The 71,998-nt window shown below is 40.8% G+C and overlaps 2 protein-coding genes across 2 annotated transcripts; one reads left to right on the top strand and one right to left on the bottom strand.

Annotated features, from left to right (window-relative positions):
* The first annotated feature begins 32,194 nt into the window (after positions 1 to 32,194).
* On the top strand, positions 32,195 to 43,051 carry cthrc1a (collagen triple helix repeat containing 1a). Its single transcript, XM_067425996.1, has 4 exons — positions 32,195 to 32,367; positions 34,296 to 34,514; positions 37,432 to 37,648; positions 41,258 to 43,051. Exons 1-4 carry the CDS (start codon positions 32,248 to 32,250, stop codon positions 41,398 to 41,400), a joined length of 699 nt encoding a protein of 232 aa, XP_067282097.1. The 5' UTR covers positions 32,195 to 32,247; the 3' UTR covers positions 41,401 to 43,051.
* Positions 43,052 to 44,253: 1,202 nt separating this feature from the next.
* Positions 44,254 to 57,868, bottom strand: slc25a32a (solute carrier family 25 member 32a). The gene is made up of 7 exons (XM_067426640.1): positions 57,460 to 57,868; positions 56,312 to 56,462; positions 54,139 to 54,224; positions 51,426 to 51,580; positions 46,806 to 46,919; positions 46,057 to 46,202; positions 44,254 to 45,245 (listed from the first exon to the last, which is right to left on the bottom strand). The coding sequence occupies exons 1-7, from the start codon at positions 57,653 to 57,655 to the stop codon at positions 45,119 to 45,121; spliced, it is 975 nt and encodes a 324-aa protein (XP_067282741.1). The 5' UTR covers positions 57,656 to 57,868; the 3' UTR covers positions 44,254 to 45,118.
* Positions 57,869 to 71,998: the final 14,130 nt, after the last annotated feature.

Here is a 71,998-nt window from a genome sequence, read left to right on the forward strand (position 1 = left end):
TGGTTGGTTGTAGCGCTGTCCTATTGCGTGCAGGACTTTAAAGACAAACATTTATCCCGTCCCCCAGACTGAGTCCTGCCAACGATGTGTTCCCAGACCCAACTTCCTCCTAATGTGGGTCTGGCTTGTCAGGCTAAGGTTCAATAGCTAGATATGGTTTTATTAGATAGTAAAGTGTCATCATATAAAATATTTTTACCCTTCTGCAAGGGCATTGTCTGAGGTTTCTAAATAGTATGTGTCTATGTATTTTAATTATTTATTTTACTCATCTGTCATGCTGTTCTGGTTTATTCTCTTTTCTGTCGACAGGTTATGACGTTTAGTTCCATCAAGCTGTGAGTGGAAGTCATGCCCGATGGTTTAGAATTCTCCCAACTGCAAATGCAAAGAACTTCAGTTTTCCAAAACATATGCATAGGACATTCTTTAGGATTGGTGCTGTTATGAACAAACTTGTCTATAGCCGTTCAAGGCTTTCATCTCTGTGGCTGATCAAGGCCTTGTCTGTAGCTGCTCAAGGCTTTCGTCTTTATGTGGCTGATCAAGGCCTTGTCTGTAGCCGTTCAAGGCTTTCGTCTTTATGTGGCAGATCAAGGCCTTGTCTGTAGCAGTTCAAGGCTTTCGTTTATGTGGCTGATCAAGGCCTTGTCTGTAGCTGTTCAAGGCTTTCGTCTCCATGTGGCTGATCAAGGCCTTGTCCGTAGCTGTTCAAGTCTTTCGTCTTTATGTGGCTGATCAAGGCCTTGTCTTTAGATCAAGGTGTGGCATTCATTGGTGTGGCTAAAAGGCCTTTAGTTTACATGGCCTTTATCCCCACACGGCTGACTGAGGGCTTCATCTTTGTGGCCATTCAGGCCTTCACCTCCATGCGGTCGTTTAAGGCCTTTATCCTCTATGGCCAATCATGGTCTTCGTCTCCACATGGCATTACCATGTAGCTATTTAACCTTTCACTCTCAGTCTAATGTTAACAGCTTCCTCCTTCCTTTCAACATGTCTGCACATAGCACTCTTCCAGAATTTGCGTTCTCACAAAAAGAGCGAAACCATGAGACTTTCTGATTTTTATGCTCATTCCTTGTTTAATCTTTCCTTTTATGTTTTAGGAATCGCAGTATACATGACGGGTGGGTATACAATTCTCTTACAAGTTCTTTGAGGGTGGGCCCCGTCCTGGAGGAACTACTTTCCTCCACTAATTCTTGCGTCCCTGCCTTCATCTTCAGGCAGGAAAATACAGAGTCCATTACCCACGAGACGAGAGCTACAGACAGGACCTATGCCAAATAAACTCTAAATATAATACTTGTTGGCTTGTTAATAAATTTGTCACTTCATCTGGCCTCCCGAGTCTTTCTGGTAGAACTACTTACCTCAAGCTCCATTTCCAAGTTTGCACTTTATTCTTCTGTTTATTCCTCACAGTTCCTATAGTTTTTTTTGTTTAGTTTTTTTGTTCAGTGCACATAATCACTATGGCCAAAGTATGATTCATCTTGCTCTATTTGTTTACCACTAGTGCATGCTGATAATGTTTTATTTTTCAACTAACTTGTGTCGTAGCCTCCGTTTCAACAGGTGTCATGATCATACAGTCTACATACATGTTGTAACCAGTGGTGTGCTGTGGTGTTTTAGGAGACAAAATCCTCACTTTTTTATTTTTTATTTTTTTTTATTTCAGGAGTTAACACTTACAAATAATTTGATAAAAGTAAAAAGTATGCCTATTTGGCATATTTGGCCCCCCCGGGAGAGGGGGGGAGGGGAGTGAGCGCAGCGAGGCGAGGGACCGTGAGAGTGGGCCGGTGGTCCCGGTGGTCAAACTTGAAACAAATCATGTGACCAGCATACTCATGACAGACCAGACTATGATAAATGATAAAAGGATTTGATAAAAACATCTTTCTTTTGCCCCAAACAAGACATTAAAAAGTATGTTACTTGTGGTTTACGTTGCCTATGTATATCAAATGTAAATTAATCTCCCTGTTAATTTTTTTGTGGTTCAATAAACATTACATTACATTAAAGAGACAAAATAAAATTCTATTTTGTATTTTTACACTATGTAATGTACTATTTAATAAAACCAAGTATAAATTTAATCATAGACCTATTCGGATGGTAATTGTTTGTCATGTGGACGTCCGTAAAACGTCTCGGTTACGTATGGCAACCCTCGTTCCCCGAAGGAGGGAACGGAGACGTACGTCGTGACCGACGAATTGGGATCACATCTGGGAGCCCCTATCAGCTTCGAGATATAGAAAACAGGTCAATGAACATTGGCATGCGTGCTTTGCATATTGCACCCTGCCCAGCTGCGCGGGTATAAAGCGGAAGCGATCGCTACGCACTGTTGTTTTTCACTGAGGAGCCAGACTAGTGGCTCGGCCCCCCCGTACAGCAACTGTGGCGACGGGACGTACGTCTCTGTTCCCTCCTTCAGGGAACGAGGGTTACCATACGTAACTGAGACGTTCCCTTTCAGTCGGTCACTACGACGTACGTCGTACGTCGCCACGTCCAACTGCCGCGGGTTGCGGAGGACTCAACAGGGTTCGCCATTCTGGGGAACTTGACTGGAGCATATAAGCACACATATCCGTTCCATGAGGAAGGGAGTGGCGCAGCAAGCCGACACTAGAACGGGCACTCCGGTGCTACCGACTATGGGAAGTGAGTACACGGGAAGATACTGGCTCTACACGTAGACTATAGAATCTAGCGAACGCTGACCAATATCTGTCAGCGAGGCGCCATGAGCCAGCGCCCAGGACGAGGCTACACCCCTGGTGGAGTGGGCTCTAATCCCGAGTGGGCTTGCGATTCATACGCCAAGACAATAGCATCCACTATCCAGTGGACCATCCTCTGCTTGAAGACAGCCTTTCCCTTCTGCTGGCCTCCGTAACAGACAAAGAGCTGCTCTGAGGTCCTAAAGTTTTGCGTTCTGTCCACATAAGTCTGAAGAGCTCGGACAGGACTGAGAAAAGCCAGGGCTGGGTCTGCCTCCTCCAAAGGCAGCGCTTGCAGGCTCACCACCTGGTCCCGGAAGGGAGTGGTGGGAACCTTGGGCACATATCCAGGCCGGGGTCTCAGGATTACGTGAAAGTTGTCCGACCTCCTGTGGCGGGAGCGGGGGCGGCGGCGGGCAGGCGCCCTCGGCGACGTGCAGGCGGAGGTGCTGCCGCAGGGGCAGGATGTGCCGGATGGCCTCCGTCTGCTTCTAGGCGGCCGATAACTGCGGGGCAAAGCTCTCGACCGCGTCGCCGAACAACCCAGCTGACAAAATAGGCTAGTCCAGGAACCGGGTCTTGTTGGTCTCCCTCATATCGGGCAGGTTGAGCCAGAGATGCCGCTCCTGGACCACCAAGGTGGACATCGCTTGGCCAAAAGCACAGAGGTGGTTTTCGTCGCCCGTAGGGCAAGGTCCGTTGCTGTCCGGACCTCGTAGGACTATCCTCGTGCATGTCCATTAGTGCCTGTGCTTGGTGCACCTGAAGCAGCGCCATGGCATGCAGGGCGGACGCGGCCTGGCCACAGGACCTGTAGGCCTTCGCGGTAAGACCGGAAGAGAATCTACAGGCCCTGGACGGGAGCTTCGGGTCCATGTGCCAGTTGGAAGCGGTCGCTGGACACAGTTGCATCGCGACGGCCCGCTCCACCGGCGGGACACCCTCATACCCCTTGGCCTGCTCGCCGTCAAGGGTAGTGAGGTGGGAGGAGCCACTAGGTCCCCCGCGGGCACTAAACGGTGCTTTCCACGACCTAGTCAGCTCCTCATGCACCTCCGGGAAAAAAGGCACAGGGGAGAACCAGCGCGGCTCACCCCAAGAAACCAATCGCCCAACCTAGGAGGTTCGGGATGTGGTGGAGGGTTCCACTCAAGCCCGACCTTTTCGGCGGCCCAGGAAAGCATAGCGGTCAACTCCGGGTCCGAATCGACCGTTGCCACTCTCCCAGAGGGAGGCAGTACAGCCGAATCTTCATCCCCAGAGGACTGAAACTCCCCCTCCGATGCAGCGATCGACATCTGCTCGTCCGTGGGTGCCACAAAGGACACCATCAGACACCCATGAGAGGGGCCAACGGGATCCTCCGGAAGCACCACCGGTTGCGGCGCTTGTGAGGGATTAGGGTCCAGCGAAGCGTTCACTCGACGGGTTTGCCCTAACCGTGATCCTCAGGTCACCCCGGCCATCCGTCAAAGTAGGCCTATTCTGCTGGGCAGGAATAGACCTAAATCGAGCTATAGGTAGGGGGACTCCACCCTCCCGAAGGTAGGCGAGTCTCGACCTAAGCACTGAGATAGTCATGTTCCCGCAGTGAGAACACAAGCTATCCACAAACGCCGCCTCAGCGTGCTCTAAGCCCAGGCACGTGATACAGCGCTTGTGACTGTCAGTGGGCGACAGGGAATGACTGCATCCAGAAACGCACGGGTGGAAAGACATCCTGAAAAGGACAGCACGTCACCTGTGTAGCTCTTTTAGTGAGGAAATCTGCTCTTTTAGTGCTGAAGCACCCAGGGATCGACCGCGGCAGAATAACAGGTTGTGTGTGCAGCCTGTTTCTGCTCTCACCAGAAAAGGAACACGCCCACCGAACCAACTGTGCAAACCAAGCAAACCAATTTGCTCAGTTTCTCAGGTTTGCTGTTAAAACAGCAGCTCTCTCAGCAGCAGTGAGATCACGGTCGCGCTGTCTTGTGCCGTCTGGCCAACACAAGAGCGATTCCCCCCGGCACACGCTTTCTCTCTCTCTCGCTAGATAGAAGGCAGTCAGATGCTTCATCAACACCGTTCGGCTCCGAACGGTGCGGAACGCAACTATACGGTGCTCCGCAGTGGTCAAAAAGTATATAAACAGTTAATTTTGAAGCAATATTTTCTTGAAAACTCAGAGATGTGTGTTCGGACAGCAATTAAATCACCAGACAACCTTGGTGTTTGTCCAAAAAAAGTTGGTAATTCGGCCAGGGATTTTTACGTGGGTGAAAATACCTTACGACCCCATGAGAAACAATTACCATCCGAATAGGGCTTAAGGGTAGTTTACATGACAATGATGTACTAACAACAGAAACGTTTTTCACGAACAAACAACAACATTGTCAAAATGATTCCTGTTCACACAGAGCTGTGAAAACAACTAAAAGTGCTGTATTATGCCAGGCCAGTAGTTAGTGATGTCACTTTGTGAAAAAAACAGTAGGCCTAAGTGCCTTAAAGACTGCCTATGAACATGTAATACAAATGCATGTCACCTGGAGTAGGCTATCCTGGCACATTTCAAATGTCTCCCTAATAAAACACACCTGATACAGTTCATAAGAAAGATTTCGGATTTCAGGGTTTGTCAGTCAGATAAGAGTCTGTGAGTGTTAGGACTACTCCAGGACCAGGACTGGTAACCACAGGTCTAATTTATAGGAACAATTTATGAAAAAGCCATCTGAATACTCTGAGCAACTAGTATTACCTCAGTAGACCTCGTCCCATAGTGGCTTGCAACTACAAAAAAAAGGGTTTCACAAAAATAAGAAAAGGATTGCCCTGTAAATAACCATATACCAGCACAGCTGTGTAGACACTGAACTGGCCACCCCACGATTACACAGCGTAAACAGTGAACTTGGCATTTGTAACAAAACGTTGCAAGGCAAAATAAACAGATTTTATTTATAGGACAGAATTCAATTTTCTCTACAAGGATAAGGCCACAGTTGCAGAGCTCGAGAAGTGAATCCAACAGATAAACACAAAGGCATTTACTCCACCACTGCCATTATCCCTGACTGAAAACATGGCTGAAAATTGGATAAGACCACATTTGTACCTTACTGTTGATTGCATTTCATAGGTGAAGGAACACGCTGCATTGAGTGTGCAGACCCTCAAAACAAAAAGCCACCTGTGTCACTGTTTCTAAAGGTACAGAAAATGTGTGAAAAATTGTGTTAACTAATAGATGGCTTCCAAACAAAAATTGTAGCTTTAATTTGACTTAATTTCATGGAAATTCATTTCTTATTAACAAGTTTCACAAAAGAAAGAAAAAAGCAATGCACCTTTAAGCAAACAATAGGCTAAAAAGAACAAATAGGCCTACAGTTTAACAAAAGGCAACAACATATTTTCCAGTCAAAGGTCCCGATAAGAAATGTCAATTACTACATAAAACTCAATGTTAAACCATGTTCCTCCAAATATTGTCCCAACTCAAACACATTTTTCTGAACAAAAAAAAAATGTTTAATTGAAAAATATTGCGGAAACAAAATCTCAGATATCCTGATTGCACCTTCAGAAACAAAGATGGCATAGTTCACTTTACATATTAAGTGAGCATTGTATCAAACTAAATAAAATAAAAGTAAATAAACTAAACTGAATGATTTAAGTTTTTTTTTTTGTGAGCAAATAAAACCAAGTTATAGAGAAAAAGTGCCTACAAAAAAAGGATGTGGCACTCAATGTATAGTGCAGGCATAAAAAGCAAATTTCTTTGGTGAGCTACACAGACTTCCATCACAAGCTTTGTATGAATATGAATGAGCTAGACAGGAGCAGGGGCTGTTAGAGGAGGATAGCTGTCAGTTTATATGACTGAAAATTGACAAGACAGAGGGAGAAAGTTGCATTTTCAAACTATTGCATCTGAGATGCTTAACAGTGTGCACATTTATTTTCTAGGGGATGACTTTCTTAGATCAATATCACATAAAATTATATAAAGGTCACATTATAAGACACATTACAGTCTTGGAAACTTCTCAAACACTTCATATTATATTTGATCATGTATGTATGTATACATACACACAATCATTGTGGATTTTCCTTAAGTTACATGAAGAAGAAGAAGAAGAAGAAGAAGAAGAAGAAGAAGAAGAAGAAGAAGAAGAAGAAGAAGAAGAAGAAGAAGCATATGATGCCTGACCATTCCCGAGGGTTGTGTGCTGTCTCTTGCAAACTAAGCTCACCCTAAAGATCAATACAGTGACAATATAATGGACAGATGGCACTGTTCTTGCCTGGCTCAAATCCAAATCATAACGACTCAGGATATTTGTTGGAAGCCAGATAGTCAAAATTCAAGAGCTGACTGCAGAATTTACCTGGCGATGTGTATTCCAGCAGTAATCCATCTGATGACCTCACCCGCAGTTAATCTCTTTCTGAACTATCAGTGCCCTAGCGGCAGCAAATCTATTCTACAGCCAGTGTCGTCTAGCAACTCTCCATAGACCTGTGAGCTGGAAAAACCAAACTCTGGTCAGGCCAATCACATCGTGTATAGAGTCGGGGGGCGGGCTTAACATGATGACGGCAGAGTTGTGTGCTTCTTGTAAACAAAGAAGCTGGCGAACGGTGGCCTTTTGAATCGGCTTTGGCCGCGACTCTGGGAGACTTGTTGTTAAGCTTTTCTTTGAGAAAAGAACAAAGAATGGCACTGAAATCATTAAGAAGGGAAAATGTGATCGGAGTTTTGCCGACAGGATTAGAGGTCTGCATGGGCTTTAAAATGAAGCCCGGACCCGACCCGTACCCGAGATAATTTAACCCAACCCGACCCGACCATTACATTTACATGTTAAGCCGAAATCCGACCTGAATCCGAGATCCGTTTCTCACAGCAAATAACGTTACCATTTTCGCAATATGTTTGTAGTGGAGGGGCGTGGTTTAGTGAGTTCTGCATGAGGGAGTATGGAGCGGGTGAGAGAGTATGGAGCGGCAGTAAGCAAGTAGCCTAGGTCAAGTACAAATGATAAACACCTCTGTCTGATTGCAATAATTGGAGCGGAGAGACGGTATAAAAGCCACAAGAGAACGAGGACTGAGGGAGAGAGAAGCTGAGGACTCGCGTGTGTTCACTGGATGCTCCGGAGAGCCATGGGGATACTGTGTAGATTGTATTGAGTTTATTATAACGCTGTAAACGCGACTTATGCTTTGAAGTTGATGAAACAAAATAAAACACACAAGTCTAAGCAGCCTTCTTCCTCCTATTTTACAAACATTGTTACAATGTTGTAACAGTTTCTCTGAAACTCCAAACATTAAACTTCAAAAAGTTCACGCAGTGTTGCTAAACTAACCTATTTTCACAAATACAGTATATCCTTCTCAGTACGAGTTATGAAGGTAGAGAACGGCATCGACAGTTGATCATAATTCTTCCAGAGAGCAGCTTTTCCTGCATCATTGCATGGAACTGTGATAAGTTTTCCCTCAGTCGTTTTTTGTGTTATTCATGTTTGCTTACTGTTGTCTGCTTTTTTGTGACCAAAATAGCGCTAGAGCGGTGGCACATGCCCAAAACAGTTTTGTGATATTAATTATATTATATTAATCATATAATGATAATATAAAAATTATTTATTTACACGTGTGCACGTGTAGGTTTAATCTGCACATGTGCTTTTTCTCTCTCTCTGGTTACAACACAGCAAGCAGGCAAAGCACGCGAACTATAGCCGATTTATTTTTTCGTAGTTACAAAACCGAGCCCGACCCAAACCCGAGGCTGTTCATTAAACATTAGCCTGAACCCGACCCAAAACCCTGCCAGTTTTTCGGGTCCTGGCGGGCTCGGGGCGGGGTAGCAGACCTCTAGACAGGATACAGCGAAAGTTTAATCTATCAACTAGCTCCGCTTCACGTTGCTCTGGTTGGTTGTAGCGCTATTCTATCGCGTGCAGAGGGAATTTGAAAGGCAACCGTTTATCCCGCTCCTCGGATTGAGCCCTGTCAATAGTGAGTTCCCAGATCCAACATCTTGATGTGGGTCTGGCTTGTCAGGTTATCAGTGCCCAACAGATGGAACCAAGGACCATCATTACTACTTAGAACTGAATCAGTATGGCCTATCACTCCTCACACACAACCACCTGAAATCAAAACAGAGAAGCGTAAAGGAATCTTCCGTGGCCTTATGATAGAAGTTGTTGTTCCTGACATTCTTGACCCTATCACTCACAGCACCTGGAGTGAGTTAGTAGAGGCCAGATTTCAGGGGTTAAAAAATACAGGACCACCATCGATAGCAGAATACCAAACCACGGAATGGTCGATTTGTTTTCTAATGAGTACAAATTGCTACAAGCTGGTAAACCTGTACATTCCACTAGTCAATGGCTTGCTCTTGCCCCATAATTTGACAACTCTTTCAGAGTTGGTGGCCATTTATGTCAAACTGAAGTACTAGAGTTATCAGTGATATACCCTGTAGTCCTTTACCCACATTCCTGGGTTACCAAGTTACTGATCTGAAACTATGATAGTAAACTCTGTCATCCAGAACCTGAAAGAGTCTTTAGAGAGATAAGGAGAAAATTTTGAATACTGAGAGGACAGGGAGCTATCCATAAATAACAGTATCTTTCCAGGGACTGTCAAAAATGGAAAAACAAACCCCAGGATCCCCAGAATGGCAGGTCTACCACCAGCTGTGTTTATGAAGTGTTCATCTAGACCTTCTCACATCCATTGATACTGCTGCCTTTCTGATGGCCTTGAAGAGGTGTGTAGCTCGCAGCTCTTATATTCAGACAATAGCACTAACTTCCACAGCGTAAATGGTAAAATGGACTGCATTTATATAGCGCTTTTAACAGACCCTATGGCCATCCAAAGCGCTTTACATTTTTGCCTCACATTCACCCATTCATACACCAACGGCGATGTCAGCCATGTAAGGCGCCATCCAGCTCATCGAGAGCAGCTGGGGTTAGGTGTCTTGCTCAAGGACACCTCAACACTTGGTCAGGTGGAACCGGGGATTGAACCACCAACCTTTCGGTTTGTAGACAACTTACATGAACCACTGAGCCACTGCCGCCCCTGCGTACAGAGAGACTAGCAAGAAGCCTTTGCATTGCTTACTCCAAAGATCCAACACCATTTAGCTAAACAAAAAATGTATTGCCCCTTTAACCTGCCTTGAGCCCCACACTTTTAGGTGTGTGAGAAAGATAAATCAGGTCAGTCAAGAATGCCCTTTGCATTACAGTCAGCTCCCAAGTCATAACTGAGGAAGCTCTCCAAACAGTCCTCATTGAGGTGGGGGGAATGCTTAATAGCAAACCCCTGGTTTACACTTTCAGTAATGTAGCTGACCTTGACCCCACAACACCAAATGATCTGCTTACAGAGCTGCCAGACAGCTCACTATCCCTTGTAGTTTATCCTGCTGCAGAGCTTATGTGTCGACAAAGGTGGAAGCAGAGTCAAGTTCTGGATAATCAGTTCTGATAAAGTTTCATCCAGCACTACCTGCCTACACTACAGACCCACAACAACTGGCACTCAGATGCCGGTGAGATTTCTATGTCTACGCCTAACTGAACCATCATCTCCGCGTGTATGTCTACGCCATGTGATTCCGCCAACCTAATCTCACAGAATTAATATTTATAGCCTAATTTTATATTTTGGCGTAACTAACTCCACTCCTACCCTAAGCCTACCCACACTCAAAAATATAAAACATGTAACAAGCAAAAAAAAAATTAGTCACATGTATTTATTGCAAAAACAGACCAAAAAACAGTATAAAAGTATTAACTCATGTTGAATTCCAAGTCTTCTGAAGTCATACGATATCTTCATGTGAAGAACAGAGTTGATCTTAATGTTTTAGTCGTTTAAATGACGATCGCGCTCCTTTGTGAACAGAACACAAACGCACTCATTCATATTTCAGATTCAAATGATACAAGTTTAGAATGACGCGATCAGTCACGAGACACACGAGAGCCAATGGCGTTTTACAGTCAAGGCTGACGTAATGACGCAATTGGTCACGAGACACACGACAGCCAATGCTGTCAAAGCTGACGTGACGTTTCTTCCGGTGGCAATATTTGAAATGTGCTATTATTAATCTTTGGCGGATGGACTCAACGTTCTGATCGCTTTCGGGATTTTCTTCACACAAATCAATCGTTTGGCCTCAGAACACTTGGGATATTTGTACTTTCTGAATAAATTGTGCCTGCAGTCGTATCTGCCTGTTATATCCTGTTTTTTTTATAATACACAAATAGGTAGGTTTAGGGAATAGTTTGAGATACGCATTCAAAATGTGTCTGAATATGTGTGTGTGTGTGTGTGTGTGTGTGTGTGTGTGTGTGTTTGTGTGTGTGTGTGTGTGTGTGTGTGTGTGTGTGTGTGTATGTGTGTGTGTCTCCACAAGGTAAATGGATTTATAAACATACTAAATTATGTCTTTTGAAAATGTAAAAATGCAGAATTTTTCTTGTGATGGGTAGGTCTAGGGGCAGTGTGTGTGTGATGGATAGGTTTAGGGGCAGTGTGTGTGTGATGGGTAGGTTTAGGGGCAGTGTGTGTTTGATGGGTAGGTTTAGGGGTAGGGGCAGTGTAGGGCGGCGTTGATAAACATGCTAAAAAGCGATTATGCGTCTTGATAGAACGCCAAAATGGCATACGAATTGGCGTGACATACATACACCATTTCATGAGATCAGTCTGGGAATGTACTGGCAAGAACAAACTTTATTCTTGTTCTTGCCACCTCGAGAAAACAAACTCATTTCTTTGTTCTTGCAGAGTATGTTCTAAGCTTAAGGTTAAGGATAAGACCTACTACACCCGGCCTTTCTCCCGCCTGATCACCATTCCCACATCAGATCAAAAAAGAACCTGTCTCAGCGCTCTCAGACTGATTAATTGTATAGAGTACAGATATGTATAGCATATTTAGAGGCAGCAGTGTTAAACAAATGTATCCAATCAGATCATCATTAACTGAGTGACGTCAGTCAGTGCCTAGCAGTCAGCAAGAGATGAACTATGAATGCTCTGATACAGGACATTAACCTATTTTTCCTTCAGTAATGAACTTATGTGAGCAAGTTAATGACAAGAAATTAAGTTGTTTATTTCCTATTATCCTGTGACTTTTGAATGTTTTTGAAAGCAGATTTGTGTACTTTATTGAGTTACCACAAGCATTTTGGCTTTCTACTGTGGCAGTTTCCTTTAGCGCCCAAGCCTTTAAACCTTTGAGCGGTATGGTCCCTCATATTGGATTTTTATTTCTGTGCCTCTGAGTGTATGGAACCACATATGGGATTTAGTATGTTCAGTGACGTGACATAACTAGCAGATTTATACTGCGCTTTCACGCTTTGGCTGCCGCTGAGCCAGAAACAGAGACGCACAGGCCTTGTCATATGTTCAAAGATTTAAAGTACTAAAATAATAAATTTGGAGTTTGTAAAATACACTTTAGAGTCAGACCTTAGTGTAAGAAGTCATGTAAAATCAAGAACTAAATCAGCATACTATCACCTCAAAAATATTGCAAGAATTAGACGCTTTGTTTCCAGGCAAGAAACTTGTTCATGCTTTTATCACCAGCAGGTTGGACTATTGAAATGGACTCCTCACTAGCCTTCCCCAAAACACAATAAGACAGATGCAGCTAATACAAAACGCTACTGCCAGGATTCTGAGCAGAACCAGAAAAAATGAACATACCAGTCCTCAGGCTTCCAGGTGCATAGTTGGCTTCCAGTTGCACAGTTGGTTTCCAGTTACATTTAGGATTGGTAAGTCGGCTCTTAGCTATTATGCCAGCTGCAGCTGGAATCATCTTCCAAAGAGATCGGATGTGTTCCAAAATTCAACTCCGCACTCAAAACAAATCTGTTTAGCTGCGCATTTACTGAGTGAGCATTGTGCTGTGCTCAGCGCTAATTGCACTGTATTGTATTTTTGCATCCCGCTTTTTATTCTTTTTCTAATATATGTGACCCTGAACCATTAAAACAAGTCATAAGTCACATATATTGTGGCAGTAGGTAACAATGGTATGAGTCAAAATTATAGATTTTTGTTTTACGCCAAAAATCATTGGGATTATAATGATGATAATTATTAGATGTTCCATGAACATATTTAGTACATTTCCTACCATATATAAATAAATAAATATATATATATTAGTAGTAATGTGTATTACTATGGAGTTTATTTGAACATCTTTAAAGGTGATTTTTGGAATATTTCGATTTTTTTGCATCCCTAGATTCCAGATTTTCAAATAGTTGTATCCTACAAAAATTGATCAATGGACAGTTTATTTATTCAGATTTTAGAAAATTATCCTTATTACTGTTTTTTTGGTCCAGAGACGCATTTAATTTGTATTCAAACCTTTTATTGTTTATTTTAATTAATTTTTATGTAAAGCACTTTCATTTACCATTAAGAATGAAATGTGCTATATGCATAAACTTGCCTTGCATTGTCTTGTTTGTTTCAGGGATAAAAGCTCTAAATGAACCTCTAGCCTGCGGTCTCCACAAAGCCTCACAACTCAGAATTAAAGTGTTTATAACTGGTATCGTTGGCTGCACATTACACTTTGCATTGTGAGCCACCGGTTAAATATGTGTGTACGTTCGTGTATGTATGTATGTATGTATGTATGTATGTATGTATGTATGTATGTATGTATGTAGTGTATATGTAAATGAAAGCTTTAGCATAAGTTCTGCTGGGAAAAATGTAATTGTTACGTCACTTCAACTTCTATCTATCCAATCACATTTTAATACTTGGGTATAAAAGATCGGTACTTACTCATGTTTGAGTTCGCAGATGCTGACGCCCCAATTCACCGCCATCCTCCCCACCACCTCCAAGTCAAATCCTTCCCTACTCCACCCCACGACCACCAGGATGGTCCCTTCCATACCTCACAGGGGGGTCGGCTGCGCCTCTGCCTTCGTCTTCAGGCAGGATATGCAGTCCATACACTCTGATTGCGAGCTACGGACGGGGCCTATGCCAAAGTACTTTATTGCTTGCTGGGTTGTTAATAAATGGATAATTGTCACAGTATTTATTCTCCCAAGTTTTTCTGGCAGAACTGTATTTACGTATATTGAATGAATATTGTGAATGAGCAGTAGTTCTGCAAGATTCTCAAACCCTTTTCAAAATGCTTAATGAGGCAGTAACGTTAAACATGCGAAGGTGAAAGACTCAGGAGTGTTGGCTCTATTTAATCTTGCACCGCGAGTTTGATTAATGATGTATAACAATGTGGTTGTCCATTATGAGAGCTGGTATGAACATGTGCTGCTTTTAAGGAAGATTCTGAAACAGATATAGGGCTGGAGTGAGTGCCAACCCTGGGTGTGTTACACAGATGGTTTCTCTGAAGCCACTTACCTGAGCTCCAGTTTGGTTGGGGATTAATTAAAACACAAAGAAAGGAACAGAAGACAATTACCCAAACTGTATTGTCCCTTTTCCCCTTTTCTTTGTGGATGTTGATAGTTTTTCTACAAATGAAAATTATGTCATTAATTACTTACCTGCATGTTATTCCAAACCCGTAAGACAAATTATTATTGTTCAAATTTAGATATTTTTGATGTAATCCGAAAGCTCCATAGACAACAATTTAATTAACACTTACAATTGCGTATTACGTGACATCACTAATGTGTTGTTTCTGTTGTGTTGTGGCGATTTCATTGTGTTGTGGTGATTTCGTTGAGTTGTGGCGATTTCATTGTGTTGTGGCGATTTCGTTGAGTTGTGGCGATTTCATTGTGTTGTGGCGATTTCGTTGAGTTGTGGCTTGTTTCTGTTGTGTTGTGGTGATTTCGTTGTGCTGTGGTTTAATTCCGATGTGTTGTGGCTTGTTTCTGTTGTGTTGTGGCTTGTTTCCGTTTATTTTGTGCCTTGTTTCTGTTGTGTTGTGGTTTAATTTCATTTTGTTGTGGTGATTTCGTTGTGTTGTGGTTTAATTTCGTTTTGTTGTGGTGATTTCGTTGTGCTGTGGTTTAATTCCGATGTGTTGTGGCAGTTTCGTTGTGTTGTGGTTTAATTCCGTTGTGTTGTGGCGATTTCGTTGTGTTGTGGTTTAATTTAGTACGGCTGCACTACTGGGCCACCTTACAGAACAGATCAAGGCAAGCATTTGTGCTTATAAAGCACACTTTTTTTAATGACAAATCGTTTCGCTGTACAAGACCCTTACGCCGCATTCACACGGGGCGTAGGCGTTAACGCTTCCCATTTACTTTGAATGGGTGACATCATCCGTTGCCGAACTGAATTGTGGGTTCCGTCGCGGCGCTTCACTCGCGTTCCAAGCTGCAAAAGTTGAAGATTTCTCAACTTTTCAAGTGCCAGCGCAGGCGTCATCCAATCAGATCGCCGTATGCAAATATCCTACAGCAGACGCTAGCCAACAGCTTTGAGCACCTGTGCAGTGCACTGACAACAACTACACGGGCAATCGCAATCACACATAACACCAAATCGGCATCCATTTCGTCTCACAGACTAGCTGTCATAAAAAGGTGCTTTTTTGTGTTGTGATTTGGTCCAAGCGGCAAGTTAATGTGATTGGCTGTTGTCACTATGACGATCGCGTCAGCACCCAGCTTCAGCCACGCCCTCCGTCAAGCGTTAACGCCTACGTGTGAATGCGGCGTTATCGTCTGATATCGTTTAAAGCCCTTTAAAGCTGCATTGAAACAGTCTTTTGGACCTTGAACCGTTTGGTACCCATTGAAGTCCATTATATAGAAAAAAATCCTGAAATGTTTTCACCAAAAACCTTAATTTCTTTTCGACTGAAGAAAGAAAGACATGGACATCTTGGATGACATGGGGTGAGTAAATTATCAGTATAAGTTTATTATAAAGTGAACTAATCCTTTAACAAGTGGCATTTCATGGTTGGCAGATTTTTGACAGTTTAATTATAAAGCTACGTCTTAAAGCTGCTGTGAACAATTCATGTGCCACTAGTGTCACCAAATGGACTTTCGAAATGAATTAGGTTATTAGGTTTCTCAAATACAGCCATGGAAGTTTATAGTCTAACACATATTTCTTCATTAGTCTTATTTCGGAACTTGACTTTTTTTTTTTTTTCCTGTTCAATGTTTATTAACTCTGCCATTATTTACTCATCAACAGTTAATGGTGTTAAGCTCTAAAAATTACTAAAATGATCACAGTAAGCTCTGGTCCTCAAACCTGACTACTGTGCCATTACTGTGTTCCTGTGAGATGCACCACAGAACATCCTAATTGTGCTTTGTTTTGTTTTGTTATTTTCTGTTGGGAAGGAAACATTGATAATGCAGCTGGCAACACAACTGGACAGTTCAGTAGTTTGGGGTCAGTAATTTTATGTTTTTCGAAAAATAACTTGCTGTATGCTCACCAAAGCTGCATTTATTTGACCAAAAATACAGTAAAACAGTATTATTGTGAAGCACTATTACAATTCATTTTTATTGTATTTTAATGTTAACTATAATAGTATTTATTTGAAACCGAAACCATTCAAACATTATAAATGTATCTATGGTCACTTTTGGTCAATTTAATGCATCCTTACTGAATAAAAGTATTAATTTATTAAAAAGATTCTTACTGATTTTTGAATGGTAGTGTGTGCAGCCTTGGTGAGCATAAGAGACTTCTTTCAAAAACACACAATTATGCAATTATGTATGTAAACACATTGCTTTGGCCGTTATAGATTTAAGTAATGGCTGCTGAAGATTTAGCAGTTTTAGTTTTTGCTGTATTTTTTATCAAATACATAGCCCAAAAAGCCCTCATTGTTCTCCCTACCAAAGCCTGTGTAATTCACAACCTGACTGTGTAATGTGAAAAAGAGCTGCACAAAGACTCTTTAAAAATTATAATTTTTGTGCTACATGAAAAAAAAGTAATCAGAGTTAGTAAATGATGACAGATTTTTCAACAATTTTTGTTGCAAGTACAACACAAAACATTTTATGAAACAAATTCCTTAGCAAAGAAAGATGGGGCAGAAGTACATTTCCTACATGGACAAACACAAAACAAAAATGCCAACACTGTTTGAGCCTGACTATATGCTGGAAAGCTCCATTAACGGATGTGAGAATAGCAATCATACTTCAAAGTACAAAGCCTCGACAGCACCATAACATAATGTCTAGAGCTGATTTAACATTTTCCTCCCTCTACTCTGTTTCTCCCCGACTAGCTGTGCCAAACCACCTCTCTACAGCAGAAGGTCTAATTAACTATTCTTTCCCTGGACAAGGCCGTGACGTTTCTGCTGAGCTTATAGACCATAGCACAACAGTCAGAGAGAGAAGAATCTGTGATGTATTGGAACTGTGTTTTGGCTAATTGGCCATGGAAAAGAGGATGTCAGAACAGCATGGAGAAAGTGAATAATAGATGAATGGGCATGGCCCTAATTGATATAGCATTGGCTTCTGAAGATAGATCTTTTGGGTATGGAGCATGAGCGCACCGCATGAACAGGAAATCCCAGGTTTACATCCCACCATGAGCTCTTTTTCTGATGGTTGCGGTTATGCCCTAGAGCAGAGCATTTTAATCTCATCTGCTTTTGGTCCGGATACTGTTTATTTTCAGTTAAACCAATTACAATCTAGCAATGTAGGACATTTTACACTACTTGGAAGAGATTACTTTCTCTTACCTTCTCATTTAAGTTGATAAGCTTGTTAAATTTAGTTCCCTATCAGTCAGTCACGTTCAACGTTATGTCAGTGACTGATAAATTTGTCAGGTCAACTTTATTTACAGTATATAGCGCTTTTACAATGACGATTGTTTCAATGCAGCTTCACAGTGTTAAACAGGAAAAAATGTACAGTCAGAAAACAGTGATATTATCAGCTTATTTTAATTGATCATAATGTTGGTAGATCAGTATTAAAGTTTATAGAATTAATTAAGACCTAATCATTTTTTTTTTTTTTTTTTTTTTTGGCTATTTAGTTGAAAACTTAGATCAAAATGTTAGTGTCCCCAACTGAGCAAGCCAAGCCAAAGGCGACAGTGGCAAGGAACCAAAACTCCATCAGGACATGATGGAGAAAAATAAACCTTAGGAGAAACCAGGCTCAGTCAGGGTGCTATTTCTCCTCTGGCATATAAACAAACAGTGTATGATTATTATTTTGGCAACCTTACATGTCAGAAATCATATATTGTGCCGTTCTGGCCCACCCGGATCTGGTTTCAAGAACTAATGCTCCTCACAACAGCCCCTCCTGAAAGACCTGCTTTCTCAGGGGCGCGGCGCAATATGACATCCATAAATGTTTTGTCCTTTGCTGTTTTATTACAATTAATCACACTCACAGTTCTGTCTTGTTATGTTAGGTTTTTGTCTGGGTCACATGTTCCTTTGTTATTTTTCCCGCCACTTTTCTGTTCCCTCATTAGTTTGGTATTGTCAGCTGTGTCGTGTCATCTGTCACCTGTTCCCCCTCATTAGTCTGTCATCAGTGTTTGTATTTAAGTTCCTAGTTTTCACCATGTCTTCATCCGGTCTTGTTGTTAGTTCCCTAGATGGTTCTTGATGTTGACTGCGTTTTGATAAAGTGTTAGATGTTTCATGTAGAGTCTAGTTGATTGTAAATAAAGTTCCTTTGAGTTTTTGGAAGTCTTGGACTCTTCAGCAGTGTGACATCTGCACGTAACACACTGCTCTTAAATGACTTAATTGTAAGAATCCATCTGTATTTAATTTATTCAGGGAAGATCATCCAGTATTATTTAACATTTGATTCCTTAATACATTCATTTAGTATTTCTAACCTCAATACTACTGTTAGACCTACATGAAAAAAAAAACACATGTCTGCTGAAGTAAGCTGTGGTTCACAGCAGATTATTTTACTCCCAAATAATCTTAGACAAGCTAGCCATCTTACCATGCTGATTGTTGTTTAATGCATACATTATATTAAAGCTACACTGTGTGATATTTTCCCCCATCCATCCAGTGAATTTTAGTTTCTGTTCCTCCTTTAACTCCTACGGTGGCCGATTTAGTCCAAGATTAACATGGCAGTCCCCCTCTTCACATTCGACACGGTGCCATCGAGTGTTGAAAGGAGAAACTTGAATTCATGGGTATGTCCCGCTTTGGCTAATGTACTTTCAAGATGGAGGGGCAACATGGCAACCAGCAGGCATGGACTGGGGCTAAAATTCGGCCCTTGGAAACCCAGTCCATCCGGCTCATGAGTTCCCCGTTAATGTTTTTTCTATCTTTATTCTATTTTATTTATTTGTGCTACTGCTTGTAAATTGTATATTTGTTCTTATTTTATTGCTGACTGTTTACTTCCCCTCACCTAAGTCACCTCATAAAAGATTCCCCTAATTTTCAAAAATTAAATTCCAGCCCTAAATTAATGTCTGTAAAAAAATCCTGATTGGAGCATCCCAATAAATAATTATAAATTATAAAAAGAAGGCTTCAAATAGGTCGGTACTATCAGCGATTGGTATCGGCAGATACCGCTTCCTCTGATCGACGATCAGTTCCTAAAAATCCTGATCGGAGCACTCTTAGTTGCCACTATTGCCACACATCATGATGCAGAAGGTAAGACTGTGGGAAAGCATGACCTGGCCATCAGGTTCCTGAAAGGTGCGAGGAGGTTCAATCCTCCCATACCTCACCTCATCCCCTCTTGGAACTTCTCTCTGGTCTTAATGACCCTACTGAGAGCTACCTTTGAGCAGTCAGTCGAGATCAAGATCCTGACTCGCATCACTTCATAAAAATTGAAGGTTAAATCACTGGAGTCCCATGGATTACTTTAATGATGTCTTTACTACATTTCTGGGCCTTGAAAGGGGGTGTGTTGCATGAACTCCTTGAGGAATCACGAAATTTCAAGTGATGGTTAATGTGACCTCACCTCAACATGCTAAATAAAATGAGTAAATATAAGATAATAAATAATATTTATAGTAATCATATTCACAAGAGAATTACACTCAACAACTTGATTAACGTGCTTCCTGCTCCACTCAATGTGAGAAAAGAGAGTGCACAAGTACAACAGGGAGCTTTAATAGCTGCTTTGCATTCATTAAATTCTAGTCTAACTCATAATGCTAATTTGATGTCCACCCTCAGGAAATTTGGACGGGTTTTTGGATTTTTTACTAATTAATGTCTGTGGTTCACCTGACATGAAGTTTTGTTCTACAACATACTATATAACAGTCATATCTCAAATGTGAAATTGCTGTGCGCTTTAAAAACACGAGCAGTTAACGTCATGATTCAAGCGCTGATCCAAGCAACTTGTATAATCTTGTGCAACTTGTATAATATGCAGGGCATGTGCCAAGCTGGCACACTTTCTGAGATAATACAATCATGATTTGATCTGATTATTGCTCAACAAGCACGTCACGGATGGAAAAGCCTCTGCAGAGCAACAAATCCAAAAGTTCACATGCAGCAATTTTGGAAAAGTTTTAGAATTAAGGTATGAGAAAGACAGAAGGGCTTGTACATACTGTGTATTCTGTTCTAATAATAATTTGACTTTCCACAGCTGAATTCAGAAGTTTTGGCACTGCATTTTCCCTCAACCTTAGTCATTTGTGCCAAGACTGGTATGATTCCAGGATGCTTTCCTAAGCTAATAATGAGGAAAAAATATCTGTAACTTGCCAAATAAACCAGCAAGATGAACATAGTTTTACAGTTTTTGTTTTGGATACAAACCTCAACTTAATAAAGGGTATGCAGTGACATTGCTTTCCCACTGGAACACAGCCCCCTCTGTTGGACTGAGCGGCAAAATATTTTTCTTCGCTTGTGCTAGAGGGGAAAATATGCACAGGGGAGTGAAACAAATGATTACATAAATTAAAGGCCGTTGAACTTGACAGTGATCCTCTCAACCTTTTTTTCTTGTTCGAGAAGCTACTTAACTCTGATATGTCACAGTCGGGAAGAAAAGACTATCACAAGTTTCATGGTGACTTTAAAACATTCAGACTTATTGGAAAGCTGCTTAGCAACCATTGTGAAGTGCTGTGAAGGTTCTGTATTGAAACTGAACCACCTCATATCTGTGTGCAGTCTGCATTGTTGGATTGATTTTTCTAAAAAATAAAAATGACCACCATTAATTTGAATGGGAATTAGGCGTGTGTGTGTGTGTGTGTGTGTGTGTGTACAACATGTGCATGTGCATGTGTGTGAGAGTGTTCTGCATGGGGATATTCTATAGTCCCATGCCTCAATTTGTATGTGGGTGTGTGTTTATTCTGGATTGTTCCAGAATTTGTATATATTTTTTTGACAAATAAAAAAAAATCCCCATTTTCCATTCATTCCTATGGGGTATGTTTTATTAGTATTTTTTCACAACCACTTAAACTTCTCGAATCCATCCATATTTTGTGTATTCCAAGTTAAAGTGCAAAAAAAATCCTAAGGTCTTGGAACACTCTGATGAATGCTCGATTTTTATGCATATTTTGAGAGGTTAAAGGAAGTGTATGTAAGATTGTGGCCAAAACTGGTACTGCAATCACTTTCAAATGACTGTAGAGCGGTGTATCCCCTCTCCTCCTCCTCCCCTGACTCGAGGTTGCCAGATAGGCTGCAGGATCCTGTAGGAACGTTTGTGGCTGCGGCTGTGGTAACTAGAGAGCTGGCAACCGTGATGCTGAAACACTACTGACTTTGTGATTGGTTGATAGGTGGAGGGCGGAGCTTCAGGCCAAAACACAACATGTCAACAGCAACATCAGTTGAGGGCTGCAACAACAACTTTTAAATGACAATACCCTGGCCGGACTACAGTTTTCAGTGATTTGTATTTGAAATTAACATGATTTCTTAATGTCTAGTGACATATCAGGGCCATTTTATGATTATGAAGATACCAAATATATACTCTTTAAATATATAAATGAGTAGTCATTACATTATACCTATATAGCCTAAAGGCTTGTTTTTGAAATTCTTTTTTTCTTTTCTTTTTTTTCTTCAAGTTGATTCTTAATTCGGTCTATACATATTAATAGAACAAGGGAATGGAATGTGATTAACATTCATAAATATAAACATAATTAATTTAATATAATATAATATTAGAGGTATAAACTCATTACCGCTTGTTTGATTTTGCTGGAAAATCCTTTAATATCTCATTGTCTTTATTGTCTAAAATGCAACATTAAAGCCCACGCAGCATGCATAAAAGTGTGCTGTACATTTTATTGCTATACAGCACATGTGCCCAGTCGCTTGTTCCTAAAGCAAAAAAATATTATCAATGTGAAATATTAAGTTTCATACTGATAATAATACGATTTTTTTCTTGAGCAGCAAATAAGCATATTAGAATGATTTCTGGAGAATCATGTGACACTGAAGACTGGAGTAATGATGCTGAAAATGCAGCTCTGCCATAACAAATATATTTAAAATAGAAAACTGAAATAGTTTTTACTGTATTTTTGACAGTAAGCCTTGGTGAGCATAAGACACTTTTGAAACTTACAATAATAAGACTTGTAAATAATGGTGTGTATTTATGTAACAAAGATGTGTGGAAGGCAATTGGCCTGTTGTTATTATTACTTTGGGATTTGAACGACCCACTAACAGTAACTATAGAACTTCAGTGGAATTTACAACAGACAGTGTTGGAACAGTGGAGTGTGCAACAGAAATGAATGATACCTCTAAACATGTGTAGTGAGGTGTGCTATTACTGTTCTGTGACTGGATTTAGGATTTCCACCTAATTCCACTGATTTACACCCTATAGCAATCATAATAACACTGCACTAAAAACAGTCAGAACACTTTAGCAACCTAATAGCAACGCCCTGACAACCACTCACAACACTATAGCACCAGGGCAGAAATGTTTGGCCAAACACAAAAACTATGTATTTTCTCTGAGCAGAACAAAGTAAGACTTGGCTAATACCATAAAAATGCATTTTCAACATTTCGTCAACATCTTATAATTGTGTTCCCTTTCGGGGAACTCGAGCTGCGTCGAAACGCTGTGAGAACGCCTCTGCGTTAATGCGTCGTGAAGCGCCTGTAGAACCATTCCATCGGAAAAAGATCGATCGTCGCCGACGTGATGACGTCGCCGACGTGATGACGTCATCAACCGGAGACTATAAAAGGTCCGCGAACACAAACAGGAACTAGCTTCTGTGCCTTCAGTAAGCGATCTGTGTGAACCTGTCTGTCTATTTGGTGTTTTTGTCTGTCTATTATCAGAGATTTTCCACCCTTTTGTTAAATATTTCATATATTAACAGAAAAAAGAGAAAATAAAATAGATAGAAATGGCGAGTGAAAGCAGCAATTTCAGAAAGTGTGTCCCTCCCTGCCCACGCTACATAAAAAAGCGGGCGGGGACACACATCTTCTCTGTGTTGCATGCTTGGGAGCGCAGCATGCCCAGGCAGCCCTCGAGGGGGCTGCTTGCGAGCACTGTGAGCGTATGCCACTGAGAACGCTGCGCTCCCGCCGGGCACTCTTCGAGGAGGGTGCCTCGGCTCGTGTTCCCCGCGGCTCTGGTCCCGCTGCTGCCGAGGCAGAGCGGAGGCTGCAGTCGTGGGGTTCACAATTGGATGTTGCAGAGGGGTTTGAGACGGGCACTGCCTTATCTCTGCCCTCACCTGCTCCATCCAGCGGTTCTTCTCGGGGCTTGGAAGCACGCATTGCGGTTTCTTCCCCCCCGAGAGAGCCGCCGGTGCTCCAACTATCCAGCTCCGAGGAGGTGGACGTTGAGAGCATCGCGACTGAAGATTCGCCACTTCAGTCCCCTGTGCTAGAAAAAAAAAAAAAAAAAAGTGGACTTTACAGAGGGGTTTGAGACGGGCCCAGCCTTATCTCAGCCCTCACCTGTATCGTCCAGTGTCTCGTCTCGGGGTTTGGAAGCCCGCTCTGCGGTCTCTTCCTCCCTGGGCGGGGCACCGGTGCTCCAACTATCCAGCTCTGAGGAGGTGGACGTTGAGAGCATCGCGACTGAAGACTCGCCACTTCAGTCACCCGCTAGTGAGTTGAGGTTCTCACGAGAGCTGTGGCCAGGTTAAATATAAAAATAAGAAATGACTGGCTGGCTGAAATATCTGAATCCCATCGAAATCAGAGAGAACGAAATTAGATGAGCGATTCCTGCCCTCTCGTGCAAAGCATCAACGTCCTGCCATTCTTCCCTGACCTGCACACCGAGGTGTCTAGGTCATGGAGGAAACAAGCGGTATCATATAGAGTGTTCAGCCCACATACATCTGCATACAGTAATATATTTGGGCTGAGACACTATGGTTATGGGGCGATGCCGAAGATCGAAGAGACGCTTGCGAGCTATCTCTCGCCTTCAGCTGCATCGTCCCTGGCATTTCCCCTCCGAAGGAAATCGGTGCTTACCTCAGCACACGGTACCCGTCTTCCTTCGGTGCCCACAGGGGGCCGCGCTGCTAACCCCGCCGCAATGTCAGGGCGCAGAGGGTCTCCGCGGGCCACCTGAGGGTGGTCCGCCCCCTCCTCGGAGGGCATGCGAGCAGTCAGGTCAGGTGTTCCCTGCCGGTTCGCCGTTTCAGGGCACTGCACTCGCTGCTCAAATTACACCAGAGGCCAGCCTCGAGAGGCTGGTTCCCTTAGTTTCCCCTCCGTGGGAAGACGGTGCTTACCTCAGCATACGGTACCCGTCTTCCTTCGGTATCCTCAAGGGGCCGCGCTGCCAACCCCGCCGCAATGTCGGGGCGCAGAGGGTCTCCGCGGGCCACCTGAGGGTGGTCCGCCCCCTCCTCGGAGGGCAGGGGAAACAAAAGGACGCTGAGGGTAGTCCCCTCCGAAGGGAAACGGTGTTTACCTCTGCCTACGGTACCCGTTGTCCTGCAGCGCCCTCTGGGGGCCGCGCTGCCAACCCCGCCGCAATGCCGGGGCGCAGACGGTCCCCGCGGGCCACTCGAGGGTGGTCCGCTTCCCCTTCGGGGGGCTCCCGAGCAGTCAAGTCAGTCGTTCCCTGCCGGTCCGCCGCTTCAGGGCACTGTGCTTGTTGCTCAAAATACACCAGAGGCCAGCCTCGAGAGGCTGGTTCCCTTAATAGATTTTCTAGACGAGTGGAAACGTCTATCGAATATATCTCAGTGGGTCCTGCAGATAATAGAAAAGGGGTACGCCATTCAGTTCAGAAGTCGGCCACCTCCTTTCTGCGGTGTCCTACCTACAGAGGTGGGCCCGGAGCAGGCTCTGGTAATGGCACAGGAAGTAGAGACACTCCTGCAAAAAGGGGCTATAGAGAGGGTTCCCCCTCCCAGCAGGGAGTCTGGCTTTTATAGCCGTTACTTCATCATGCCGAAGAAGGATGGGGGCTTACGCCCGATATTAGATCTGCGGCTATTGAATCGCTCGGTGGCCAAGCTCAAATTCAAGATGCTTACACTCAGATAGATTGTAGCGCAGGTCAAATCGGAGGATTGGTTTGTCACCATAGACCTCAAAGATGCGTATTTTCATGTCTCCATCCTTCCACATCACAGGAAGTTCCTGAGGTTTGCCTTCGGGGGAGAGGCATACCAATATCGTGTACTTCCCTTCGGTCTAGCACTGTCACCCCGCACGTTCACCAAGTGTGTGGATGCAGCTCTGGCGCCGCTGCGTCTACAGGGCATCCGCATACTGAACTATATCGACGACTGGCTGATTCTAGCGAATACAGAGCAGATGGCGGTTCAGCATCGAGATGCTGTTCTCGCCCATATGTCGAAGCTGGGGTTGAGGCTGAACGCCAAGAAGAGTGTGCTTTCTCCGGCTCAGAGAACCACTTTTCTAGGTGTGAACTGGGACTCGGTAATTATGCGGGCGCAATTATCGCCAACACGCATAGCATCGATCCTGGCAGCCGCCAAAGAACAGTAGCTAGGCCGAGCCGTCACTGTGAAACGGTTCCAGAAACTGTTAGGTCTCATGGCAGCAGCGTCCAACGTGATATCTTTTGGCCTACTGTACATGAGGCCACTGCAGTGGTGGCTCAAAACAAAAGGGTTCTCCCCGAGGGGAAATCCGCTCCGCATGATCAAAGTCACGCGGCGATGCCTACGTGCTCTGGTCATGTGGAAAAACCCGCTCAGGGTCCCGTGTTGGGGGCTCATGTTCGTCGCGTAACGCTAACGACAGATGCCTCTCTCACGGGCTGGGGGGGCGACCATGAGTGGTCGCTCATCCCAGGGTCTATGGCAGGAACATCAGCGGCACTGGCACGTAAATCGGCTAGAGATGCTCGCAGTGTTTCTTGCATTGAAACAGTTCCTGCCCGACCTCAAGGGGCCACCATGTGCAGACAACACATCGGTGGTCGTCTATATAAATCACCAGGGGGGTCTGAGGTCCCGTCCGTTGGACAATTGGCACATCGGATCCTCCTGTGGGCCCAAGGGAAATTGCTGTCAGTCAGAGCAGTATATATCCCGGGGGTCCTGAATCAGGAAGCAGACAGCCTGTCGAGGCAGGGGCCGAGGCCCGGGGAATGGAGACTCCACCCAGAAGTGGTGGAGCTCCTATGGAAGGTATATGGGAGCTATTTGCTTAGGCGGAGAGTTCTCACTGCCCGCAGTGGTTTCTCTGACCCATCCAGCCCCGCTGGGGTTGGATGCCATGGTACAGGGGTGGCCGAGGCTACCTCTGTACGCCTTCCCCCCGATTGTCTTGCTTCCAGGAGTTCTGGAGAGGGTACGCCGGGACGGGGCCCAGGTACTCCTAGTGGCTCCGTACTGGCCGACCCGAGTATGGTTTTCGGACCTGATATCTTTCCTGGAAGGCTCTCCGATGGAGATTCCGACCAGGAGGGATCTACTCTCTCAGGCGGGCGGGAGATTCCTGCACCCACGCCCAGAGATGTGGAAACTGTGGGCCTGGCCTCTGAGGGGGCTAGGCTCATAGAGGAAGGTCTCTCGGCCGAGGTCGTAGAGACCATCCTTCACTCCAGAGCTCCGTCCACGAGGAAACTGTACGCTCTGAAAGGGAAACTTTTCTCAGCATGGTGCAGAGAACGCCAGTGGGACCCAGTTAACTGCCCGGTTGGTACAGTGCTGGAGTTTCTGCAGGCAAGGTTCTCGGCAGGGTTGACCCCCTCCACAATAGAGGCGTACGTGGCGGCCTTGGGTGCCGTCCACGTCCCTTTGGGTGGAGTGTCTTGGGAAGACACCCTCTGATTACACGTTTCCTCCGTGGCACTTTAAGGTTGAGGCCTGTTATGCACTCGAGGGTCCCAGCATGGGACTTAGCCTGTGTTTTGCGGGGCTTGTCCGAGCCTCCGTTTGAACCCTTGTAGGAGGTGTCGGATAAGTTCCTCACCTCAGGACTATATTCCTTTTGGCTATTTCATCTCTCAAAAGAATAAGAGATATTCAGTCCCTGTCTGTAGGGCCCTCATGTCTAGAGTTTGCGCCGGGGATTTCTCATCCCAGGCCGGGTTATGTCCCCAAGGTTCCTACGAGCCCACGGGGCCCCATTACTCTTCAAGCATTCTGTCCTCCTCCTTTCACGACGTCAGACCAGGAAGATTAATCTGCTGTGCCCTGTTAGAGCACTAGATACTATGTCCACAGAGCTGCCCTGTGGAGGAAAACTGATCAGCTGTTTGTCTGTTTCGGGCCCCCTAAGAAGGGGCCCCAGTATCTAAGCAGAGGATGAGCAAGTGAGTGGTCGAGGCCATCTCACTTGCTTATGAGGCGGCCGGGCAGCAGTCTCCACTGGCTGTCCGGACGCATTCAACCAGGGGTATGGCTGCTTCTTAAGCACTTTTGTCGGGGGCGTCCCTCCACGATATTTGTAAACGCGGTCGGATGGTCGTCTCCTTTAACTTTCGTCAGGTTCTATGAACTAGACCTGGCATCTACAGTTGGGGCACAGGTACTCTCGTAACCGTGTGCGCTTCGGCTTCACACATACGAGACACTTGGTCCTATGGCGATGTGGGTATAAGCGTTCTCACAGCGTTTCGACGCAGCTCGAGTTCCCCGAAAGGGAACGTCTCAGGTTACGTATGTAACCCTAGTTCCCTGAGGGAACGAGACGCTGCGTCGCTCTGCCATACTCCCGGCGTGTCCGTGATCACTTACTTCAGGCTTTATCAGAAGCTAGTTCCTGTTTGTGTTCGCGGACCTTTTATAGTCTCCGGTTGATGACGTCATCACGTCGGCGACGTCATCACGTCGGCGACGATCGATCTTTTTCCGATGGAATGGTTCTACAGGCGCTTCACGACGCATTAACGCAGAGGCGTTCTCACAGCGTTTCGACGCAGCGTCTCGTTCCCTCAGGGAACTAGGGTTACATACGTAACCTGAGACGTTTTCTATTCTCTCCATGGGATACCCAATTATATGAGAAGTTCCGAATGACTAGAAGGGGTTTATTCTCAGCTGGAGTTTGGAAACAAGCAAACTCTAAGTGCACTGATTGTATTAATTAAAAAAGAACCAACAAAAAACCCAATAGGCCACCAGGAGTTTTGTCTTATTTAATTGCTTCTAATTTCTTTTTAGGTTAATTCTATTTACTCAAATGAACTGCTCTGTTGATAGACTTTCCACCTCTGTGGTATAAAGAACTAATGCCATTTTGTTTTTATTTCTAATTATCCTATATTGTGCTTCCCCTTCTTTGAATTTAACAAAGCAAGTCACTTTCAATTTAGCAAGCTGAAGTGAGCGTGGCTGTATTTGCTTGCAATGAGACTAACAAGCTGTCTAAAATGATTTAAATGCAAAGTATGTAGCGGGATGTCCTCTAGTTGTTGTATAGGAACAATATTACAGCAAGGCTTTACTTTTCTTAATCAACGCCCACTCTGTCAGTGCCTATTGTGAGTCATTCAGCAGACACGAGAGGTTTGGCTCATAGAGCTGGACACATGGACACACAGCTCATGTGCAGTGCGTTTTATGAATTTTATATATTCTGAGAAGAATATGAGTGGTGTTGCCAGAGCATAAGTCAACACCATTATGCTGTTCTGGATGGTTTTCTTAAAGTTATGAACAAAGAATCTACCAGTATTGCTTATAGAAAAAGTTATAGGGCCCTATTATACACCTGGAACAATGTGACGCCGGGCAAGTGTTTTTTGCTAGTTTCAGCCCAGCGTGGTTATCATTTTCTCGTCCAGCAGCATGTTGTTTAAATAGCAAATGCATTCGCGCCCATCTGTTCGCCCATGGGCTTGCTGGTCTGAAAACGACGTGTGTACTGTTCAGGCGCATTGTTGGAGATTTGCTATTTTGAGACAACTTAAAAACGCTGATTTTTTTTGTGTTATTTAAAGGCCATGTTAGGAATATGCGCCTGGGTGGGTGCACAATGCGCGCACACTCTGTTTATTACACACACAGGGATGCGCAGTAGCACACAAACAAATGTTAAAAATAAAAGGATCCCTCTCTGGAGAAGTGTTCAGTCTTTCCGCTTGCAAATTCCACCATGTAAGTAGTGAATCCGCCATGGTCTAAGCACAACTGGCATTTAAAGGGAATAGGAGATGAGACTCTGATTGGTTTATTGCACGTTAAGGCCAAAACACACCCAGGACTCATTAAGAGACTAGGTAAAGACTAAAATAACTCTTTTGGACCAAGCGCCGGACACACAGAGTGCTTTTTCCATCGTTAAACTAGCAAAAGTGGGTTCAGACACAGCCTAAGTGCACCTGCGCCATGTACTTCAGACCATGAGTGTTAAAATAGGCTCCATCTTTCAAGATGTTCTTAAAACATGAGCACAAATACATTATTTATACATTGTTCATTGAATTTTGTGTCATGAAATATTTTTTTTAATGTTTTTAAATGTTACTAGTTTTTTTCAGAAAGTTCAGAGAACATTCATATGTAACCCTTATGAAAAATAGCCATGATTAAAATTCTCATAATGTTTAAAAAATGATCAAATGGAATGTTCACAGAACGTACAACAAAGAAAACATTTAAATAAACTGCACATTTTGATCATTCAGAGGACATTCAGAAATAATGGTTTTATAACTTAATGGGAACAGTAACAAAATGTTCTTAGAACATATTTTTGTTAGCTGATGTGATACTGTCTCAGTCCCCATGAAATCAAAATGAAAAATAATTTTTTGGGGCTTTTAGAAGACATACTGCAAGCATTCAAAACTTAACGTCTCTCACTTCCACCAATATGGGTCAATGATTTTAATGCCATCACTCAACACTACAGATACTCATTAGATTTTCTATACAGTTAAATGCTAAAGTGTCTAAAGTGTTCCACCGCCTACATTATAAATAAACAATGAAGCTGTAATATCACACGTTAACTATTTTCTATGTGCGTAGTGCATAGGGAAAGATTTAGACAGTGTAAATGGTTTCCATTGGGTCTAATTAAGTCTAGTCATGTGAATTGCCGCAGCCTCGGTCCAGAGACACAACAGCACAGTGCGGAGTTGGATACGGATACGGACCCATTTGAATTCTGCTCAGAATTCTATGTTTTAAAGCAATATGGAGATTATGAGGAGAAACAGTTAGCGAGTCTTTGCCGAGCTCAAGGCCCTGATATAAACAAATCGCTATTGGCTGTTATTAAAAAGGGGAGGGGCTGTTCGATATGTCCTGCCCCATCTTCCTGTTTCAGTGTTGCACATTTCAAAGCACTTCAGTGGCCCTTTAACACTACTAATACTAACAACAACAAGACACAAACGTGTCTAAATGAAATGTTTTGCCTGTACAGGTGTATTCTTTCCTCCTACTAACTTTTTATTTCTTACTGAGATATCACAGTTATCACGTCAAATGACCAATTTATAAGCGATGTGTGTGAAATTTTTGAACAGGAGATTTAGAATGAAGCGCTTCTGCCATCTGCTGGTTCCTTCATCTGTGTTCATGTAATTTGGTAAGTAATTTCAATAGTTTACTACCTTAAAAATAGTAAATAGTTATAAATTATATTATTATTAAATTAGCTACTAATGTCTATATATTTTTTTCTGTATTATGTTGGTTTCCCCAAAAAATATATATGTATGTTGGCCTACTTCAATTTTACATTAGTTGCCAATGCAACATTTCTTGTCTTTTCATGTAATGTTTATATATTGTTTTCAGCTTTATTTAATAGGTTTTTATACATTTTGTCTTTTGGCTAATTTTAGTTAGTTAACAGTAACAATAACAGTAACTATTAAAGGCATAAAGTTATTACATTTGCTTAAAACCTGAAATAATGCCTATAGGACAATTAAGATACGCAACAGAAAGCTGCTTGGTTTGATAGTGAAAGTTTGAAATTTAACTGAATAATATGGCCACATCTCAAGACAGAATTGAGACGGAATTATCTTGGAGGCAAATGTGTGCTATTTCCCCAGATAACATTATAAATATGACTAATGTCTGTGTTTTCATATATGGCATGGAGGCTGGCTTACAGGATGTTGACAGGGAAATACCTCAGCTGTGGTCTGAGACCCCCTACAGTCCCTGTCTCTGTGGTGCCTCCGGTTCAGGAGAGGGAAAAGAAACATAGCTACCTCATAGAATGAATAGACTACTTGTTCGGGAACAATATTCCATTCTTTCATGTTAAAGAGAGTTATTTTAAAAAAGTCTGAAACGCAAGAGTTTCCCAAGTCACCCTAAGAGACCCCAAAGCCTTTTATTACCTCAAAAAGTATCAGGTTGATACTATATGACTTTTTATGTGTGAATGACTTTGTGATACAAGGGATTAGCCTACATTTTAAAATCAATTCCTCTTCAAATTAAAATAATTACCACATTTTGAACGGCCAGCTTTAACTACATTTAGTGTAAACAATGGGACGTTATGGAGAAGTATCCTGTTTATACCAATCTAGCCTACTTTGTTTACATTAGTGCAAATAGTGATAGATAGTCTACTAGGCTTATTTTCTTCGCAATAAAGTGTGAAGAGATAAAGCTACGAAAATATATGAGCAATGTGGGTGGATTCAGTGAGAATAGACTGTGAAGTTTATATTTTAGGTGTATTGTCACGTGGTAGGCTGCTTGTTAGTTTTCTCATCGCTGGTCTGGAAGGATCAATCACAGTCGTTTGTGATAAGAGGATGAAGCTATGAATAAAACATAGATTATTGGGGCGGATTATTTTCTTTTATGTAGCAATCAGTTATTAATCCTCGAAATTTAAGTAGGCTATGCTCCACATATCTACCTCCAATGATACAAATCCTAAGGTTTGAATAGTGAATACTGGGATATAGTTGTCAGGCGCCCCCTGCAGGAAAACAGAAGAGTTTTCTTTTGTATTCTCTTAGAAAAAGTTATTAGTTGGCATTGGCAACATCAGAGCAGGCGCGTGCACACTGTAAACCTCTTCAGTGTAGCAATGATGGTTAAAATACTGGTTCAGCTTCTCGTTTGCTTTTGGATAACTTTGTCATTCTGTGTCACCGAAAAAGTTAAAGAAAGGAGCGGCCGGCAAAGAGACGCGGAGTTTACAGACAAGGTAGGATACGTTTTCAAGAAAGGTTAAACTGCAAACTGATCAGATCAAATAATTAAGAACCATCAAACCAGATGATACGTACTTTCATACCCCTTTCGTACTTTCGTACCCCTTCTAGCCATAAAATGTGTTTCAGATTGTCAGGCTGATTCGGAAAGATGAAAGCAATTTAATTTGGATAAAGGAGTAAATTAGTGCCATTCTTAAAGTGCCATTGTTTTCTGAAGGGTCATTGGATTGCATGTTCTGTTCTCCGTTCTTATGATTAATTTAATTACGTTTGATTGAAAAAAAAAATCTAGTATAAAAGTTGCTCATAGGGGAAAGACAGAATTCGTTTTTTTTCTTCTTTTCCCCCTCAGAGTTCAGCCTCTTAATGGATTCAGAGAATAAAGGTTAATCATTTACTATTTTTGGGCAGTTAGGACAAGGCCTGTTGTGTTTCTCTCTCTCTCTCTCTCTCTCTCTCTCTCTCTCTCTCTCTCTCTCTCTCTCTCTCTCTCTCTCTCTCTCTCTCTCTCTCTCTCTCTCTCTATATATATATATATATATAAAATGAACAAATACAGTAACCAATGTACTGCTAGTTTATGTTAGTTTATAAATTAACTAATGTTAACTAATGACCATTATTCTCAAGTGTTATATATAAGTGTTTCTATATATATAATAACTCTTCTATATATATAATAACTGTGATAACAATATTCTGAATACTGTCATGTGGTGTAATTGATTATATGCTGAACTGAACCGTCCAAAATGTAATGTAATTAATTCATTAAATAAGTATTGCTAATCAAGATCCACTAATTTCACTCAATTAATTTGATTTAATATGATTCATTCAGCTGCTCACTGGAACAGACTATGGTAAAGTGTGACAGATGCTTAAACTGAAATTCTGTTCATTTCCACAATGGCCATGTGTGATCAAGATGGCCTTTGTATTATTTAAAACATTTCTTGATGAATTTTGAAATATTTGGTTGGCTTACATTAAAACTCAAATGAGTAATGTCTAACTAAACACAAAACTTCCCACACTCTTATCAGCGGATGCAAACAAACCAAAGCACTAAGACTCAATTGGATTTTTTTAATGTCCCATGGTGTTTATACATATGGATATGATTCCATAAAACCTGTGAGAAATGGGCTTGGTCTGTAAAACTACCGCAAGGCAAAAGAGAACTGTCATTATTGGAAAACCCCAAGAAAGTGGAATAAACTTACTCACTGGATGAAAACTCAAGAAATCTGACAGACTAAAGGCCAGTTCAAACCAAGGACGATAACTAACAATAAAGATATTGTTTAAAACAAAAACTAAATACATTTAAAAAGAATACAGAATTCACATCTATAATGATAACGGCACAGTGGAACGATATTGCTGGAAACACTTAGAATTAATTTTTTTCCAGCTGATGAATGATACAAATATTGACAGCCAATCAAAATCCACCCAAGTTGTGTGGATGCTATTTATTGTTATAGTTATCTTTAGGCTTATCGTTCTTGGTGTGAATGCGCCTTAATTCAGATATTTGATTGTTTTTATTATTTCAACACACAACAATTAATATATGTTTACAGTGTATAAAACAACCCCAAAATTCCCCAGAAATCTGTCTGTCAGAATTCCTGTAAATATAAATGTCTTGTGTAAGAGCTTAAATAAAGTGAACAGGCTGAGACTGTGGTTAGGGGATTTAACACAAGTACTTCATCCAATTTTATGTTTTCATAGTTTTTGCCATTTCGGCATAAATGTATCATTCTTTAAATACAGGGTCATGGTGCTCTCCCATCCACATCAGACTATGCATCATGGTGAATCAGTGGCACTCTCATTAACAAGGCAAAAACCTCTGAAATGTACTGAAATAGTTCCATACCTCTTTTCTTCATGTTTTTGTCATTAGTACCAGACATGCATCCAGGGTGTACCTGGAGTGCAAGGCAGGGATGGGAACCCGGGGATAAATGGCATTCCAGGAACACCAGGAATCCCTGGGAGAGATGGACTTAAAGGCGAGAAAGGAGAGTGTGTGACAGAGAGATTTGATGATCCCTGGAAACCCAACTTCAAACAGTGTGCTTGGAATTCTTTAAACTATGGCATTGATCTGGGCAAAATAGCTGTAAGTATTATGTTCTTAAAGGAACACAGCGATTTTTTGGGACTTTAGCTTATTCACTGGATCACCCAGAGCTAGATAAGTCCATACATACCATTCTCATCTCCGTGCGTACCATTACTGTCTGACGCACCCACCGCTAGCCTAGCTTAGCACAAAGACTGGAGGTAAACGGCTCCATCTAGCCTACTGCTCAATAAGTGACAAAATAACGCCAACATTTTCCTATTTACACGTCGTGATGTGTATAGTTACACTGTGTACCAAGACCGATGGAAAATTAAAAGTTGTGATTTTTTTAGACGGATATGGCTAGGAACTATACTCTTATTCTTGCGTAATAATCCAGGAACTTTGCTGCCGTACCACGGATGCAGCAGCGCAATGATATTACGAAGTGCCTGAAAATAGTCCACAGTACGCTCTCTGTGCAAGCTGGTTGTCACGTTGTTTATGTTGACGGAAGTTAGCCTATTTTCAGGTGCTGCATATGGCAGCAAAATTCCTGCATTATTACGCAGGAATGAGAGTATAGTTCCTAGCCATATCTAGAAAATCTGAACTTTTCATTTAACTTAATACACAATGTAACTATACACATTATGACGTGTAAATAGGAAAATGTTGGCGTTATTTTGTCACTTATTGAGCAGTAGGCTAGATGGAGTCGTTTACCTCCAGTCTTTGTGCTAAGCTAGGCTAGCAGTGGGTGTGTCAGACAGAGTAATGGAACGCACAGAGATGAGAATGGTATTGTGTGGGGGATACGGTGAATAAGCTAAAGTCACAAAAAAGTCAGCATCTTTCTTTCTTTCTTTCTTTCTTTCTTTCTTTCTTTCTTTCTTTCTTTCTTTCTTTCTTTCTTTCTTTCTTTCTTTCTTTCTTTCTTTCTTTCTTTCTTTCTTTCTTAAGATCCCCATGAGCTCCTGGCATGCCAGTTGCTATTCTTCCTGGGGTCTCCACAAATTTATCACATACAGTATATATTTTGTACACATATCTATACATAACACACACACACACACTCACCTCCACCTGTTCCTTTAATGGAAGAGCTATTCAACTCCCTTAAATTCTCTGAATGTACTTTGCTGATAAGTGCTCAGTTTTGCTTCCAGGTTGTTTTGAACCGGTCACCTGAGTCATAAATGTTATGTTACTAATAACTCGGCAGCCTCTGGAAATGACATCATCAAGACACTGATTGGCTAACAAGGTCATGCCAAACAAACTTTAAGCTTACAACTGTCGCATTTCAATGGAAAAAGGTAAATAATGAATGTTTGAGGATATCGACAAAAAAACAAATGACCACCAATATATTTGAAAAAGGTTTTCTAGAGCTAATCAACATAAATACTTATTGGTAACAGGAAGGATCCATTTGTTTACATTAGTTAACATGAACTAAAAATAAAAAATAATTCTAAAGCTTTTATTAATCTTAGTTAAAGAAATAGTTTAACCAAACATTTAAATTGCCCCCTGATTTACTCACCCTCAAGTCATCCTAGGTGTATATGACATTCTACTATCAGATGAAAAAAAGTTGAGTTATATTAAAAATGCCCTGGCTAATCCAAGCTTTAAAATGGCAGGGGGTGTTGTTATGTCTCCTGAATCCGTGTGGTTCACATTATTTGATGGACAGATGCATTTTTTTATGGACATCAAAAACAGAACAACAATCTCTGCCATTTTAAAGCTTGGATTAGCCAAGGCTTTTTAAAATATAACACTGATTGTATCTGTTTGAAAGAAGAATGTCATATACACCTAGGATGACATGAGGGTGAGTAAATCATGGGCTAATTTCCGTTTTTGGGTTAACTAGCCCTTTAAAGCTGCAGTCCGTGAATTTTTCCTCTTTGTCGCCATCTCTGTTTGAAACCTGCAATTGCAGTTATTTACAGAATTATCATCTTTACATGGGTTGTGCATTGGCATGGCTCCTCAGCGTGAATAAATCAAATGTTTTGAGGAGTTTGTGTGGCTGTCATTCATTCATTCATTCATTCATTCATTCATTTACCGCACGGATGTGAATACGGTACTTCAGAATAAAAAAAACCCCGTTTGCATCAGCCTGATTCCCTCGACAAAGTATTTTTCTATTGGCTTTTGGATTGTTGCAGAAGATAACCTCTGTAGCCAACAACAGTTTATGATTCTTACACATTTTGTTCATCGTAAGCAAAAAAGGATTTTGAAATATTTTCACCATGAGTAAAACATTAAATGCTATAAACAAACCACACTACATTCGCATGACTTCAGCATCACCATAGCTTGGGACAAGTCTTTATTAAAATAAATAAATAAATAATAATAATAATTATTATATATATATATATATATATATATATATATATATATATATATATATATATATATATATATATATATATATATATATATATATGAAAGTTTGAGTTTGCAAAAACATGATTATAAACATTAAAAGTCTGTGAAAGACTAGCATGATGATGTTTAATGTGCCGTCTCTCAGACAGCCTCTTTAGTCCCATTTATCCACTTGTTAGAAACTGCCTTTATCAAGATAAGTAAAGGCTTTGAAAACACAAGTGGGTTATCACTGATGTATTTTATGTGGTGGACTAAAATAGCTTTAGCTTGGGTTAAACACAGATCGTATTCCAGGCGTTTAACCAAAAATCCAAAACTTTGACTTCAGGGTGCTGTGTGCTGGAAAGGGAACTGGTAAAATGCAATTCATTTCTGGGATTTAGCCTACAAAAATGCATCATCCCTGCAGCACTTTATTGTTGCCAAACCGAAATAGTCTATAACACACTATAGTGTAGACATATATAGGTTGCTTCCAGTTAAAAATGATTATTGAGAAATTCATTCACTGAGTGATTTAACAGTGGAACATGTCTTGATTTCTTTGTCACAGGAGTGCACATTCACCAAGCATCGTCCAGACAGTGCTCTGCGTGTGCTGTTTAGCGGTTCACTCAGGCTTAAGTGTAAGATGGCCTGCTGTCAGCGCTGGTACTTCACCTTTAATGGGGCAGAATGCACTGGACCGTTACCCATAGAATCTATCATTTACCTGGACCAGGGCAGCCCTGAACTCAACTCCACCATAAACATACACAGGACGTCCACAGGTACCATTTACAAATGATATCCTTTGCATTTTTATCTGATCTGTAATTACATTTACAAAATAGCAAAGATGATACAAATTGTACAATTAAAAAAAACACTGCAGACACTTAAAACACACTATATAAATACTGTGAAATGTTGCCAGTAAAAGGATTAATAACATTTCACTTTTAATAACACATTTAATAACTCATTCACTTTGTTTTTATGATGAACTACTTAAATATACATACATTGATTCATTTCCATATATACTAAAATAAAACAGCTTGATGTTATAAAAATAATTTTTAACCATAGTGCTTGTTTATGGCTGCATGTGTGAATCACACCCTCTGCAATTATGCAGATACATTTCACATCTATTTATGGCTTCGTGGTTTCCAAAATATGGTACATAGAAAACATAAAATTGACTCCAATTGACACCACCAAAATGTATATTCCATTAAAATATACACTCCACATATATTGTGTATTTACAAAAAGATGTGCATTTGAACACTTCTGCTTTTAACCACATTGTCCGTTTTTTAATCACACGTTCGTTAATCAAATGGCTTACACTTTCTCATGATCAGAACTGTTTAAAAATAGTATTTGGTTTGAAATACCATTCTTTCATAGCCATAATCCGCTGTTGTACGCAAGATTTACACATTAATTTTTTTGGAAAACTCCCATGCTGAAACTCTTTGTCAAATGGATTCCTTTGAGTATTCTTTTGTGTGGTTGAATGCAGTTTGGCAGTTTTTCTAACCATCTATGCTGCAATTACAGCGAGACCAGAGGAATTTGAGAGCTCTGCGCGGTTTCTCACCAGCTCACATCTCAGCATTCACCCTACACTTACTCATCATTGCTCATCTTATCTACAGTACATTGTACAGGGATTTTAAATACAATTTGAATTCATTTAGCAAAACTGTACTGACTGCACAGTGCACAAATAATAATAAACTAAACGAATTACAATGAAAGTATGCCTTTACTGACATCACAAATGATCCCAATTAAATAAATTCAAAACTTTTTGGATATATACTGACACCACAAACAAACAAACAATTTTTCATTATTATTCATTATTTATTAATAACTGACAACTAAACACAATTGTGACTTATATGTGAAAAATATCAGTTGCGCTTTATTTTATAGTACGTGCACTTTCAATTTACTTACAGTGGCCCTGTCCCAAATGGCACCCTAAACTCTCACAGCAGGGCCGGCACTAGCCATTTGGGTGCCCTAAGCACAAATGCTTGGCGGTGCCCCCCTCCCCTCCACCTTTCCCTCGACTAATTGGTCTAGGCCTATATTAGCCTACTTTTGTATTGCTTTTGTATATTAACATACTCATTATTTATAGTAGCCTATTGTGATGATTTTTTCACGACCCAGATTTTTTGGTGAAGACCAAAAATGTGCAGTAAAGTGTGTCATTTGGGACAGGGCCAGTGTAGCCTACTTACCAAGTGTTACAATCCACGCCTGTCCCGGACTCCATTTCCCAGAATCCTCCCTGTCTCACACCTGAACTCACTTCCTCATCCTCTTTCCCGCTCTCCCTAGATTCCCTGCACCTGTGCTTCATTTATCAGTCATCTGTGTTTGCATTTAAGTTCCTCCCTGTTCATTCATTCTTTGTCTGATCACTGTTATGTTTAGATTGTATAGTAGTTTTTCTGTTCATATTAAAGTTTGTTATATTTGGATCTCCTGCCTGTTCCTAAGCACACACCCGTAACACTAAGAAAGTACTGAGTAATATAAGGTAACTACATGAGTTAAGAATAGGTTTAGGGGTAGGTTCAGGGTTAGTACCTAGTTATTACCCAGTTATTTTAATTACTACAATGAGTATATAATCTGTACTTGCGAAACAGGGCTGTAAAATAAAGCGCTACCAAAATATCTATACTTTAAGCTACACTGTAATTTTTCAATCCGCTAGAGGGCACCTATACAAAACAAAGGCATAGTTTGATGATGCCAAGTTTGAGCGCAGAATCTTGGGACATGTGGTTTTCACCTCACAGCCGGTGGAAAAGAATCGGGACTCATGTTCATAGATACGATTATTAAAGGATTAGTTCACCCAAAAATGAAATTGATGTCATTAATGACTCACCCTTATGTCGTTCCTCACTCGTAAGACCTCCGTTTATCTTCAGAACACAGTTTAAGATATTTTATATTTTAGTCCCAGAGCATATGTAGTCAATGCCCACTTTACTGTCCATGTCCAGAAAGAGAATAAAAACATCATCAAAGTAGTCCATCTGTGACATCAGTTAGTTCATTAGAATCTCTTGAAGCATCGAAAATACATTTTGGTCCAAAAATATCAAAAACCATTAATTTTTTCAGCATTGTCCTCTCTTCCCATGTTTCTCCAAAAAGATTCAAACGGTTAATAAATCAGTGAATCGATCAATAATTCGGGTCGCCAATGTTACGTGGCGGTTTGATGTGATCTGAACTGCTGAAATCACGTGACATTGGCGACCCGAATCATTGATCAATTCACACCGTTTGAATCTTTTTGGAAAACGCGGAAGAGAAGACAATGCTGAATAAAATCATAGTTTTTGATATTTTTGGACCAAAATGTATTTTCGATGCGTCAATAGATTCTAATCAACTAACTGATGTCACAGATGGACTACTTTGATGATGTTTTTATTCCCTTTCTGGACATGGACAGTAAAGTGGGCATTGACTACATTTGCTCTGGGACTAAAATATAAAATTTCTTAAACTGTGTTCCGATGATGAACGGAGGTCTTGCGGGTGTGGAACGACATTAGGGTGAGTCATTAATGACATAAATTTCATTTTTGGGTGAACTAACCCTTTAACGTTACTGTAGTATGTAGCAGAGCAGGAGAGAGTGTTGAGGGAGCTGAGCAAGGCCGCTGGAGCGATTGTTGAGCAACACACAGCTCGCGAGTAACAGGACTTTTATTATGACGGGACGCAGGCGCTATTTTCGCTTTTTCGGTAATTGTTATTAGGTAATGCAGCTCTGTTTCATATTAGATACATTTAAGTGTGTTTAAAATTATGTTATGACATTACTCTGTGTGTTCGCTCAGTGGCTGCAGTGACACTTGTTCACACTGCTAAGAGTAAAGCGCTTCTGCAGAAACCGAGGGTAACGCAGATATGACGCGATTGACCAGCGACTCCTTCAGATGTCCCGGTTAAAATAGGGTTAAAATATCTCCTTGGTTAAAATAGTTGGAAACATCTGGGATATTGTAAAAACTCACCTGAACAAAATATATAAAACTGGCCTAGTGGTTTTTGGATATTTTACTGCAAAAATACTACATAGTGCAACTTTAAGTAAGGTACAAATTTTCCTCTTTTTTTTGTGACATGAATATTTTAATACAATTATAGTTTTTTTATTTGTGCCATGAGTTTGTTTATTTATTTAAAATCATGTTTAATATTATGTTTAATTATTATACTTGTATAACTCATAAATATGAATATTAATGTAAGAGAAATATGCATCTGCCTATATAATAACAACGCATTTATTACATTATGCAATATTGTTGAGTGCTACTGCTTGTGTTTTTTTCTTCTGTCAGTTGAGGGGCTCTGTGAGGGGATCCAGGCTGGTCTGGTGGATGTTGGGATTTGGGTGGGCACTTGTGCCGACTACCCTCGTGGTGACGCATCTACAGGATGGAACTCCGTATCCAGGGTGATCATCGAAGAGCTTCCAAAATGAGCATTCCATCTAACTGATCACTGTCGTCAGCAATAGAAGACAGCAACATCATGTTTCTTTCACAGAAAGGACGTTCCTCATAGAAATGGGACAAATTAAAGCTAATAGTGTTGCTTTGACTTTGTGCAACTCTCATGTTGTATATGATTATGATTCTCCAGCCCAGTTTTGTGACAGTTAAGACAGATTCAGTATGCTCAATTTAGATACAATTAGACAGAAATAAGTATCATGTTAGTACTATATGGTTCTTTGGACAATACCATGATACAATTTGAATGATGAAAAAGTACTTTGTGCTGATGGTAAATGAATATGGTAATGTTAACCTAAGATGTCATCACTGTACCATGTTACTGCCATCATATTGTTCTTTTTGTATGTAGAGAGTCCAACAAAGATGATCCTTGCTTTGCTAATATTTATTTAGTGGTTCTTCTTTGTACCTGGATGACTAGAACTCCACATATTTTTGTATCCATTGTTTTTTTTTATTACCAAAAACTATCAAGTCAGAGTCATGTTTCACCTCACAATTAAAAAAAAATGATGTGGAAAAAAATCTCAACTTATTTACTTTAATATATTATTGTTCAAGGGTTCAGGGTGGTTCAAGAAATTAAAACTTATCCAGTAAGGATAACGAATATGAAAAATCGAATGTTTTACTAAACATTTTTGGTAACACTTTATGGGGAACACATTTACTACAACTTTTGCCTCAATAAACTACTAATTTACTGCTTATTAATTGTTGGAGTAAGATAGTTTTTGTAGCCTTTACGTTTAGGTATTATTAAGGGTAGGATTAAGGGATGTAAAATAAGGTCATGAAGAATAAGGCATTAATATGTGCTTTATAAGTAACAAACAACCAATATCCTAGTAATATGCATGCTAATAAGCAACTAGTTAATAGTTAATAACTGAACCTTAAAATAAAGTGTTACCAAATTTTTATATGGTTTCCACAAAAATGTTAAGCAGCAGAGCTGTTTTAATATTGATAACAATAAAGTATACCAAATCAGAATATTAGAAATATTTGTGAAGGATCATGTGACATTGAAGCTTGGAGCAATGCCTGCTGAAAGCTTCAGTTCCAAACTGCTTTAAGCCTTTATCTATTCTTCAAAAGATTTGTTTTTAACATATACGTTATGTATATATAGTGCTGAAAAGGATAGTTCACCCCCCAAAAAAACTGGTTTCAAAACTGAGTTGCAGGGACGAAATCAAATCGCTGGCAGATCAGGCTGGGTTACCCAGTCTAATATATGTGACCATTCTTAGTACTCTTTTTAGTTGTTTTGAAAAAAACAAAACAATTCAACTTTTATGTATATTAAAATGACTTCTGTTAAAAAAATGAGTTCAGACCAACTGCTTGTTAATTAGCTTAATGAAAAAAAAAAAAAAGCAAACAGCACCACATAAAAAGGGGTGTAGATGGAAAATGCAGTGAACTGCACTGTGTGTAGCATGACTAAGGCTTGGAATGTCTGGTGTGGAATTGAAGTAGTTTTGCAGCTGTTGTGCTGCTGAGAATTCAATATTAAGATGAATCAGATAGTACAGGTTAAGATACACAGACCCACATCATTACACTGACTACACTTAAGTCGCTTAGAAATGTGTGACTGTCATTGCATTAAAGATAGCACAAACAAAGGAAGTCAATGAAAAAAAAGACCAAAAAAGTGGATTTCTAAGAATTCTCTTGTGAAAAGAATACACATCATACTTTCAAAGAGTACTTGTTAAGTAATATACTTTAAAAGAATATATTTGTGCAAACTAAATGTAATGTTTTAGACACTTAATTGCAATGTATGATAGTTACATTTATGCTAAATGCAATTAGCTGAACTTTAGAACAATCTTTTGGACCTACTTAAATAAAACCTACTTAAAAAAAACTTGCATTTCATGTATTTAAAGAAAAATAGTAATTGCTTTTTTTGTAATGATGAAGTTCCAATTTACATATAAAAATAATGCAGGTCTATGGTCACCACCTCAAAAAACATACACACCACAGGAAACACGCACGCGCACCAGTCGCACGTAGTGGTGTACAAGAGGTAAAAACGATTTAAATACTGTTCGTTTTCTCACACAAACCGCTCGTTTGGTGTCTTAGGCCATCAGTGTGCACTTACTATGGGGGATTGTTTAATTTGGACTTCTCTGTGTATGCTCTTTGAGGTGGTGACCATAGACCTGCATTATGTGAAGCACAGACAAGAACGGTTTGAGTTAAAATGATCAAAATTGAAACTACTGGGGAAAGAAATCCTGCTACATCTTGGATGCCCATGAGGTAAGCTAAAACATATCAAAATTAAATTTCAAAGTGAACTATCCCTTTAACATAATGATGACGGCTGAGTTGCGCTTGCGTGCTTCTAGTAAAAACAGAAACTGGCGAACGCTGGTCTTTTGAATCAGCTTTGACCGCAACTCTGGAAGACTTGGAGTTAAACTTTTCTCTGAGAAAAGAACAAAGAACAGCACTGAAGTCATTCTTAAAAAGGGAAGATGTGTTCGAGTTTTGCCGGATACGGCGAATGTTTAACTATCAACCGTCTATGCTATCAATGAGCTCCGTTTCACCTTCGTTGCTCTGGTTGGTGTAACGCTATCCTATCGCGTGCAGAGGGAGTTTGAAAGACAACCGTTTATTACGCCCCTCGGATTGAGCCCTGTCAATGGTGAGTTTCCAGACCAAACATCTTGATGTGGGCTGGCATGTCAGGCTAATGATATAAATGTCAAAAGCCCAAACACTTTAGAAGTGACCAAACAGTAGGGTTACTGTTAATTCTTATTAAAAATATAGTTTGTACAATAGCTCAGGGCCCTTTATCTGTTACATACGTATTTCTTTATTAGATGTGTAAAAATGGCTTGTACATACATCAGCTCATCTTTGTGCGTCACTGACAACAGCACATTTATATATATATATACATACACAATGGCCTATCAGGTGCTACTTAACGCAGTTCTTTCTTTCATGTTTCTTCTTTCATTCCAGTTAAAGTGTTCCTCTCTTCCAGTAGATGTCATCTACATGCGCACATCTGGTTAAAATCTGCTCCTGTCCTCCAGTAAAGTATCAGTTTCTCCCAGGCCTGTGTGCCATTATCCTGTAGCGTTACATCATTTCCTGAGCATGCCCAGTGAGTTTCACCCCAGGCACTACAGCCAGCGGAGATCTGCTTAGTGGGTGAAGGTAAACGGGTTCATTCTCTCACATAGCTCAGCAAATATAGCAGCTGTTTAGTGAAAATATCGTAAAAAAAGACAAACATCTTCTTAAGTTTTGTGTTTGGTGAACACTGTGTTTGGTTGCATTGTCACAGGATGGCTTGAATCCACTTTTCCAAGACCCGTTCTTGTCGTTGACTACTTGAAATCAGTTAAAAACTTGAAATTACTCTTTTTCTTTGTTGAATATTTATACATCTGTGAGACAAATAGGAATCATCTTTCTTAATAAATTCAACAATACAACAACTTTTAAATCTCATATATATTTATATATATGCACCACTATTTTCTTCTTTTCATTCAGTGCGCAAGCTAAATTCTAGTTTTGTCTGCATGTCTAGTTCAGAGTTAAACAGGAAATGTTTCATATTCCTGCTCATCTCACACAAACACAGTCCAGGGATATTGTGTTGTATTGGTCCCGCATGTGACTCCTGAAGGTTTAGTGATACTCGCCCAAAAGTAAGCGTGACACGTTTTCAAACACCAGGAAGGTGATGCAGCACGCTGGAATGACTCGCACCAAGTTGGGGATCATCCCTTTGTAAAAGCCCTCGATCCCCTCATTGCTAGAGAGAGCCAAACACAAGCATTTTGAGATGAGTAACAGTATTCCTGGTAGTTCTATAATATGTCCTCTCAATCCATAAGAAGATCTGCTAAAAAAATGAGCTAACTAAAATAAAGCTATTTTAAAGGGCTTTAATTATAATTTAAAATGTATAATAATGGATAAAAGGGTGTTGTTAAAATCAAAAACTGTCAAGGTTGCAACATCCCATACTTCTATTAATTTAAAATGGGCAATTAATATTATTAAAAATAACATAAAAAATCTAATATATGCCAAATCAAAGTCATATGGAGATTTGCAATTTCCTTAAAGGTGCACTATGCAACTTTTCCGTCCGCTAGAGGGCACCAATTCAAAACAAAGGCGTAGTCTGATGACGGCAAGTTTGCGCGCAGAATCTTGGGACATGTGGTCTTCACCTCACAGCCGGTGGGAAACAATTGGGATAGGACTCATGGTAGAAATCATGTTGATGGATGCAGTTAATAACGTTACTGAGAGCAGGAGCGAGTGTTGTGGAGCTGAGCAATGCCGCTGGATCGATTGTTAATGAGATGAACAACACATGCCTCACGCAGCGGGACTTTTATTATGAAGGGAAACAGCCGGTGCTATTTCCACTTATGCGTATGAGGCAATTTTCTCACAACTTAAAAATAAATAGTTGGAAACATTGGGATATTGTAAATACTCAACTGAACAACATATAATACTGGCCAGGTGGTTTTGGATATTTTACTGCAAAAATACTACATAGTGCACCTTTAAAACAGGAAAGCGAGTTTATGTGCCATGTAACTTCATACCTCCATGTTCTCCGGATGACATCCACGATTCCACTGTAGTTGTTGTGCTGGTCCTGCAGGCGAGCGCGCACCACCTGATATGGGTAGGTCACTGCTACAGCAAATATTTTGGAAATGGCTGCCATGGTGATGTATTCCAGTGGAGACTGAAGCAGAGGCAGACGGGAAGGAGAGACTGACTCACATCCATGAAACAGAGATCATTACTGGTTCCAGTATACATAAACTTCTCTTTCTAAAGGTTACAATATAGTCAAATGCCACAAAATCATGCAGGTCATTCTTAAATGTGGTGCATTTTCACCTAATGAAATGGATGAATTAGTAGTTCACTGGTTGAGCTTAAGAATTTGAGATTTTATTAGCTATTACCATTCTAAAAAAAAGTCCAGAATGCTGAATGTTTGAATTACATCCTGAAAAAGTCATGGAAATGTACATATATAGTTTAAAGTTTTGTTCAAGTCAAAAATATGTAATATCAGCTATAAACTGCTTTAGCAATGTTTATAATATGTATTTATTTCCAGTTATCATGAAGGACTGGGCCATTTCAAGTGTAAGGTACAATTTACAGTCGTTTGACCTTTTCGTTTAAATTGGCCAGTACTAAAACAGAATAAGCTAGAAAATCTACCACAGGTATAGAAAAACACAATTTTCATTTGATTTTGAGATATGAAAGTTATGCAATGCTGTTCCTCCTCCTAGTGTATCCTGAAAACATAAGGCTGGTTTTACTTCCTCACCAGCAGGGATTCAGACGGCATCTTCTTATATTTGTTCTGCTCTCTTTTTAGCCTTTCATAGGTCATGAACTGCAATGCAGCATGGGAAGTCCCCACCAGCCCAGGCACAAAACCCTGCAGTGGCAGAACAATAAAATGAGGCTCACAAACATACAAAGCCACAATCACACAGTTACCTCAGTCTAAGAGGAACTAAACTAGACTAAACTAGTATTAAACTAGAGTGAAGTTTACTACAATATGTAATAATGTTAGGACAATTTGGCGTGTTTCACAAAGAGTTTAGCATAGACTGTATTCAGAGCTAACTTGAACCACAGAGCTGTATCAATCCACAAATATAGCTCAATCACACCCTCCTGTGGCCCTACAGAGAACTACAAATAAAAGGAATAATAAAAGGACGGATCACTCCACTATTTAAAGTCAACATGAAACTCATTTAAGTCCACTATGTGACATATCACAGTAAACATGATAATCAATGAGAATAGGGGACAAAGTTGTTAAAGGGATAGTTCACCCTGAAATGAAAATGAAGCCATCTTTTACTCACCCTGCTGTTGTTCCAATGCCCTTTGTTCTTCGATCTTTTTTAGACCTCAAAAGCAGAAATGTTTAAAAATAGCCCTGCATGCACTCCTTTCTATAATGGCAGTGAATAGCAACAAAAGTATCATGTAATGATACAGTGAGACGCGCACCATATTATATATACCGGTATATTATGTATGTATGTATGTATGCGTATATTATATATATATACATATATAAAATGTGTGTGCGTTCAGGCGGCAAACTATAGTTTTGCGAGAAAGAAACCTTATCAGCCTTGTCAGCAGCTGCTTGAGCTTATTCGCAATATTGTCATGGCACCCAGGATAAGCATACACACGCACCATTTTGAGAAACCAGGCTCAATAGAAACAAATGCAACTCTTGTCTTTTCTATAAGGTATATGATAAGAAATAATACAATAATACTAATAATAAAACCTCCTGAAGTGAATGTTGTGTACCAATTGTCATGACAATATTGCGTGAGGGGCTGCTGACGGCTCGTACGCACTCACAGGAACCCGCAGAGTAATGGCCGAGCTCAGTGTTCTGACTGAATAATATGGTTTCTTTCTCGCAAAACCTTATAGTATGCCTTACTTACTAGTACTTTCCATATATTTGGCGTGTGTCTCAGTGTATCATTACGTGATACTTTTGTATCATTTTTGTTATGTTTTAGCTTGGTCGCTATTCACTGCCATTATAGGAAAGAGCTTGCCTAGGAATCTAGATGCACCCTAGCGGCAGCAAATCTAATTTGCAGCCAGGCTCTCCGTTGGCTTTTGAGCTGGAAAAAACAAACTCTGGTCAGGCTAATCACATCGTGTATAGAATTGGTGGGCGGGCAGGCGGGCTTAACATGATAACGGCAGAGTTGTGACTGTTCCGCGTGCTGCTTGTAAACAAAGAAGCTGGCGAACGGCGGTCATTCGAAACGGCTTTGGCCGCGACTCTGGAAGACTTAGAGTTAAGCTTTTCTTTGAGAAAAAAACAAAGAACGGTACTGAAGTAATTCTTAAGAAAAGGAAGATGTGTTCGAAGTTTTGCCGACCGGATACGACAAAAGTTTAATCTATCAACTAGCTCCACTTCACCTTCTCCGTTGCTCTGGTTGGTTGTAGCGCTGTCCAATTGCGTGCAGAGGGAGTTTGAAAGACAACAATTAACACCCTGCTCTCGGATTGACCTCTGTCAATAGTGAGTTCTCAAACCCAACATCTTGACTGGGTCTGGCTCGTCAGACCCAGGAAGAGGAAAAGAGCGCGTGCAGAACTATTTTTAAAATTTCTGCTTTTGGGACTAAAAAAGATTGAAGGACATATGACATTGGAACAACAGCAGGGTGAGTAAAAGATGGCTTTATTTTAATTTCAAGGTGAACTATTCCTTTGAATTCAAACATTTAGAAAGATAAACTTTAAATATACTTATTTTAATGTGTTGCCTAACATGCTAAAGCACATGTAAAGTACTTGATTATAACTTTAAAGGCCCATTAAAGTGCTTTGGAAAGCGCTGCATTATTCAATGTGTTGACGTGATTTCCTCTGAAATGGCTCCTCCCCTTTTTTGAAACAGCAAATGGCGTTTTGTTATTACACAGTTTGACTAGAGCAGACCTTTCTGTTTGGTGAAGCCAGTTTCCTCTAACACTGTTTACCATCATAATACCTCTTCCATATCGCTTTGAAATGCAGCATGCTGTGCAGAATTCAAATGGGTCGATTTGTTTGTTGTCTGCGCGGACTCACGCATATGATCCGTGCTGCGCTCTCGTGCCTGTAGTCTAAATTTAGACCAGAGCCGTTGGTGTGTGTGCGCTGCTGCGGTGTGTGAAATTAACGTGAAAACAGACTTTATTCGCCTCACATGAAAGCATATTTACACTGAATCGTTTCCTATCGCATATATAGTGTGCTATGTGCCTTTCATCATGTAGAAATTAGTAAATGTGTGTTAACAACTGTCTGATTTCAGCCACAGCTTCAGCAGCTTAGGGGGCAGGCTTTAGAGTCTAGAGAGCATTTTGATTGGACTGAAGATTTGACTGCGATGTTGTCATCAAAATCTGAGATTCGTTTTAACGGAATATTTCAAATGTATTAAATTGCAACTTCATCATCAAAAAAGTATTATTCAAAATTTATTTGAATACATATGATACAAATTCCAATACAATTATGCTAAAGTTTCTTTTAGGGTCCCGGTTTGATTGCCTGGACCGAACCAGAGTTCGATTGCTCCCCCTCTCCCCTTGCCCCCGCTGGACTGTGTTCATATTTGGTTCCGAACCAGGGTTCGTTTGCATCATCAAGGCAGCAGCTGTTTACCCGGTTGCTTAGTAACGACAGCAAGTGCGAAGGCGGGGAAATGCATAACGTTGCTCCTGTCGCTTTTATATTTTTGTTTTTGAACTGTTGGTTTTGTTGCCAAAGCTTCAGTACGTAATGACACTTGCGTCTATCTGTCGCCTATGCACTGTAAATACTCTAAAGAACGCCGAAGACGAGCAGAGATGAGATCTACAGCTCTCTGCTTGCAGTATGTCAGTGACGCTCGTCAGGTAAATGAGTGAAACGCACACAAAACACACATTTTTATCAAATCATACGTCATTTATAGCAGTTAACTTCCACGATTTAGTACGATCGTGTTCACATCAGCAGCGAACCGTACCAGAGTTCACATGAACCTCAGATACGGTTCGCAGGAGCGCACCAGAGTACGGAAGATCGTGTTCACATCACCCAAATGAACCGAACTCTGACGTCAATCGAACCCAGGTGCACACCAAAAGGGCTAGTGTGAAAGCACCCTTAGCTTAAAGGTGCACAGTGTAAACGTTAGCCGCATCTAGTGGTGAGGTTGCAAATTGCAAACGCTCACCCCCACCCTTTTAAAACACATAGAGAATCTATGGTGGCCGACACAAGACATAAATGTCATCGTAAGAGACAGCAGAGAGTGACTAGCGCTCCGTAGAACAGTTTATCCATTTAGGGCTACTGTAGGAACATGGCAGCGCAAAATGGTGACTTCCATGTAAGGGTACCTGCGGTGCATGTAGATATAAATGGCTCATGGTTCATTATGTAAGGTCTTTATACACCACTAAAAACATAGTTATTTATATTATATTGCACTTCTGTCAATAGTTCCTCATAAATATTACACACTGCACCTTTAAATGCTTGTCAGTACATTTGGCAATAACCATCCTTTCTTTTTTGCTAATTTTACTGAGCAAAGATATTAGCAATTACTTGACTATATTTTTTAATAAGTAGGCTATATGTATTTTACTGTACATTACAGTGCAAGTAGGCTTTGACTATTTTACTTGACTCAACATTATTTTATTTCTCCGTTATACTGAAGAGACCGCTTTGAACGATATTGTTTTGCTTATTCCCGTTTTGAGCACTCGAGCTTAACTCAGAATTGAGTGTTTAAGAGGATGTTTTAACCTTGATTTATTGCAATTTTCAGGTCTTCGGTTTTATTTCGCTCTCCTCACGTAAAAACTGTTTCTTGTTTTGCAATGGAACGCCTCTTAGGTGTCGAGGACAAGTGCATCTTTGTGCCTACACTCAGTACAAGTAAAATACTTTAAAATCAGATACTCTAAGGTCAGGTTTCACAGACAGGGCTCAGACTAAGCCAGGATTAGGCCATAGCTCAATTAAGACATGTAAGTAGCTTTTATAAACGTGCCTTAGAAAAGAAAACATTACTGGTGTGCATCTTGAGACAAAACAATGGCATGTAATTTTAAGATATGTCAGCGCAAGTCGCCTTTAGTTAAAACTGCTCAAGCAAGCATTTTAGTCCAAGACTAGCTTAAGCCTCGTCTGTAAAACCGGGGGTAAGACAGGGCATTTACTCAAGTCGCATTGTTTCTTCTAATCGAGTCGTTTTCACTGTAAGGTATCTGTACTTTTAATCAAGTATGGTTTTCAAGTAAGTTTCATGTTGACTTTAATCTTGAGATTAGCACACATGAAAGCTCTTTTACACCTGTAACAGGATCTCAGGTTAGTTTAAAATCTGTAGATGTACCCTGTATAGTCCCGGGATACCCTCGTGACGGTATATTTTCACGAGGGCGTCCATCATTCCCTTGTACTGCTTCCGTGAAGGGTCTGCATTGTACTGCAGCACCAGCCGGGTCTTTGTCACCCAGACCGGGTTGGTGAGGCAAAGCGTCAGAATGCCTGGAAACATGGAACAGGGGACCTTCACACCAACATTTAACGAAGTCACTCGTCGTCAGTGCTGTTTGAGATCGCTTTTTGTGTAAAAGAGACCAATCAGAATGATAATTCAGACCCGTATTATTATTATTATTATTATTTATGCAGGCTGAGGTTGAAATGTGCTTTAGTAATATTGTTAAAGCTGGAGTATGCTAATTTCTTATTAGTTAGAAATAATATGATATTTGTTTGTCAACAGACTATTTTCACCCAATATTTACTCAATTTTCTTTGGTGTGCAATGGGGAAAAAAGCTGACTTCACTTTGTGGAGAAAACAGTTTTTCTGCTTCTCTATTTTCCAAAAATAAGTCAGTTTCAACATATGATGCTGGTCATTCCTGTTATGAAATATATTTTCATATCCCCATTATGTGTAGTTTTATATATAAGATCAAATATTATAGCCCATAAAGTAAAAACAAAAATAGGTGATTGTGCGTTTTAAATAGGAAATAAAGTCACAATATGAGATGTAAAATCACAACTACAAGATATAGAGTTACAATTAAAACAAATAAAGTTACATTTACCTAAAATAAAGTTACAATTACTGTTTTTTATTATTTATTTGAGGCCAATACAAGACTCCATATGATTTTAAATGAAGTACTAGTTGCTAAGACTTTGCAGACAAATCGTTGAACAGTTTTTATGAAACAGCATTATTTTCAGTAAAATGTCCTCATAAAGTGGTAAAACTGACTGCATATTATTATTGCATAGGCTGGAATAACTGTAACACTGCAAAGCATTTTTACAATATTTCTTCAAAGAAATCCAATGGCGCATTAATGTGATTGAAATCTGCAGAGAGTGCAAATCAGAATCAAGGCCAACGCTTCACACAGCCAACTGAGGAGTCTCAGTTGAAAGCTGATAACGTTAGTGTGAGTGAAGAGAACATAGTTTACTGTGCTATTGTGAACACTTTAGTTACTATTTCCTCTACTGTTACCAGAATCAATATGTAATTGAATTAATGTTAAGTTTAAGTTAGTGACCTGGCAACAACATTGTACCATATATTTGATCATTTCTGTAAAGCTAGGTTTAAAACCATCCAAACATACAAATCCAACATAGACTTCTAACGCTTGGGGTAAGTAGGTTTTTTATTTTTATTTTTTTGGATATTTAAAGTCTTTTCTGCTTACCAGGGCTGCATTTATTTGATCACTAATACAGTTATAAAAAAATATTAAAAAACATGAAGCCTAGCACATGACATGTGGACAAAAATATATATGTATAGTGACCAGGAACTATGAATTTTTCACTCTTTTTAGTTAAATTACTAATAATTTCTACTAATAATTAAATTACACATTATTTTACTAATTAGTTCCCTCGTTTTAGTAAATCATGGCCACTTTAAACTTGTTTTGTCTTAACTCTAGCACATTTACTGAAAACTGTGAATTTTAGAGGCATCAAGCGGTGAGGCTGTGAATTGCAATCGCCCACCGCTCACCTCTCCCTTTAGAAGCACATAGAGAAGCTACGGTGGCCGACACAGGACAAACTGTCGTCGTTTGAGAGAGCAGAGAGTGACTAGCGCTCTGTAGAAAAGTTGCCTGTTTAGGGCTACTGTAGAAACATGACGCTGCAAAATGGTAATTTCACTGTAAGGGGACCCGTGGTGTATGCGGATAGAAAAGGCTCATTCTAAGGTAATAAAAACATAACGGTACATTATGTAAGGTAATGCACCACTGAAAACATAGTTATGTATATTATATTGCATTTCTGACAATAAATCCTCAAATTCTACACACTGCACCTTTAAAAAATAAACAAAACTAAAACAAGGGAACAAATTATTGCAGCGTGGCCATGATTTAGTAAAACATGGGAATGAAACAGTAAAACGTGCTGACATAAGTATTTGGAACGTAATACACAGTAATATTGTGAAATTTTACTTTTTTTTACTTTAAAATTGCAATTTTAAAATAACTTCTCATTTAATATAATTATTTCCTTCATTCTTCAGTGTCACATGATCCTTCAGAAATCATTGTTATATACTGATTTGCTGCTCAAGATTAATTTTTTATTATCATCAATTTAGAAAACATAGTTGCTCTGCTTAATATTGTTGTTGAAGCCATGTAGCATTTTTTTCCCAGGATTCTTTAACGAACAGAAAATTCAAAAGAACAACATTTATTTAAAATATAAAGATTTTTTAATATATACGGTCAATGTAATGCATCTTTGCTGAATAAAATGATTAAGTATTTCATTTCTCTCAAAACAACAACAAGTATGTGGATTTGATCTGGTAAATAGCCTGGTATATATTTTTATATATCGAGCATACTTATTTCACAGTAGCTAGTTACAGAGTGGACGGCCAAAAGGTTCGGCATAACAGGAACGACCCAGCTAGCTCAGAAGAACTCAGTCTCAAAGGCCTCTGACATTCCAGTTGTTCCAGTCTCATAACTGAGCTACAGATTTAGCTGCGTTTAGTTTTGTCAAGCTCACAGGTGGCTCTTTTCTCATACTGACCCGCCTCTGCTGCAGACACCAGGTGTTCGCCAGCACTCAGCTCTGTTTGCCGTCCCTCCTGTGTGTACGCTTTAATAGCATTATAACTGTGGGAAGATGAAAAAGGACCACATTATGTTCCTGAGAGCCATATAGCACATGGATGTCTATTGTACGGTGCATTACAGTGCTGTAAAATGATCATCCATTATATAATTGTTATTGAAACACCATGGGGATTTTGGATTGTGGAGCTAAATCTTTTCAAATGTTTCTTATGGTCAGATCGGCTGATTTTACCTACTGAGAAATATGATCTAGCTTAATTTTTGACTGATTTTGAAAACTGCATTAGGAGATAAGTTCATCTTAATATTAAAGCATACTTTTTAACTAATTTTGAAGGACAAAGAACAAATCAACAAGGCTCTTACTACTTATATTTCAGTATTGCTACCCGTATAATGTTCTTGCACACGCATACTTTGTTTGCCAGTGATCCTGATCTGAAATTAGGTCAGATAGCTTTGTGGAGTATCTTCATAACTCAATATCAACTGACACAGTACTGGGTGCTTCTTTTTTTGGCCTGTGAACTTGATGCCTTTTAACTTCTAATAATAATAATAATTTTAAAAAAAGAAAACAGTGCAGTTTACACTACTGTTCGAAAACTTTGATAGGTAAGATTTCAAGATTTTTAAAGGTTTTTAAACGCTCTCATGCTCACCAAGACAGCATTTATTTGATTAAAATACAGTAAAACAGTAATATTGTGAAATATTATAACAATATAAAATAATAGTTTTCTATTTAAATACACTATATTGACACAAGATTTTGGACGCCGGCCTTTACATGTACATAAACTTTAATTACAATCCATTCTTAATCCTTAGGGTTTAATATGAAGTTGGCCCACACTTTGCTATATAGCTGTAACAGCTTCAGTTATTCTACTAAGGCTTTACACAAGGTTTAGGAGTGTATTTATGGGATTTTTTTTCTTCTAGCACATTTATGAGGTCAGGTACTGATGTTGGATGAGAAGGCCTGGCTAACAGTCTCCGCTCTAATTCATCCCAAATATGTCGGGTTGAGGTCAGGACTCTATGCAGGGCAGTCAAGTTCCTCCACACCAAATTTTCTCATCCATGTCTTTATGGACCTTGCTTTGTGCACTGGAGCAGTCATGTTGGAACAGCAAAGGGCCATTTTCAAACTACTCCCACAAAGTCGGGAGCTTTAAATTGTCCAAAATGTCTTGGTCCTTTCACTAGAACTAAGGGGCCAAGCCCAACCCCTGAAAAAGAACCCCACATCATAACCCTCCCTCCACCAAACTTTATACTTGGCACAGTGCAGTCAGGCAAGTACAATTCTCCTGGCAACCACCAAACCCAGACTCGTCTATCAGATTGCCAGACAGAAAAGCATGATTTGTTGAAGCTTTACACAACTGCAACCAACGTTTTGCATTGCACTTGGATAAGGCTTGGATGCAGCTGCTCGGTCATGGAAAACCCATTCCATAAGGCGCTCTACACACTGTTCTTGAGCTAATCTGAAGGCCACACAAAGTTTAGAGGTCTGTAGCGATTGACTGTAGAAAGTTGGCAACTTCTGCTCACTGTGCGCCTCAGCATGCGCTGACCCTGCTCTGTGATTTTACTTTTGCCTACCACTTTGTAGTCGAGTTGCTGTTGTTCCTTGATTTTATACACTTTATATTTTATACACCTGGATTCAATGACTTGGAGGAGTGTCCCAATACTTTTGGCAATATAGTGTATATTAAAATGTTATTGATTCCTGTAATGCAAAGCTGAATTTTCAGCATCATTACTCCAGTCTTTAGTGTCACATGATCCTTCAGAAATCATTCTAACATGCTGATTTGGTTATCAGTGCTGTAAGCAGGTTAATAATATTTTTGTGGGAAATGCAATACATTTTTCCAGGATAATTTCAGGAATAGAAAATTCAAAAGCATTTGAAATAGAAATCTTTTATACCATTATAAATGTCTTTATTATCACTTTTGATCAATTCAATGCATCTTTGCTGAATAAAGGTATTAACTCCTTTTTAAAAATGTGCTGACTCAAACTTTTGAATGGTAGTGAATACGGAAGTTTAAAACAGGAAATTCCATTCTGTGCTTCCTTTTTTTAACACAACTTCAACTACTTACAAGAGGAAGTACAGGCCCCATGATGCCCCAGCCCCCCAGATGTTGGGGGTCACACCCTGATAGAGACCTCTAATTCCTTCCAGCTTCCAGATGGTCTTCATGCAGTGCACCATGCCATCGTATTGGGGTCGCATTTTCAGACCATCACTTACTGGAAAGAGTAAGAAACAGTGGGGGGGTAACACACTCCCACTTCTGCTTCAATGTAATCTAAAAATATCCTTAAAAGGGCATTGAGGCCAGTGCGAAAGTACAACTACCTGTGTTGCACCCTCTGTGTCTGTGTTTGTTTTTTTAGTGTTTTTGGCTGTGTCTCAAAACCTAGTGAGCATGAAAACAACATGCTTTTGGAGATTGTGAAACTGGATCAACAGATCATTTATTCCTATGTTGTATAGTAACCTTTTTTTGATGACAAGCACAATTAAAATAACGATTAAATTACAATGGACAATTCTTGTTTTGGAATACTGTAGTATTTATTATAACAATTTATCTATGCACGCTTTTTTTATTTATGTGCCTTCGTAATGTAATCAAAATAGATTCTCCCCTGCTTGCGACGACATGTTAACCCTTCTCTAATGTGATTACTGGTGTGAGGGCGGGACAAGCTGTCACTCACGGATCACACCAATAGCAAACCACAATAATCAAATAAATTCCAGATGGACTAAATCTAGTCCTGCCCTGCATTTTTTCTTGTTCGAGAAGCTATTTCACAAGTTCTGTTTCATGCCAACTTTAACATTTTAAAAAGGTCATTCATTTATCATGACTGGAATAATGATGGAACATTAATAATCTCATTTTAAAATAATGTTATTATTTTCATTATTATTCAGTGAAAACTTTAGAAGGCAAGTGCCTTGTTCTCTGTTAATTAAACTTGGTAGAACTAATAATAACCAGAAAATGTAAGCATTTATATTACATTGATTCCATATAATTTATTTTTCTTTTTTTCTTTTTCCCGTTTTAATATATAATCAGTTGTTGTGTTATTTTACAATTTAACAACAAACCTTTTCTAAACAGTATTTTTTTGCAATAATAATTCACGTTCACGTGCTGTCTATGTAGGCAGCTCTTTAGGTTTTGAGACACTGCAATATTAAATAATGCGAACGTAACGTTAACCTACTTACCTGCAAACCTGATTTTGATCAGATCCAGGGGGTGTAACACCATTGTGGAAATAACACCTCCACTAAGTCCAGCTGCAAGATTTTCATATTTAATGTGTTTAGACAGTCGCAGAAGGCTTGCTGTAATGGAAAAAGAAGAACCAGAGGAGTCTGCAGCGCCTGCAGCATGTCTCTGCCTGGAAATGGTAGCAGTCATGTTTGTTTACGTACTAAAGACGGACACCCTGAGTGCGCAAGAGGAAGTCAAAACACTGCGAGTGCAGAGAACGACACACTAACCCTGCTATTAAAGAAAAAACGTCAAGTAGCCAATGTCCCTAAATTCAATAGCCACCGCAGGGCCATTATTGAGCGCTATCATTTCTTTCCGTCTGACCTCCACGCCTCTCCACTGTGGGAGAAGGTAAATAACAGAGCGTGATGACGCAAGTCAGTGGGCGGAGCAACATGCATCGCAGCAGCGGATCTCCATCACATATCATATGACGTCATTCAGAGATCAGCCTTCTCCATGGGCTCTATAAATCTGTGCATGTGAGCTTTGTTTTGAGAGCAAGCGTGAGCGACTATATTTGACAGTGATTCATCACAGTATATTTACAACTATTTATATATTAACTATTTGTATCTTTAGAGTAAATGTACTATATAGATTTATATTATTGGCTAGTAGGCTATTTAAAGGTATAGTTCACCCAAAAATTTAAATTTGTGTTTGTTTCTTCAGCAGAACACAAATTACGATTTTTAACTCCAACCGTTGCTCATATAATGCATGTCAATGGGGTCTAAATCTAATTAAACCCCATTGGCATGCATTATACGAGCAACGGTTGTAGTTAAAAATCGTAATTTGTGTTCTATTGAAGAAACAAACACAACTACATCTTGAATGCCCTGGGGGTAAGCAGATAAACATAACATTTTTGGGTGAACTATCTCTTTAAGTTACCTATAAATTAACAACAAATAAATGAATTCACAAACTCTCAGATCCACATTCCAATATATTGCCACAAGTTTTGTGACGCCTGCCTTTACATGCACATCAACTCTCTTCTGGCAAGGCTTTCCACAAGCTTCAGAAGTGTGTTTATGGGAATGTTTGACCATTCTTCTAGAAGCACATATGTGTGAGTAGGCACTGATTTTGGACGAGAAGGCCTCGCAGTCTCCGCTCTAATTGATCCCAAAGATTTTCTATCGGGTTGAGGTCAGGACTCTGTGCAGGCCAGTCAAGTTTCTCCACACCAAACTCGCTCATCCATGTCTTTATGGACCTTGCTTTGTGCACTGGTGCAGAGTCATGTTGGAACAGGAAGGGGTCATCCCGAAACTGTTCCCACAAAGTTGGAATCTTGAAATTGTCCAAAATGTCTTGGTCTTTTACTGGAACTAAGGGGCCAAGCACAGCCCCTGAAAAAGAACCCCATACCATAATCCCCCCTCCACCAAACTCTATATTTGGCACAATGCAGTGTTCTCCTGGCAACTGCCAAACCCAGACTGTCTGGATGTACAGGCACACTAAAGAAGGCATTATATCGACAACAGAGAACCATTCACCATCATTCGGCATTTGTGACAAAATGGTTTGGGACACCTGGGCCATGCGCATGTACTGGTTCATTGACTGCATGCAAGTCTTGTGCAAAACGCCACTCAGGGGGCTGGCCAGCCTCTCTTATGTTTTCATCTGGGCATACGTACAGGCAAATTATCACATGGCACAATAATGCCGGCTGCTTTAAATGACTCAAACAATATTCAATCGATGGTTTCCTGTTTCAGTGGATATTGTGTTTTGCACGCTGCATAGTCAGATTTTGGTGTTACAACTACTGGTTCCTAATTTTTAATTAGCCCAACATCATATTTGTTTTTTGCCCAAATGCTTTCTGGGACGTCCCTTAGTGCTTCATTATCGGCTGCCTCTTCCTCTGAGTGGAGACAGTGAGTTACGTTTTCGTCCACATGCAGTACGAATAACTTCAACGTCAGTTTTACAGGTTTTTGTTCAATATGCAGATAAGACAAGGTTAAATTTGACATCTTTTTCTGCAGTATCTTGCCAATCCGTACGAAACATGCATGTTTTCACAAATAGGCCAAAATCTTCCCAGTGATCACAGTCTGCTTTTGACAGTGACACATGGGGAAGAGAATTAAACACATCAAAATACTCTGGCTGTTATTAGTTTACTAATACTTTACAGAAAGTGCACTTTTTTATCAGACTAATAACCAGGACATAGACTGCAAATCCTCACATTGTGGAAAACATTTCTGTTAATCGGGCCCATGAGACATGTGAAGTACTGGGTAAATCAGGAGCTGGCAAAGACTCTGAATAAGGCTATTGATATCAGATATATTAAAAATATCATCTTTCAATTTCAATTGATATTCATAAAGCAACTCTTTTTTGACCATTGTTTGAATGGCCCCTCCAGAGGGCATAGCAATTATTGCTCTGCCCTCTGGAGCAATGAAATGCCTAACTTACACATTAAATCTCATCCCAATAAATTTACTCGACATACATCTGATAGTAGAAAACAATGTTTGAATGTCATGCCAGCTTTATCTTCACATTTTAATTTTTATTTCAAGGTTTGGCCTGATGCCAACACTGACAAGACATAATTTCCAATTAACTTTGGCACTGGTGTCATTTCTTTCATTTTAATCACACTGTTTGTAGCTCCTGAATCGATTATAAAAAAACGAATTCAACATTTCTGATCCACATTCTTATTTGTAAGCACTGTCACTGAGATGAACATATGTGCCTACCTTTTGCTGATTTTCTTGTCTGGTGCCAATATTTAAGCGAGCAAGCATTCCTTCATTGCTGTGAGCAGAAGTTAGTTTTGCAGTGTGCGTGTGTGTGTGTTCTACCTTCCCCCTTTCCCTCCGAGCTGAGGTTGACCACTCCTACGTCCCCCTCCCCATTCTGCTCTCAGTCTTTAGTCACCGTAGGGTTTTCAGGACTTTCATTCCTCTAATCCTCCTTCTTTCCACAGGCAAAAAAAAGTCTCAGGGTGAGTTTTCACATAACCTCTACCCCTTCCTTGGCCACCTAGTCCTGGTCCATTGTCTTTGTCCTCTTCCACCTCTCTCACCTGTTGGGCCACTTGCATCTGTCGAAATTTGATATGTTTTACATTCTGTTGTCTTTCAGCGTGAACAGCATGTGTTCTGATCAGGTCCAGACGGGCTTTGTCCTATCCGATTCAACTTAGTTTCAGCTGCTAACAGTTCTGGCCTCAAGCCACTTAGAAAAATGTTGTGCTTGTGCGCGTCCTACAGACTCAAAGTGATTTTTCTTTCTGGGGGTTCTGACATTCCACTATGTCGATTGAACAGTTTGTCTAATCCGGCATAATACTCTTGCACCATTTCATCTTTATCTTGCTTGCAGGTGCTTATCTTTGCATTGATTATTTTTGCAGGTAATGCTTCCTTGATGCATGTACTCATGTCTTCGACATGTTGTCTGTACAATGAATGTTCTGAAGCGGCCAGATGACATTGCTTATTCTTGAAGGCATCCCTATGCAAAGCATGCTGGGAAATAGAAATACACTGCCCAGTTCAGTCAGCGCAGCATAAATGATTCATGTAGTCTCAACACAAATGATTTAGGTTAACTTAACATTTTACAAATTTTATTTAATTTAACCTAATAAAATCAAGTAAAATGACACTTAAGTAACAAACTAAAGATTTGTGATGTTTCAGCTTATTTTATTTAAATAAACTGAGCAAACAGCTAGAATTATTATTATTTTTTTAGTGTGGGACAGCTGCAGATAACACCAACTAAAGAGTTTTTTTTGTGTGTGTGTGTGTGTGTGTGTGTGTGTGTGTGTTTGTGTTATTGGCTCTCACCCATTGAAATGAGAGTATAAAAGAACGAGTGAGGGGCTTTGGTTTTTGTCTTTTCTGACTGCACAACCTGCATGTCTGAATTGACCTTCTAGGCAAGCTTTTAAAGATGTAGCTTGTGTTTTTCAATTCCAGCTTCACCAGAATAATTATTAAAGTTTCTTGAATACGAGGATGAGGATCCCGTGAATGATTCGTCTGGACCTACGGTGTTGGTGATTGTTGGCCATCCTAGCTGAAAATGAAGGTTAGCCTCTAACCCAGAAATAAAGGGATGAGAGGACTGATGGCTGGGGTCTGGACTGCCACCAGCGGGATCTCAAAAGAACAAAGGAAAAGGAAAACGGCGAGATTTTGAAATTCATAACAGTGAAACTATCAACCAAGGAGTTGCTTCTTTATAGTTCTCTGTACGAGATAGAAGAGTGTGTGCCTCGTCCGAACCCATCAACAACATTCGCGGCCGGGCCAGTTTGTCCAGCAGCCGGGTGCCTCTGCTCACCTCTCCAGTGGACCGTCCACAGAGGTCCCACCGGTCAAGAGGAAACCACGGAGGCCGAGAAGGGCCAGTAGTAAGCCCGCGCCTCCAGCCCAAAATGTCACAACCACGCCTGAGCCAGAAGAGGGCTGGCTAATCAATTTCTGGACAGAGCCTGCTCCGCTCCCTCAAGAGCCCACTTCGCTCCCTCAAGACCCTGCTCCGCTGCCTCAATAGCCCGCTCCGCCAGTGGCGCCACCAGGGGGTGGCCAGGGGTGGCCACGGCCACCCCTGGCCAACCCCTGGCCACCCCACTGGCCACCCCACTGGCCACCCCGCTGGCCATGGCGTAGGTTTAGGGGGGGACGCTAGGTACTAGTCCAATCAATATTTAGAATAAGCAAAATGACGCGTCCCGTATCAAACCAATACGGACGCGATGCACAAGATTGCGTTTTAGCGGCGCTTTGCTGCCATAGCGACGGAGTCTCGAGAACATGCGCTGGAAACTTGCGCGTTTTTTTAAAAACATGTCGAGCTCGCGTCCACAGTTTGAACGCAAGAGGATTTCCAGATATAGGGCTGAATAGAAAAAAAAGGTATCATGAGTGGGTCTGTCCAGTAACTTAAGATGAACCTAAGACAAACTGCACCCTTTGCAGAGAAGCATTTCAGTGTCTCAGACTGTCTGACTTAAAGCATGCGATGACAGACACATCCGTGAACTAAAGGTAGGCCTATTGTTTTTTAATGGATAATATAATATTCCATACATTATCAGAGCTTGGCAGACTTATTTTTCTAGACATTAGAACGGTTAATTAATAGATTATAGCATATTAATGTTATCAATTTATCATTTAGCAGTTTGATATTTAAAAATATTTAGATTAAAATGGGACAAATAATTACATAATAATATAGTCATAATAGTAAATTAATAAAGAGGATTAAACATTTTTGAATTTCAGAATTGTCAGTAAAGTGGTTACTGGTTCAGAATGACTGCTTAAAGAGACAGTGCACCCAAAAATGAAAAATCATAATTTCCTCACCCTCAAGTTGTTCCAAACCTGTATGCATTTCTTTATGTAGAATACATATGAAGACACATTCCTACCATTCCTTCCAATATTTTTTTTTTTGGCTATAATGGAAGTCAATGGGGCAAAAACAGCCACGAACAGTAAATGAGGGAGAAAAAAATCTGATGCTGCACAAAAACTAACAATGCATCAAAGCTAAAGTTGTTAGAAATCTTTGACATGACCAAGACTTTTATATGTATTTTATATTTAAAATAAGTCATTTTGTGTGTATGTTTTTTTTTTTTTTTTCAAATCCGTTTTGAAAATCATTTATGAACTTGGAAAATAAAGAGTATTATTTTGGTACTGGATAATTTGAAGCGAAGAGCCTCATAAACTAATAGACTTATTAATAAACTTTGCGCGCTCAGACAGCAACAGGTCAGCTCATGCCCGTCAGTCAACAACTTCAAAAGAAGTTAACGTTAGAAGACGAAGACTACTGGTAAGTAAATAAGTTAAAAAAATATTTTTTAGTAAAAGACGACGGGAATTATGTGTCGTGACGTGCTACAGGCCGGTTTACTACACCAGTAGAATACAATTCTGAAATTATGGTTTCTAGTTTTGGTGTGCCACCCCAAGATTTTAAGTGAACCCATCTGGCCACCCCTATGAAAAATTTCTGGAGGCGCCACTGCGCTCCGCTGCCTCCAGAGTTCGCTCCGCACCTTCCAGAGCCTGCTCCAGACCCTCACGAGACCGCTCCAGGCTTCAACGGGCCCGCTCCAGGCTTCCCAGAGCCTTCACCAGGCTTCCCAGAGCCAGCACCAGGCGTCACAGAGCCTTCACCAGGCCTCCCAGAGCCTTCATCAGGCCAGTGGCCGCTCCTGGCTTCCCAGGGCCCTTCCCAGAGCTGCCGCCCCCCGGCTTCCCAGAGCCGCCGCCTCCCTGCTTCCCAGAGCCGCCTCCAGACGCCCACGAGTGCCCCACTCCAGCCACCCACGGGCCCAACAGACAATCCCCTAAATCCGAAAAACAAATTTTTTTTGGGGGGGGGGGGGGGGGGGGGGGATTGGGGCTATAGACCCATGGGTGGGGATTGTGTGGATGGGGCTCTAGTTCAGCCCTCGGCTCCTGACCCGCCATGGTCATCCACGGCTCCTGACCCGCGATGGCCGCCCTCGGCTCCTGATCCGCCATGGCCGTCCACGACTCCACCCTGGAGGCCTCCCAACCAGTCAGGCCCCGGTGCTCCCTCCCCAGTTGAATATTGACAGCGTGAGGACGCGCCTACCAGGAGGTGGGCGATATGTCACAGTTCTGTCTTGTTATATTAGGTTTTTGTCTGGGTCACATGTTCCTTTTTTATGTTTCCCGCCACTTTTCTGTTCCCTCATTAGTTTAGTATTGTCAGCTGTGTCTTGTCATCTGTGTCACCTGTTCCCCTCGTTTGTAGAGTCACCAGTGTGTGTATTTAGTTCCCTCGTGTTCAGTCCTTCTTTGTCCGGTCTCTTAAATAATTTTTTACAGTGTACACTGTAAAAAATTATTTAGAAAAAAAAAGTTACCTGGTTGCCTTAAAAATTTGACTTCATTGAAATTAAAATTTTGAGTTAATACAATGACTTTTTTTTGAGATTCGACAACCTTTATTAAAATATTATTAAAAGATTTTGTAAGCATATTGGGTAATTGTGTGTTTTATTTCTGATGACGCAGTGAAATATGCCAAATTGTGCTATTTTCATGATTTATCAAATTTTTTATGTGGTTCAGATACAATAATATTTTGAGTTTCTATTTATTTAACAAATTTCCTTCATTGTATCAACTCAAATTTTTAATTTCAATGAACTAAAAATTTTAAGGCAACCAAATTACTTACTTTTTTAAGTTAAACTAACAAAAACCAACCAAATTTTTTACAGTGTAGTTTGTGAAACACTGTGTAAGGTATAAAGAGGTCTCTCTAAAGTACTCATGGTTAAAGTATGGGGTCTGGAAATGCCCAAAAATAGTTTACAGCAGAGGACTTGGATAGTCTCACACACTCTAAAAAATAATTCAGTGGGCTTAGTAAATATTACAGTAATAATTAACTTTATTAACTTAATAAAAACTCTCAATATCATTTACTTGATGGTTTTAGTTAAACATACCAAAATAATTGACTAAAAATCCAACAGTTAATTTTGTCTAAAATTTATAGTTATATTTCAGTTTTTTTCACTAAAATAATTTAGTATTCAAATAACCAATTATTTATTTTAAATATACTTAATACATTTGTGAAATTTATTTCAAAATATTTGAGAATGGAGAATTAAACCGATCTGTTTCAAGAACCACAAATATTACTTAATTAAAATTAAGATTATTAATATTTAACACACACTGAAGAAATGACAGCTCGACGGTTGAGTGAGTGCGGATATTTGAATTCTCCTCAGTCACCAGAGCAGTTTCTTCTTCTCAGCGTCGCAGAATTGGGGCATTTCCTCTGTTAAATTCAGGTTTGTATGTTTTTTTAAATCTAAATAATCATTACTGTGCTAAAAGGCATTTTATTTAATTCAAAACAACATACATGGACAGTGTGAGTCACCTTAAGTTAACGTGTGGCGTTGGTCTTTGAAACGCCTGCTGTGTTGCTCAAAACACAACTTTAATTCGTAAAGATAATGAATATAATGAATTTGGATGATAAAATCTTATTAAAACTGGGCACTGTTTGTTTATTGTCAGGTTATGGAGTCTGGCGCCTCGCAGCATCTTTCAGCTACGAATGAAACGCAGGACAGCGGTCTCAAGTTCAAAGTCCACCCGCAGACCGATAACGTTAGTCCATCTCAAGCTCGAGAAACAGCGCTGATACGGTGGAAATGGGATAACAGACCGGTTGATTACACTTGAAATAATTTTAAATGTTTAATTTTTACTTCTAAAATGTTTGTTACATGAGTTTAAATGTTGTAAAATAACTGTTATTCTTTACATGTCAAAACAGTAATATATGCTGTAACGTTATTGCTGAACTCGTCGACAATAAAGGCCATGTCATGTATAAGTGTGTTTGTGTGGACTGTGGAGTATTTTACAAAGGTTTAGAGGAAATTAAAGTTATACTATACAAGTTAGCAATACTCATAAATAAAAGCTGTTCATATTAGTCATAAATATTGGTTTTTAAATGCTTTTTACCCAATTTTTTCTACTTAATTGAATTAGTTAATGTAACAAATGCAGTTACTCAGATCTACTTAATTTTTTTTACTTATATTTACTCAGTTCTTATGGTGTCTATAATTGATTTCACAGCTTTAAAATGTACTCATTTTTTTAGTGTAAAAATGTTTCACCAAAAAAAATTGAGTAAATCATAGTATAAGTTTTTAGAGTGCACTGTAAAAAATTATTTAGAAAAAAAGTTACCTGGTTGCCTTAAAATTTTGAGTTCATTAAATTAAAATTTTGAGTTAATACAATGAACATTTTTTGAGATTCAACAACCTTTATTAAAATATTATTAAAAGATTTTGTAAGCATATTGGGTATTTGTGTGTGTTTTATTTCTGTTGACGCAGTGAAACATGCCAAATAGTGCTATTTTCATGATTTATCAATTTTTTTATGTGGTTCAGATACAATAATATTTTGAGTTTCTATTTATTAAACAAATTTCCTTCATTGTATCAACTCAAATTTTTAATTTCTATAAACTCAAAATTTTAAGGCAACCAGGTAACTTACTTTTTTAAGTTAAACCAACAAAAAACAACAATTTTACAGTGCATTTACAGGGAAATGAAAGGAAATAGAGCAATGGCTGAAGTATTTGACTGGATTGACAATGAAAATTATGGTTTTCCAGCACTCCTCCTTGAACTGTCACCTTATCGTGGTGGGGGGTTTGAGTACCTGAATGATCCTAGGAGCTATGTTGTCCGGGGCTATATGCCCCTGGTAGGGCCTCCCAAGGCAAAAAGGTCCTTGGTGATGGGGCAGACTAAGAGTAGTTCACAAGCCCACTATGATAAACTTAAGAGCAAGGACTGAGATGTCGCCCGGCATGGCGCAGCTGGGGCCCCACACTGGAGCCAGGCCTGGTGTTGGGGCTCGTATGCGAGTGCCTGGTGGCCGGGCCTTCCCCCGTGGGTCCCGGCTGGGCTCAGCCTGAAAGAGCGACGTGGGGCTGCCCTCCCGTGGGCTCACCACCTGCAGGAGGGATCATAAGGGGCCGGTGCATAGTGAATCGGGCGACAGTTGAAGGCGAGGCCCCCGATGACCCGATCTCTGGACACGGAAACTGTCTCTAGGGACGTGGAATGTCACCTCGTTGGCGGGGAAGGAGCCTGAGCTTGTCCGGGAGGTCAAGAGATACCGACTAGAAATAGTCGCGCTCACCTCTACGCACAGCTTGGGCTCTGGAACCACACTTCTCAAGAGAGGCTGGACCACCCTGAAGTTGCCCATGGTGAGAGGTGGCGGTCTGGAGTGGGTTTTGCTTATAGCCCCCCAGCTCAGCCGTCATGTGTTGGAGTTCACCCCGGTGAACGAGAGGGTCGCTTCCCTGTGCCTTCGAGTTGGGGATAGGAATGACAGTGCAGAGTACCCAGCCCTCTTGGGGTGCTGGAAAGTGCTCCGACTGGAGACTCCATCGTTCTACTGGGGGACTTCAACGCCCACGTGGGCAGTGACAGAGACACCTGGAGGGGCGTGATTGGGATGAACGGCCCCCCTGATCTCAACCCAAGCGGTGTTCTGTTATTGGACTTCTGTGCTAACCATGGCTTGTCCATAACGAACACCATGTTCAAGCATAAGGGTGTCCATCAGTGCACATGGCACCAGGACACCCTAGGCCGAAGGTCAATGATCGACTTTGTTGTCATCTCATCTGACCTCCAGCCGTATGTCTTGGACACTCGGGTGAAGAGAGGGGCGGAACTGTCAACCAATCACTACCTGGTGGTGAGTTGGAACTGATGGCGGGGGAGGAAGCTGGACAGACTTGGCAGACCCAAACGTACTGTGAGGGTCTGTTGGGAACGTTTGGCTGAACCCCTGTCAGAGAGATCTTCAACTCACACCTCCGGCAGAGCTTTGACCGGATCCCGAGGGAGTCTGGAGACATTGAATCCGAATGGACCATGTTCTCCACCTCCATTGTTGACGTGGCCACTCGGAGCTGTGGCCGTAAGGTCTCCGGTGCCTGTCGAGGCGGCAATCCCCGAACCCGGTGGTGGACACCGGAAGTAAGGAATGCTGTCAAGCTGAAGAAGGGAGTCCAAGCAGGCCTGGCTGGTTTGTGGGGCTCCTGAGGCAGCTGACAGGTACCGGCAGGCCAAGCGGACAGCAGCCTGTTGTTGTGGAGACAAAAACTCAGGCCTTTGAGGAGTTCGGTGAGGCCATGGAGAAAGACTATCGGTTGGCCTCGAAGAGATTCTGGCAAACCGTTCAACGCCTCAGGAGGGGGAAGCAATGCCCTACCAACACTGTCTACAGTGGAGATGGGCAGCTGCTGACCTCAACTGGGGATATTGTTGGACGTGGAAGGAATACTTCCACGAGGATCTCCTCAATCCCATCGACACGTCTTCCTTTGAGGAAGCAGTGGCTGAGGGCTCGGAGGGGGACTCGTCCATCACCTGGACTGAAGCTTGGTTCGCATTGCCGGCAGTAAGTCAAATTTGTTCCCGGTGTATGTTGGTCTCCGGCAGGGCTGACCTTTGTCACCGGTTCTGTTCATAATTTTTATGGACAGAATTTCTAGACGCAGCCAAGGGCCGGAGAGTGTCCGGTTTGGGGACCACGCGATTTCGCCACTGCTCTTTGCAGATGATGTTGTCGTGTTGGCAACCTCAGACCAGGACCTTCAGCATGCAATGGGACAGTTTGCAGCCGAGTGTGAAGCAGCTGGGATGAGAATCAGCACCTCCAAGTCCGAGGCCATGGTTCTCAGTCGAAAAAAGGGTAGCTTGCTAACTACAGGTTGGTGGAGAGTTCTTGCCTCAAGTGGAGGAGTTTAAGTATCTTGGGGTCTTGTTCACGAGTGAGGGAAGGATGGAACGGGAGATTGACAGACGAATCGGTGCAGCATCTGCAGTAATGCGGGCGATGTACCGATCTGTCGTGGTGAAGAAGGAGCTGAGCCGTAAGTCGAAGCTCTCGATTTACCGGTCAATCTACGTTCCTACGCTCACCTATGGTCATGAGCTGTGGGTCATGACCGAAAGGACAAGATCCCGGATACAGGCGGCTGAAATGAGCTTTCTCCGCAGGGTGGCTGGGCGCTCCCTTAGAAATAGGGTGAGAAGGTCTGTCACTCGGGAGGAGCTCAGAGTAGAGCCGTTGCTCCTCCACATTGAGAGAAGCCAGCTGAGGTGGCTCGGGCATCCATTTCGGATGCCTCCTTGACGCCTTCCCAGGGAGGTGTTCCCGGCACGTCCCACCGGGAGGAGGGAAGACCTAGGACACGCTGGAGGGAGTATGTCTCCTGGCTGGCCTGGGAACTCCTCGGGGTTCCCCCGGAGCAGCTGGAGGAAGTGGCTAGGGAGAAGGAAGTCTGGGCGCCTCTGCTTAGACTGTTGCCCCCGCGACCCGGCTCCGGATAAGCGGAAGATAATGGATGGATGGATGGATGGATGGATGGATGGATGGATGGATGGATGGATGGATGGATGGATGGATGGATGGATGGTTGGTTGGAGGGATGGATGGATGGATGGATGGATGGTTTTCCAGCAAAGGGTACAACGATTGTGATAGTGTTAAATAAGGTTCAAAAGCAAAAGAACGTTGAAGGATAGACAAGAAGGTAAGTTTCAGATATATCAGAAAATATTGAATGTGATTAAAGAAATCAGAAAGGCATGAAAGAAAACTAGATTTAAATGCGTATTTGGCGTGCTGTCAGGGCTTCGAGCTCGGATTTTGGCCCGAACTCAGACTTCAACTCAGAGTTGAAATTAGTTTTATATACAAGTAGTACATTCATATGAATTTAAATTGTACTTAAAATTACTTTACTTAATTGATTATAATAGAGAGAAGAAAAAGTAGCTTACCAGATTCATATGAACTTCTTTAATAACAACCCATATACAGTATTAACCACATATTGAGAGAATTCATGTCTTTATATCTGTACATCCCTTTTGCTTATACAAACCATTGTCAGTGATCATTGATTACTGTATCTGTCTGGTGGCAGTGTTGTACTTGAGACCAGTCTTGAGACAGACAGTTTTTTAAAGGTCTTGTTCTTAGTTTCAGACTAAGAGGACTTAGGATTTCATTTCAAGAAGAACACAATTAGGGGGCTATCACTAAATTGCCAGCTTTGTCTGAATTATTTTTTTACATCTTTAATGTTATTGGATATAAAACTTACTGCTTTAAATGCGATCAATAACTTATTTCGAAATAATTTCTTTCTTTCTTTTTTTTTTGTTTGTTGTTGTGCCGGGTCAGAAATCAACATGGAAGGGTTTGTCAAATATGTCACCAAAAGTAATATAAATGCTTACAAAATTCAAGATATGATTGCAAAAATGTTCTTCAATGAGATATTTGTTTTTTTATATTACAACATAACATATAAATAAGCAATATCGCAAGAGAGCTGTTTTTACAAATATGAGCATATTTGCATATATTGCTCTCCCTGCCCTGGTCTTGGTCTCGTCTTGATCTCAACACACACTGGTCTTGGTCTCAACACACACTGGTCTTGGTCTCAACACACACTGGTCTTAGTCTTGTCTTGGTCTCAACACACACTGGTCTTGGTCTTGTCTTGATCTCAACACACACTGGTCTTGGTCTCAACACACACTGGTCTTGGTCTCAACACACACTGTTCTTGGTCTTGTCTTGATCTCAACACACACTGGTCTTGGTCTCAACACACACTGGTCTTGGTCTCAACACACACTGGTCTTAGTCTTGTCTTGGTCTCAACACACACTGGTCTTGGTCTTGTCTTGATCTCAACACACATTGGTCTTGGTCTCAACACACACTGGTCTTGGTCTCGTCTTGATCTCAACACACACTGGTCATGGTCTCGTCTTGGTTTCAACACACTGGTCTTGGTCTCGTCTTGGTCTCAACACACACTGGTCTTGATCTCGTCTTGGTCTGAACACACACTGGTCTTGGTCTCGTCTTGATCTCAACCCACACTGGTCTTGGTCTCAAAACACACTGGTCTTGGTCTCGTCTTGATCTCAACACACACTGGTCTTGGTCTCGTCTTGGTCTGAACACACACTGGTCTTGGTCTCGTCTTGATCTCTACACACACTGGTCTTGGTCTCGTCTTGGTCTCAACACACACTGGTCTTGGTCTCGTCTTGATCTCAACACACACTGGTCTTGGTCTCGTCTTGGTCTCAACACACACTGGTCTTGGTCTCAACACACACTGCTCTTGGTCTTGTCTTGATCTCAACACACACTGGTCTTGGTCTCGTCTTGGTCTCAACACACACTGTACTTGGTCTCATCTTGGTCTCAACACACACTGGTCTTGGTCTCAACACACACTGGTCTTGGTCTCAACACACACTAGTCTTGGTCTTATCTTGGTCTCAACACACACTGGTCTTGGTCTCATCTTGGTCTCAACACACACTGGTCTTGGTCTCAACACACACTAGTCTTGGTCTTTTCTTGGTCTCAACACACACTAGTCTTGGTCTTATCTTGGTCTCAACACACACGGGTCTTGGTCTTATCTTGGTCTCAACACACACTGGTCTTGGTCTTATCTCGGTCTCAACACACACTGGTCTTGGTCTTATCTTGGTCTCAACACACATTGGTCTTGGTCTTGGTTTGGGTGGTCTTGATTAGAATGCTATTTGGTGGTAAGAAATGAATGGCACCGACAAATCAACAAAATAGCTTGACCAGTCAATCATAAATCTTGCATTGTATAATATGATTGCATTATTTCTTATTTTATTAATTCAGTGAGCTAATATTATTTAGATGATATGATACTATACAATTCAAAAGTTTGGGGTCGGTAAGTTTTCTTAATGTTTTTGAAAGAAGTATCTTATGTTCACCAAGACTGCATTTATTTGATCAAAAATACATTACAAATACAAATACAAACAAATATTAATGC

Source organism: Pseudorasbora parva, chromosome 19, assembly GCF_024679245.1.
Source record: "Pseudorasbora parva isolate DD20220531a chromosome 19, ASM2467924v1, whole genome shotgun sequence".
Classification (NCBI taxonomy): Eukaryota; Metazoa; Chordata; class Actinopteri; order Cypriniformes; family Gobionidae; genus Pseudorasbora; species Pseudorasbora parva.

Coding starts and splice junctions, on each gene's coding strand:
- slc25a32a (XM_067426640.1), bottom strand. CDS start 57,655: ATGACTGCTACCATTTCCAGGCAGAGACATGCTGCAGGCGCTGCAGAC. Junction 56,463..57,459: donor GATCAAAATCAGGTTTGCAG/GTAAGTAGGTTA, acceptor TACTCTTTCCAG/TAAGTGATGGTCTGAAAATG. Junction 54,225..56,311: donor TGGGGCCTGTACTTCCTCTT/GTAAGTAGTTGA, acceptor ATCTTCCCACAG/TTATAATGCTATTAAAGCGT.
- cthrc1a (XM_067425996.1), top strand. CDS start 32,248: ATGATGGTTAAAATACTGGTTCAGCTTCTCGTTTGCTTTTGGATAACT. Junction 32,368..34,295: donor ACGCGGAGTTTACAGACAAG/GTAGGATACGTT, acceptor TTTTGTCATTAG/TACCAGACATGCATCCAGGG. Junction 34,515..37,431: donor TTGATCTGGGCAAAATAGCT/GTAAGTATTATG, acceptor TCTTTGTCACAG/GAGTGCACATTCACCAAGCA.